At 40.9% G+C, this 72,089-nt stretch overlaps 5 protein-coding genes across 7 annotated transcripts in view; 4 read left to right on the top strand and 1 right to left on the bottom strand.

Annotated features, from left to right (window-relative positions):
* The window catches only part of LOC135461593 (monocarboxylate transporter 12-like), a 16,430-nt gene extending 8,024 nt beyond the window's left edge, over nt 1-8,406 (bottom strand). Inside the window, exon 1 of the mRNA XM_064738758.1 lies at nt 8,030-8,406. Coding sequence (XP_064594828.1) covers nt 8,030-8,396 — 367 coding nt within the window. The 5' untranslated portion in view covers nt 8,397-8,406. The remainder of the gene's footprint in view (nt 1-8,029) is intronic.
* Nucleotides 8,407-26,444: 18,038 nt separating this feature from the next.
* On the top strand, nt 26,445-41,503 carry LOC135461490 (monocarboxylate transporter 9-like). Of its 3 annotated transcripts, none has more exons than XM_064738617.1 (7): nt 26,445-26,533; nt 35,577-35,941; nt 36,240-36,383; nt 36,645-37,502; nt 39,390-39,659; nt 39,940-40,065; nt 40,789-41,503. In XM_064738617.1, exons 2-7 carry the CDS (start codon nt 35,602-35,604, stop codon nt 40,929-40,931), a joined length of 1,881 nt encoding a protein of 626 aa, XP_064594687.1. In that variant the 5' UTR covers nt 26,445-26,533; nt 35,577-35,601; the 3' UTR covers nt 40,932-41,503. The 3 variants fall into 3 exon arrangements, with proteins under 3 accessions (XP_064594687.1, XP_064594686.1, XP_064594688.1); XM_064738616.1 differs by lacking the exon at nt 26,445-26,533 and adding an exon at nt 34,675-34,739; XM_064738618.1 differs by lacking the exon at nt 26,445-26,533 and having other exon boundaries at nt 35,549-35,941.
* Nucleotides 41,504-44,943: 3,440 nt separating this feature from the next.
* On the top strand, nt 44,944-49,617 carry LOC135465394 (adhesion G-protein coupled receptor D1-like). Its single transcript, XM_064742625.1, has 7 exons — nt 44,944-44,985; nt 45,622-45,725; nt 46,131-46,230; nt 46,552-46,644; nt 47,309-47,439; nt 48,476-48,542; nt 49,543-49,617. Exons 1-7 carry the CDS (start codon nt 44,944-44,946, stop codon nt 49,615-49,617), a joined length of 612 nt encoding a protein of 203 aa, XP_064598695.1.
* A 271-nt stretch (nt 49,618-49,888) lies between these two features.
* On the top strand, nt 49,889-58,342 carry LOC135465387 (uncharacterized). The gene is made up of 4 exons (XM_064742612.1): nt 49,889-49,903; nt 50,096-50,181; nt 51,322-51,448; nt 57,197-58,342. The coding sequence occupies exons 1-4, from the start codon at nt 49,889-49,891 to the stop codon at nt 58,340-58,342; spliced, it is 1,374 nt and encodes a 457-aa protein (XP_064598682.1).
* A 6,240-nt stretch (nt 58,343-64,582) lies between these two features.
* Nucleotides 64,583-72,089, top strand: part of LOC135480431 (leucine-rich repeat-containing protein 58-like) — an 8,015-nt gene continuing 508 nt past the window's right edge. Inside the window, exons 1-3 of the mRNA XM_064760264.1 lie at nt 64,583-65,249; nt 68,211-68,614; nt 69,085-72,089. The exon at nt 69,085-72,089 is cut by the window's right edge and continues 508 nt beyond it. Of these exons, the coding sequence (XP_064616334.1) occupies nt 64,756-65,249; nt 68,211-68,614; nt 69,085-69,275 (1,089 nt within the window). The 5' untranslated portion in view covers nt 64,583-64,755 and the 3' untranslated portion in view covers nt 69,276-72,089. The remainder of the gene's footprint in view (nt 65,250-68,210; nt 68,615-69,084) is intronic.

Here is a 72,089-nt window from a genome sequence, read left to right as displayed (position 1 = left end):
TGAAGGATCAGAACACGGACATATGGGAAGGAACACGAACATACATCAGATGACCTTTACCAGAGCGCAGGATCAGAACACGGGCGTATGGGAAGGAACACGAACATACATCAGATGACCAATACCAGAGTGCAGGATCAGAACACGGGCGTATGGGAAGGAACACGAACATACATCAGATGACCAATACCAGAGTGAAAGATCAGAACACGGGCATATCGGAAGGAACGCGAACATACATCAGATGACCATTACCAGAGTGCAGGATCAGAACACGGGCGTATAGGAAGGAACACGAACATACATCAGATGACCAATACCAGAGTGGAGCATCAGAACACGGGCATATGGGAAGGAACACGAACATACATCAGATGACCATTACCAGAGTGGAGGATCAGAACACGGGCGTATAAGAAGGGACACGAACATACATCAGATGACCAATACCAGAGTGGAGGATCAGAACACGGGCGTATGGGAAAGGAACACGAACATACATCAGATGACCAATACCAGAGTGCAGGATCAGAACACGGGCGTATGGGAAAGGAACACGAACATACATCAGATGACCAATACCAGAGTGCAGGATCAGAACACGGGCGTATGGGAAAGGAACACGAACATACATCAAATGACCAATACCAGAGTGGAGGATCAGAACACGGGCGTATGGGAAAGGAACACGAACATACATCAGATGACCAATACCAGAGTGCAGGATCAGAACACGGGCGTATGGGAAAGGAACATGAACATACATTAGATGACCAATACCAGAGTGCAGGATCAGAACACGGGCGTATGGGAAAGGAACACGAACATACATCAGATGACCAATACCAGAGTGGAGGATCAGAACACAGGCGTATGGGAAAGGAACACGAACATACATCAGATGACCAATACCAGAGTGCAGGATCAGAACACGGGCGTATGGGAAAGGAACACGAACATACATTAGATGACCAATACCATAGAGGAGGATCAGAACACGGGCGTAGGGGAAGGAACACGAACATACATCAGATGACCAATACCAGAGTGCAGGATCAGAACACGGGCGTATGGGAAAGGACACAAATATACATCAGATGACCAATACCAGAGTGAAGGATCAGAACACCGGCGTATGGGAAGGAACACGAACATACATCAGATGACCAATACCAGAGTGAAGGATCAGAACACGGGCGTATGGGAAAGGAACACGAAAACACATTAGATGACCAATACCAGAGTGGAGGATCAGAACACGGGCGTATGAGAAGGAACACGAACATACATCAGGAGACCATTACCAGAGTGGAGCATCAGAACACGGACGTATGGGAAAGGACACAAACATACATCAGATGACCAATACCAGAGTGAAGGATCAGAACACGGGCGTATAGGAAGGAACACGAACATACATTAGATGACCAATACCAGAGTGGAGGATCAGAACACGTGCGTATAGGAAGGAACACGAACATACATCAGATGACCAATACCAGAGTGAAGGATCAGAACACGGGCGTATAAGAAGGAACACGAACATACATCAGATGACCAATACCAGAGTGAAGGATCAGAACACGGGCGTATGGGAAGGAACACGAACATACATCAGAAGACCATTACCAGAGTGGAGCATCAGAACACGGAAGTATGGGAAGGAACACGAACATACATCAGATGACCAATACCAGAGTGAAGGATCAGAACACGGGCGTATAGGAAGGAACACGAACATACATTAGATGACCAATACCAGAGTGGAGGATCAGAACACGGGCGTATGAGAAGGAACATGAACATACATGAGATGACCAATACCAGAGTGCAGGATCAGAACAGGGGCGTATGGGAAGGAACACGAACATACATGAGATGACCAATACCAGAGTGCAGGATCAGAACACGGGCGTATAAGAAGGAACACGAACATACATCAGATGACCAATACCAGAGTGCAGGATCAGAACACGGGCGTATAAGAAGGAACACGAACATACATCAGATGACCAATACCAGAGTGAAGGATCAGAACACGGGCGTATAGGAAGGAACACGAACATACATCAGAAGACCATTACCAGAGTGGAGCATCAGAACACCGGCGTATGGGAAGGAACACGAACATACATCAGATGACCAATACCAGAGTGAAGGATCAGAACACCGGCGTATGGGAAGGAACACGAACATACATGAGATGACCAATACCAGAGTGCAGGATCAGAACACGGGCGTATAGGAAGGAACACGAACATACATCAGAAGACCATTACCAGAGTGGAGCATCAGAACACCGGCGTATGGGAAGGAACACGAACATACATCAGATGACCAATACCAGAGTGAAGGATCAGAACACCGGCGTATGGGAAGGAACACGAACATACATGAGATGACCAATACCAGAGTGCAGGATCAGAACACGGGCGTATGGGAAAGGAACACGAACATACATTAGATGACCAATACCAGAGTGGAGGATCAGAACACGGGCGTATGAGAAGGAACACGAACATACATCAGATGACCAATACCAGAGTGCAGGATCAGAACAGGGGCGTATGGGAAGGAACACGAACATACATCAGAAGACCATTACTAGAGTGGAGCATCAGAACACGGACGTATGGGAAAGGACACGAACATACATCAGATGACCAATACCAGAGTAAAAGATCAGAACACGGGCGTATGGGAAGGAACACGAACATACATTAGATGACCAATACCAGAGTGGAGGATCAGAACACGTGCGTATGAGAAGGAACATGAACATACATCAGATGACCATTACCAGAGTGCAGGATCAGAACACGGGCGTATGGGAAGGAACACGAACATACATCAGGAGACCATTACCAGAGTGGAGCATCAGAACACCGGCGTATGGGAAAGGACACGAACATACATCAGATGACCAATACCAGAGCGCAGGATCAGAACATGCGCGTATGGGAAGGAACACGAACATACATCAAATGACCAATACCAGAGTGGAGGATCAGAACACGGGCGTATTGGAAAGGACACAAACATGCATCAGATGACCAATACCAGAGTGCAGGATCAGAACACGGGAGTATGGGAAGGAACACGAACATAATCAGATGACTAATACCATAGAGGAGGATCAGAACACGGGCGTATGGGAAAGGAACACGAACATACATCAGATGACCAATACCAGAGTGGAGGATCGAAACACGGGTATGGGAAAGGAACACGAACATACATCAGATGACCAATACCAGAGTGCAGGATCAGAACACGGGAGTATGGGAAGGAACACGAACATAATCAGATGACTAATACCATAGAGGAGGATCAGAACACGGGCATATGGGAAAAGACACGAACATACATCAGATGACCATTACTAGAGTGGAGGATCAGGACATAGTTCTATGTGAAAGGAGACGAACGCACACTACATAATAATGGATCTCTGCACTCAGGGACGGGAAGGAAAACACAGGGGCGGTTCTGAGCACACAAACGAAGATCAGGGCACACAGAAGAAGATCAAGGCACACAGAGAAGAAGATCAGGACACACAGAAGACGACCAGAACAGACAGAATAATATAAGAACACACAGAAGAATGTCAAGACACCCAGAAGATCAGGGCACTCAAGAAAAGATCAGAGCACACAGAAGAAGATACATGGCACACAGAATAAAATCAGAGCACGCAGAAAAAGATCAGAGCACAGAGAAGAAGATTAGGGCATCAAGAAGATGATCTGAACACGCAGAAGAAGATCAGACAACACAGAAGAAGATCAGGGTACACAGAAAAAGACCAAGACACAGAAGATCAGGGCACAAAAGAAAAGATCAGAGAACATGGCAGACGATCAGGGCACACAGAAGAAGATCAGTGCACACGGAAGAAGATCAGAACACACAGAAGAAGATCAGGGCACACGAAAAGGTCAGAACACACAGAAGAAGATCAGGATACACGGAAGGAGATCAGGACACACAAAAGAGTGAGTGAGTGAGTGCTCTGGGTTAACGTCGTACTCAACAATTTTTCAGTCATATGACGACGAAGGGTTCCTTAGGGTTTATGTTATGTGCTTCCTTGTAGCAGGACGGCTTTCTACCGCTCTTTTATCTAATGCTGCTTCACTGAGACCACTTACCGAAGGCAAGTAAGCCGCCCCGCCCGAGCCATTATAGTGATATGGGTCAATCAGTCGTTGCACTATCCCCTTCATGCTGAACGCCAAGCGAGGAAGTTACAACTTTCTCTTTTAGTCTCAGGTGTGACTCGACTCGGGATTGCACAAAAGAAGATCAAAGCATCCAGGAGAAGATCAGAGTAGACAGATGAGGACACATAGGATAAGACCAGAACACACCGGAGAAGACCAGGACACACAGAAGAAGATCAAAGCACACCGAAGAAGATCAGGACACACAGAAGATCTGGACATACAGAAGACGATCAGAGCACATAGAAGAAGATTAAAGTACAAGGAAGATCTGGACACACAGAAGAAGATCAGAGCACACAGAAAAAGATCATAGCACAAAGAAAAAGATCAGAGCACACAGAAAAAGATTAGAGCACACAGAAGAAGATCAGAGCACAAAGAAAAATATCAGATCACACAGAAGAAGTTCAGATCACACAGAAGAAGATCAGATCACACAGAAGACGACCAGAACACACAGAAGAATATAAGAACACGCAGAAGAAGATCAGGACACACAGAAGATCAGGGCATACACGAAAAGATCAGAGCACACAAAAGAAGACGTAGGGCACACAGAAGAAGATCAGAGCACATAGAAGAAGATCAGAGCACACAGAAGAAGCCTAGAGAACACAGAAGAAGTTCAGGATACACAGAAGAAGATCAGGACACACATAGGAAGATCAAGTCACACGGAAGAAGACCAGGACACACAGAAGATCGGGACACACAGAAGAAAATCAGAGCACATAGAAGAAGATCACAGCGCACAGGAGATCAGGACACAAAGATCAGAAAGTTAGAATACACATCAGAGGGTTAGTACACACTACGATATGTTTGGACACACAACAAGCGTTACAACTCACAACAAAGGGTTCTAACACGAAGGATAAGAACATACACCGGTTAATCAGAACATACATTGGCTGGTCAGAACATACATCGGCTGGTCAGAACATACATTGGCTGGTCAGAACATACAGCGGCTGGTCAGAACATACAGCGGCTGGTCAGAACATACACCGGCTAGTCGGAACATACATTGGCTGGTCAGAACATACATTGGCTGGTCAGAACATACATTGGCTGGTCAGAACATACAGCGGCTGGTCAGAACATACAGCGGCTGGTCAGAACATACACCGGCTAGTCGGAACATACATTGGCTGGTCAGAACATACATTGGCTGGTCAGAACATACATTGGCTGGTCAGAACATACAGCGGCTGGTCAGAACATACAGCGGCTGGTCAGAACATACATTGGCTGGTCAGAACATACAGCGGCTAGTCGGAACATACAGCGGCTAGTCAGAACATACACTGGCTGGTCAGAACATACATTGGCTGGTCAGAACATACAGCGGCTAGTCGGAACATACATTGGCTGGTCAGAACATACAGTGGCTAGTCGGAACATACATTGGCTGGTCAGAACATACAGCGGCTAGTCGGAACATACATTGGCTGGTCAGAACATACATTGGCTGGTCAGAACATACATTGGCTGGTCAGAACATACAGCGGCTAGTCGGAACATACATTGGCTGGTCAGAACATACATTGGCTGGTCAGAACATACATTGGCTGGTCAGAACATACAGCGGCTAGTCGGAACATACACTGGCTGGTCAGAACATACAGCGGCTAGTCGGAACATACATTGGCTGGTCAGAACATACAGCGGCTAGTCGGAACATACACTGGCTGGTCAGAACATACATTGGCTGGTCAGAACATACAGCGGCTAGTCGGAACATACAGCGGCTAGTCGGAATATACATTGGCTGGTCAGAACATACATTGGCTGGTCAGAACATACATTGGCTGGTCAGAACATACAGCGGCTGGTCAGAACATACATTGGCTGGTCAGAACATACAGCGGCTAGTCGGAACATACATTGGCTGGTCAGAACATACAGCGGCTAGTCGGAACATACATTGGCTGGTCAGAACATACAGTGGCTAGTCGGAACATACATCGGCTGGTCAGAACATACATTGGCTGGTCAGAACATATAGCGGCTAGTCGGAACATACATTGGCTGGTCAGAACATACATTGGCTGGTCAGAACATACAGCGGCTAGTCGGAACATACATCGGCTGTTCAGAACATACATTGGCTGGTCAGAACATACATTGGCTGGTCAGAACATACAGCGGCTAGTCAGAACATACATTGGTTGGTCAGAACATATAGCGACTTGTAAGGACATACAGCGGCTGGTCAGAACACTCACCGGCTTGTCAGAACATACACCGGCTGGTCAGAACATACAGCAACTGGTCAGGACATATACCATTTGGTAAGAACATACACCGACTGGTCAGAACATACACCGGCTGGCCAGAACATACACCGGCTGGTCAGAACATACAGTGACTGGTTAGGACATATACCATTTGGTAAGAACATACACCGACTGGTCAGAACATACACCGGCTGGTCAGAACATACACCGGCTGGTCAGAACATACAGTGACTGGTCAAAACATACACCGGCTGGTCAGCATACAGCAAAGGATGAGAACATACAGCAAAGGATGAGAACATACAGCAAAGGATGAGATCATACAGCAAAGGACGAAAACATACAGTAAAGGATGAGAACATACAGCAGAGGATAAAAACGTACAACAGAGGATGCGCTAATAACTTGTTAGACTGGCCGAGTTTTATTCACATAGATGGGCCATTAACATTAGAGACCGTGTTACCTCAGTACACATTGCGTCTTCTCAGTGCACGCCAATATACGACAGGTGACACAAGAGTGTCCAAATTGTTGACAGTTCATATTACAGGGCCAGTAAATAGGATTAAGGAACGTGACATACGTCACCTAATACTTGTGGAAACTAGGCCTTCAGCTCTATAAAGTTATATCTATAACACTGTAGATACCATACGAAGCCCAGCAATACAATACAACACAAATAGATTTCGCAAAGCACCATTAAACAGCAACGATCTACAGGTCAAGGTATCTACATTTGTACACGCTAAGCAGGAAATTATACACCTCATAGGTTTAGTCTGGTAACATACTAGGCTTGTATTATAAGTATACTTGTACTTGTGCCTGTGCGAGCACAGGAGCTTATGCTACATAACGATTAAGAAGCTGTTACCACAAAGGATATATGAAAAGGAACTCTAAAATGAAGATTATGGTTTTAAGGGAAATGAAGAAAGTTATAGCCAAAAATAAGGTTTATACACGATGGCTCTCAGTTTTATTGGTGAAGCAAAGTCACCGTCATAAGTTCTCCACATGTGACGTGCAGATATGTTCAACATATCAACAAGAAGTCTTTCATGACCGTGAAACTGCGCAAACGGCCCCATGAGGATCATTGGCCGCTTACTGTCACCGATCACAATGAGAGAATCTACAAATTCTCTGACCATGGCCGGGTTTGATCCCACACCAACCGTTCAAAGGAAAGCACGTGATCGATTCGGGTATGTCCCGTTCCAAATCTGTTTGACGACTTTATATGTTACCAATACGTTTTTATAACCTTGGCTCCGACAGTGGTATTCGAATAGGCGGGTAGGTTTATGTACAGTATATCACTTCAAACCATTCTGTAAAGGACATTCAATAACAACGCCATACACGTGTCTATTCCAGTTCCATTCTTGCAACAATTAAAATACACGATATTCCGTACATATTTAAAATATCATATTTATTGCAGCATTGGCCTTGGACATTGTGGTTGTTCAGCTGCACGATGTCTTGTCATATCTTTGCCGCTGTATGTATAATGCAGTCTCTTGTAATGTATATGCTGGTGTGACTTACCCATGGCAATACTGAAGCCAAGGAGTACCGATCCGACCAACGCCGTCTTTGATTTACTGTCCTCAAAATAATCTAGTAGCTCCAGTATGATAACGCCGAATGCGAAGAGCACGCCATCCAACAGAAAGTTGGCGAAGAAACTGGCAAAACAGATCACCCATGCCCAACCGCCATCGATGTCTGGATGTCTCTCATCGATTCCCTCTTCCTGTATCTTGTGGATCTCCTCCCTGACTCTGACATCGTCTTCCCCATCAGCAGGTGCCAACAATGTGCCGCCGTCGCCGGTCCGAACCTCACCATTCATGTGCACCGACGCCCGTCCGGTACCCGAAGCCGAGGGAGTCAGACTCTCCGTAGCAGTCATCTCTTTCTACTTCTGCAGAGGACGCCTGGTAACATACAACACCTGAACAGGTACACGATAACAATGAGCAAGCAATAGCCAGAAGGGCGTTTCGACGTATAAGCACGCAAACTGGTTCAGACTGGTGGAACCGACTCACTTGTATTAGTAGTCCAGAGGCCTATTTTCAGCTAAGTTTTTGGTGAAAGCCCAGGTTATGTTATAGCTTTCCGCCCGCCTCACCCGGGCTTGGTCAACAAGGTTTGAGTCATGATCAACCTTTCACATACCTATTAATAAGATTTTTCCATCCTGCATTACCAGGTGAATGACATGGCTATACCCTAATGACCTTTTTGCTTATATTCTGCATGTAGCCACGGAGCATAAGCCTTATAAACACAGACATTGACATACATCCACTATGAGAGTACGATTACGGTAGTACCCAATGGCTACTGTAAGGAAAATAAAGAAAAAATATTCCTTATTTCAAAATGACTGGCTCAGTTCCAAAAGCTTTGCTCTCGCTACAGTTGATCGGCCCCTGAGCAATAAGATTGCAGGCTCGAATCCAGCTTTTGGTGGTTCTGCTGCGCCCATTGTCACGGAGGTTTGTTTGGGGTTCACTCGGAGCTATCCCGGTTTTTCCATCCATAAACCTGACTAGTGTTGCACAAACAGAAAAATCTCGGGAAGGACTTCAATCACCAATCAAATAAATAAATAAATAAATAAATAAATAAAACGATACACATGCAGTTATAAGGTTACAAACAGATTTCCGTCTGTGCGAAATACATTTTTAAAAACGGAGACAAGGAACGGGATTTCCAATAAGGAGAATAATTGATATACCATATGAAACAGGAACAATAAGGAACGTGTGAAAACTCCCACCAGGTCGATTGTGCATGCAATAAAGTAATGGTCGACTAGCATCTTCAGTTAACCGTGGAAGTACATAGAGTCCATCTGCTCCCTTTTAAAGTAATGGCCGGAAATGCCCCAACGGCGTTCGCACTTAATGATCATGTGACTTGGTAAGTCTTGTTTAGCGCTCTGACAGCAGCTGGTATGCTCTCTACGCCAGCTATGAATCAGTGCCACCACTGTGTACAAGGCTGACCTATCGACCCCGTGCGAGACACAAGGTCCTGTGCAGGTGTCGCCTCGCCACTATCCTTAATCTTCCTTAATAAACTTTCTGTAGTGTTCTGCGAAACCAATTTATCTGCATTCTTCGGATAAATGTAAACACATATTTAAGTAACAAGTATTAACAAAATTCAAACACCTTGTCTTTTTCAGACATTTCTTGTTTAGCGCTCTGACGACATTTCAGACGAAAAGTTACAATACAACATGGGCAGAAGTTCTGGTACCAGGCCTCATGACGTTAAAACTGAACGTATCGATGCCAGCGACACTTAGCAGGGTATAGACCTCTTATGACGCTTTCATGCGCGTCTCATGATGAGAATGGCGAATAACGTAACGGTACATTTTTAAAGTATTAAAATAATTATACATAATAGTCATTGTGTCATTCTGGTGGGCACTAACGTCAACGTAATGATGTATCGACGACGTAAAGCAGGACGCAACTGTCAAGCGTTTAGTTCAGAATTTCATCTGCTACATGTGTTTGGCCTGTTACATTTATATGGGCTTTGGTTTTTATGTCACTGTGTGCTATCTAGGCTCTTTATGTAAGGGTAAGAAAAAGTGTAGTTTTTCGAAGTTTCTTACACAAAAGTTAATGCCATACCATACAGAATATAAGTGAAAAATTATTACAATAGTTATCTGCGCTACGGAGGCATTCCACAATACATCGATGGCATTTATACACGGAAACATGAGTTGACTTCTTTCCGTGGCATTTAGAAGCTGGGTTGTATAAAACAAGATATATATGGATCATATCTTCTATTTATTCAGTGAGCGGCGTTTCGGTCTTCAAAACATGCAGAAACAAGTCTAACAGAATCTATACCTGACATGGATCCTTGCATGTCCACTGAATAAGTGAAATCATGCATCGAACCCCAATCGTACATGTAAGAATTAAAAACTCATTACGCCTCAGAGCTTTGGACGAACACTGCTATAGGAACCGCTACATTATCAGTTTGCGTTAGCCGCGCAAATGATAAATCGCGTAAATAATTTAACGTCAGCTTGGAAGAGATAGAATGATGCGTGTAACGTCACTGTTGACAGTTCAAGGTCGCTACATAGCACTCGGCAAATGGCCCACAGCATTTTAATAATGCTTTCAGGGGAATGTAAATAAGAGTGTCCACACATGAATGGTTACATTATCTGAAGGCAACAGAAGCTCACTGCTTTTAAACAGCGCACACATCTGTTTTCAATGTAGCAGCCTTTGCCAGGGTAAAATGCCATGAAACATCTCACGATACTCTGCGCTTTAGTTTAGCTGTACTTGTAAGTTACTCGGGGGTAATCTTTTTGTACTTTACACTTCACTGCTTAAGAACGATTTACACAATTTTGTTTTGAAATCTTAAGTCGACACACATATAACGTGAGCATGTTTCAGAAGTACTTCTGCCAAGTACATTTTCGAGATGGGAAATGTGTCAGGAACAGCACCATGGAAGATCAACATAATGATACCTAATGAAAACATTATCAAGTAGCGCTACATGTTGTTTTTAACTTTATCTATCGGTTCAAGGTCTACAGCCTTAATGTTGTCCGCTAGACAGGGCCCTGGCTGGCACAGGGATCAACTGTGTTCTGCGTGCGACCATGCAATATGTCTGGAAAAACATATCTGTGTTTGAAAATAGCTCAAGCGTGTCTGAAACCAGCTGGGCTGTTTTTTTGTTTTTTTTTTTAGTGTTTTTCTATTTGTACTGGAGGTGGTTTTGCGGTTTGTCCATGTCCTTTCTTTGCGACTTTCAGCCAGACGATGGAGGAACTCAGCTTACATCACAACTAGCTTCAAACTTCTGACACAAGTGAAGCATTAAGTCAGCTGCATGAGGCCAATGATAAGTTACTGGTGCCGATGAAAGAAAAGAAACCCAAACCCATCGCGGTATGCTCGGCCAATGTTATCATTCTTCACTCATGTATCACTAGAACGTGTATTACTGGAACGTTAAGTCCACATCACACGTGATCGATTGTGTGACGTGAAATAAATAAATGATAGATCATCGTGAAGGTTAAACTTACCCAATGCGTGAAGCAACACTCAACCTTCACACCAGAACGACTCTCTTCACCTATGTATACGCAGCGCCACTGAACTCGGCTTATCACCGACAGACCACGCGCACGCTCCTCCGGATATACACAGCGCGATATAAAACCATCTACATGTCACTGTGCCGGTATACGGTGTGGGTAAGCATGACTGGCTTTACGGCACCGCTATACCTGCACGCACCGCGCATGTTCGAGCAACTACACACATTCATATTAGCACTCAGGCGGCATACGTGACAACATTCCACAATTTAACCACTGAACTAGCCTCTACTACATGTAAAATTTTTAGGGGGTACTATTCCCACAGACAGGACAATGGGGTGTCTTATGCGCGAGTAGATTTTAAAACTCACAAAAGTGGAGATCGAAATACATTTCTGCGGCGTAGCCAGTTTCCAAGAGTGGAAAGTTATCAGCTGACACAATTTTCTGGAGGCAAGACAAATCGGTGATTTGTTAAGTACGCAATAAGGGAGCGTACACAGAGAAAGCTGTTCTGGCTTTCTGATCTACACACACATTTAATAACCCTGGTAAAATTTTCCGATGACACAGAACCGGTACCTACTAGCAAGGTGAGCTACGAAGAAATAAGTTAATTGACCTGCTAGCAGTTTTTACGCCACACTATATATAATATTTCAATTGCGGGATGTGGGTCAAGTTTATTGGTAGAGGAAATTGGATCCGGGGTCATCATCAGGCCTCACCAAGTGTCTGACAAAATTAGCAAAAGTGCTGGCTTGCATATTAAGCCGGCACGGTTAGGTCTGGACTCGATCTCACAACGTCACTAGGTCTAAGAGCTGCTAGTTTCAAGTTTCGTTCACCGACCAAGAACTGTCTACAGCATTACCTGACCTTCAAGGTCACGTCAAATATAAATGTTCGATTTATTAACACAGCAATCTTACAAACACTAAATATCAGGAGGAAGCCAACTGGAGTACAACCCAGGGGCGTGAGCATTTGCTCAGAGTTGCCCTAGTACTGGCTGATCGGGTCATGTGTTAGCCTGCCGGAACTCTGGGAAAGTGCACAGCCATGCTGACGTGTCTAGTTTTTTCCCTCTGGAAACCCACAGAACCAGTTCTGAGAGTGAATCAACCAGAACAATAGGCAACCACATGATTATCCCCCCAAAGACCGAGAGTACTTATTGCCACCAGCTATCGCATGTGACAGTTGGTATGTAACTAATGATATTTGTTTTGACGGAGGATTTTGGGGTCGAGAGTACACTGTTCCGTAGTTGATATGGAAAAGTGTTTAAATCAATAAAAATCTCAGACAGAGAAGTTTCATGGAATAAAATATGGTAATCTGCTGATGCAGCGTGTCCAGATTTATACTACACCTTAGACTAAGGCTATTTATTTACTTTAACTCTATGTGTCAGACAGTTTATTGTACGTCTACATGTTAAGGTGGAGTGAGGTTGAAGTGTATTCTAAATACAATTCTAAATCAAACGAAAACAGTGGCCCTAAATAGTTTACGGGATATGGTAAATTATTTAACTACACACTTAAACGGTAACGGAGTATGCCAAATATAAGCATGATTCATAAGTCGCCAAGTCACAGTAAATGAGATGATCACAGTAGGTCAGCAGGTCACAGTAAGTCAGCAGACCACAGTAAGTCGGCAAGTCACAGTAAGTCGGCAAGTCACAGTAAATCAGCAGATCACAGTTAATCAGCAATCACAGTGACTCAGCAGGTCACAGTAAGTCAGTAGATCATAGTAACTCAGCAAGTCACAGTAAGTCAACAGACCACAGTAAGTCAGCAAGTCAGAGTAAGTCAGATGATCACAGTAAGTCAGCAGGTCACGGTAAGTCAGTAGATCACAGTAAGTCAAAAAGTCACAGTAAATCAGCAGGTCACAGTAAGCCAAAAAGTCACAGTAAATCAGATGATCAAAGTAAGCCAGCAATCACAGTAAGTCAGCAGGTCACAGTTAAGTCATCAGGTCACAGTTAAGTCATCAGGTCACAGTTAAGTGAGGTTACAGTAAGTCAGCAGGTCACAGCAAGTCAGCAGGTCACAGTTAAGTGAGGTCACAGGAAGTCAGCAGGTCACAGGAAGTCAGCAGGTCACAATTAAGTCAGCAGGTCACAGTTAAGTCAGCAGGTCACAGTTAAGTGAGGTTACAGTAAGTCAACAGGTCACAGCAAGTCAGTACGTCACAGTTAAGTCAGCAGGTCACAGTTAAGTGAGGTCACAGTAAGTCAGCAGGTCACAGTAAGTCAGCAGGTCACAGTTAAGTCAGCAGGTCACAGTTAAGTCAGCAGGTCACAGTTAAGTCAGCAGGTCACAGTTAAGTGATGTTACAATAAGTCAGCAGGTCACAGCAAGTCAGCAGGTCACAGTTAAGTCAGCAGGTCACAGTTAAGTGAGGTCACAGTAAGTCAGCAGGTCACAGGAAATCAGCAGATCACAGTAAGTCAGCAGCACAGAAAATTACAGGCTGTGCAGAGGTAATCTACAGGTCACCTTATTGAGATTCTGCAGTTCATAAATATACCGAAAGGTATGCCATGCACTCTTCACATGGTTCCCGTCTACATACTACAATGCCCACTTGACGCAAAACGCTGAACGCTGGGATAAATATGGCGTTAAAACTTAGCGAAACCATTGCCAACTGAGTTCCTATAGAACCTGTTTGACAAAGTAATCACCTTTGCTGCGGTGACTTAAGGCAGTCCAGAAAGTTGATGGTTGGGTATCGAAGTTAACAAAACACGCACAATTATTTCCCAGCTCCACCAATCTTGACGTGTCCATTTTAGTAACATTAAACTGCTGGAAAAATGGACACCCAAACTGCCGTATTACACTATGGCAAAGAGCTAAAATACTGTTTAGAAAGTTACGTTTTAAATCTGTACAAGTTGGGTTTCACACATACTTACATATTTATAATCTTTTTTTATCATGCCAGCAACGTAGCTGATTTAACTGATATGTTAACTTGTCGTGACAGGGCAAAATTAATAATGATTATCAGTTTTGATACGGAAAAGTCTGCGGCCAGTGTGACTACAGCTAGAGTCGTTCACAAGTTCCCATTTATATTGTACGGAACATCAATATGAGAAGAATGTCCTTCAATCATCAATCATATACGTGTAGGATTTGCTCCAGCGCAATATTAACCAGCCAGAATTAACCATCCAGTTCAATGTTGTTTTGTAAAACCGTGATTAGTAACTACAGAGATGTATTGTTTATACTAAACATGTTTACATAGTAAACATGTCATACGTGATATTTACTATGGAAACACGTGCAATGTTTACGACAGTAAATTTTACACTAAATACCAATACACAGTCATGTTTACCGCACTGCTTGTGTGACATGAAAATATACACCCCACTACTCTATAAACATTTCAAATGTTTAGTATAAAAAATACATGACTAAACATAGATTTGTATAATAATACACCAGGACACGTTTCTAGCCTGTAACAGAAAGGTGTTTATAAACGGAACAAATAAGTTTTACAGAGTAGTCGAGCTTTACGAATTCATGTAAAGACTATCGAACTGACTACTGCAGAGCAGCGAGGACTATTATAGCTGGCAAATGGTAACTGGTGAAACAGTATACCTCAGTTAAGATTTTATTCTAACTGTTCATGTAAATGTTTAAATAGTAGCAATATACACACCCCTTGTAACTCTAAGGCTTTGAAATTGTTAGCACATGTTCCACGAGAGTCAAATCCTTATAAACCATCCAGCCTCTCTCAAGCAAATGCATGAATCAGGAGGCCATGCCAATAATATTAGAATTAATCATATATACGTATATCTGTGTTTTCTCTGGAATCTATCTACCTTCAACTGGTGGAATTTCTTGGTAAGTAGGTTATTTTTTTACACCTTTGGCTATCTGGACAATAAGGCTCTCATTCCTAGTGATAAATAAGATTGTCACGTTGAATATATGAACAGTTGCAATCAAATCGCATCTGAGATACATGTTATGATCAACGACAATTTATATACTAGCATGGTACACGACCGGGATACTGATCTAACCCATTCGCTTAGAGCATTCATTGTGTCATTCCGTCATTTCTGAAGACCGTTGACTATTTCTCTTTGGATGTATATGTCATAATAACCTTTTTAGTTCTTTGATGATTTACTGGTTGAACATTACTGATGAAGTGCTATTGCAATTATTGATCCGGGAAGTCCATTTTAATTGACGGCTGATATCCGAATGTCGGTTTCGACGTCTAGATTCTCATCCACATTTTCAATAGTTGTAACGCCATAACCGTTCTATCTTTGTTAGTTTTAAGCCCCTGGTATCCTATGTCATAAACTTTTGTCATGATATCCTTCACGGCTCACTTAAGTCACGTAACAGTTAACACCTCGCTCACATAATGAAGAAAGCTGACATAGAATCATCTGTTCTATACGGCCTGTTAGAGTACGGCATTTCAGTAAGGAAATCACATACCCCAAAAGCCTTCAAAAACCAGTTTGAAAACGTACAAAAAGGGGGGGGGGGCATTAAGTCACACAGCTGTATTTAAGCCACTTAGAGCAGTTGGGCATGCGTGCAAAAGCTAATTTAGCGGCCCAGATATCACGCTATAGGTAACCCAGGATACACGCTGGGAAGATATTTTTTATTCCTTTGAATAGACTGTTCTCTGGGCACACGGCCAAAGCGCTTAACGAACAACTTCAAAGCATTGCATTTGGAGCTGGTTTAGCACAGCTCTTAAATACTCATAACATATGACACATTCAAATTCACCACCTTGAGTAATTTCTGGTCTGATGTTTCTGCGTTAAGGTATATTCTACAGGACTGGTGGTCCACTGTTCTTGTATCGCGGGTCAGCCATTATGTCCTCTGTATGTGTAGAAACAAAGCGTCGAAAGGGACGAAAGACGTTTTATAAAGTAGGATATTATGACATGTTCATGCAAAGAGAAACAGATAACAGTTTTTAATGCTGACAGAAAGACGCCTGGACTGTTCTACGCCGATGTATTAAATTAGTATCCAAACTGTGCATGATGTTCATAAATATACGGAACAAAACAGGAAACTTTAGGTGTTCATTTATGTTCCAAATATACACATAGAAGTGTGTTGCTAGTAGATAAATCTGGTTTGTGGCCGTAATGACTGCACACTAAAACGGAATTAGACATTAAGGTGCGTTTGGTGCACACTCCACAGAAAACAGTAGCATGATTGGGTCACCTGCGCCATTGCTCTACCAACATGGTACCCATCTCTTGAACACTCTGGGGATGACGCCTCAAGGCACGAAGACTTCCCATGCACGTTCGATGGGTTGAGGTTTCATATGTCGTCCTGACCTGGGGCGGTCAGCTGTCGTATCTGTTTGATGCACTCATGTTCTCAGGTTGTGAATTGTCCATCTATTGCATTTCATGGCACATGCAACAACCACAGAAAACTGGCCATCCTGGAGCATGCCAACTGTACATTCTCGTCCTACATTTGTAAAGCGTTGCATGAGAATTGTTTATCTCTCAAAGATTGTTAGCGTGTCTATTCCAGTCACTAGCTTGTGCACGTCTTGGTGCTCAGCCACATGAATTGTAATCACGTGACCTCGCACAAGTGCAGGGTATTCGCCCATTCTCACCACCCATTTTCAATGTTACCCTTTTCTCCAAATGTGAAGTTTCTTTAGTATAGTGAAGTATATATGTGTCTCAATTGCCCTTTTATACAACTGCTCATGCGTAAACTGCCCATATTTTTAATACGATGTAAAAAAATTTTTTAGCGCTTTTGGATCGATTGGCATACAGCCCAATCCTCAGAAAAGAAGAATATTTAGAAAACTTTTTCATTAAATTAGTTTCAGTTAAACCTCAGTGTAGCTGAACAACAATTTGCATTACTGGATGTTTTTGCATGTGTCATCAGTCGAGCCCATTGTTTGTAAATTCCAGAGCCAGCAGACATGTCACCAGGACAGCCTACATCATATGTCCAAATTTAATATCAACAGAGAGCCCAATCAAAACCAAAACTGCCCATGTGTCAGTCAGAAAGGGGTGGTACCAATATTCCACAGGTGTCCGTGTGAGACATCCTATAGTGCACGTATGCAGCCACATTCAGGAATTACGTGCTGTGGCAGAGCTTCATTGCACCCCATTTTAATGTATAGCATAGTGTACCGCCATATCTATAATATCAATGAGTAATATCATATAGCGTATGAAAGCAGCATGTGTCAAGCCATATTGTCCATGCTGTAGTATGTTGTATGGTGTACAGTGTGCCACGTTCATATGGTAAGTCTTCTGTAGTACTCACTGCTATGGCTATATCCATGTGTTGTAAACATATTACACAGTGCACCTCAATTGTTATGTTTTGAACTGAATGGCCTAGGTCATTGGATTGAAGGCCGGTCAATAAAGCGATCGATGTTTGAGTCGCTATATTTACCGTCATTGTGATTTCTATACTCGCTCATAAAGCTCACAGATCTGGTTTAATGTGAAGGTCACCAGCAGAGTCATATGAAAGGGATAAATGTTTCTCCCCGATAAGGTATCTCCAACATTCCTTCTTACATGCAAGTATAAGTTCCCAGGTTCCAGATAATATAAGCTTCGTTTTTATGTCAGTTCTATCACATGACCATCTCTACCGTGAAACACACAACCCAGCAGGAGAGCATCGCACCGGCAGTCGTGTCACTGGTGCTTAGTATATGCAGCTGTTACATGTTGCATAGTTATCTACTGCAATAACATAAACTAAGGAGACATCACCCCGCTGTTACAAAACACTACTCTCACAGTTGCAACAGTTTGGTCTGTTGAGCAATATGCGCCGAGCCGCGCCGATACTGAAGTAAAAGCACAAACAGTCTGAAAACAAATGCATTAGTATTTGATAAGGCTACCTCAAAATATACAGCATACACACAGCGGCTTACAGTATCGTGTAACCGTTCATAAAATTAACGGTGTAATCGTTCACAAAATTTCTGTCAATCATGTTTACTGTAACTTATTCCGGGCACGTGTTTAGGAGAATGGCAAATGGCCAGCTTTTGTAAAAAACAGTTCAAAACGCTGGATCTACGGAGATTCGTAAAAGTTCACTTACCCATCATTAAATTTCCATCCTAGTGATGCTGTGCCGTTGTTCCAATCGCATTCCCCATATGCCGTGGATTCCAATTAGTCGCCGTCCACTCCACATCAATGTTTCCTTGAGCGATTCGCCGTTACACGATACGCCTGTGCCTGTTAGACGTCCGCGCAACAGCATTTACATGCAGCTATGATTACATTCTGTGTTTCACTCCAGTGAACCGCGTGAGCACGGCTATAACGGGGGGTAATTTCCAGGTTAGTTAACTGTTCCGTCTGAATGTGTACTTTAGTGGCTCTCTAACCGGTTGCTTCTAGCCAAACCTTGTCAGCGGAGAACAGCAGGACTCAATAAGACATATATGTATACCAGAGCTGTAAAGAAACAAAAATTAATTACTGAACGAAAGGATGAGTGCTTGAGGTTCAAATTCGTACTTCAAAACTTCAAAACAAAATGAGGAGTCATTAGGTATGCGTACGTACACCGTGTCTTCTTGTGACAGGGCCAGTCTATGCCGCCAAAGTACTGCCGCCACCGAAGTATCATGAAGTTTTCAAAGACACCAGACATAACACCCCACACAGCCACTGTACTGACACCGCGTGAACGAGTCATGCTTCCTTGCTCTAACCTCTCAGTGCTAAGCGCCAAGCCAGGAAGCAACAAGTACCATTTTTAAAGTCTTTGGTATGACAGGACTCAGGGTTATACCCCGAGGCTCCCGACTTCGAAGTGGACGCTCAAACCATAACGCCACCGAAGGGGTCGAAGAACCAAGAAATTCCAGATCATACCAGAAACACAACTGACGGGCAACCAGCATTTCAGCAACCAGGAGAACTGCCCTAAATTCAGCCCTGTGGACAGATAGGAACATCAACCGAATTCAGCCCAGTGTCAGTAAAGACTCGTGGTCACATCAGGGAAGCAACCACGGATTCACCGATAAAAAAAAATCTGGTCAGGAAAACAGTTGTGGATACACCTACATGATCACATCTGCAGGGTGATCGTGGATTCGACCCATGAACTGACAGATCCAGTGTGTGTGGGGACCTGCAGTGAATTTAACTTGTGGACAGGTCAGAAAAACAACGGCAAATTCAACCCTTGGTCAGATCAGGAGGCGGACTGAAAATTCAACCCAGTTACCGGATCGGAAGAGACCGTAAGGTCAGCCAATGGCCAGATCAAGGGGAGAGGCCGCGAATTCAGCCAGTGGCCGGATCAGAACAGCGGCCGTGAATTCAGGTAATGGCTGGATCAGGAGAAGAAAGGTGAATTCGGCTCCAGGACTGATAGCTAAATGTGTCCAGATCAGGAGTGTGACAAGATCAGGAAAATAAACCACGAACAAACTTAATCATTCCGCCACCACTGCAATGAGATCAGACATAATTAGTTTTGTCTCCTTTGTGCTTCGAGGTCCGTTTCCTTACATGGCGATTGTACACCAAGTAAACCACCGCTCGCTTGCACGGTACAGCCAAAGTGACAACTCCAGTATTTGATCTTGTGAGCTTACTGGTCTGGGTAGCTGATTGCTTGTAGCGAGAACAGCACCATATCGGACTGAGCCATCGAATGATACACACCGGATTTGTACTCATACCTGTGTAGTCAAATACTGTGTATACGTAACGCAGCTCAACATTATTTCTTATGTACACGAATGTGTATATAATAAAAAGCGAATGTGTTTTCAATCTTGGTGTCGAAAAAAGAAAAACAGCAAACAAACAAAAAAACAAAAGAAAAAACAACAAAAAACAAAACAAAAACATGTCAACGATTAAGAACGTTCCGATTTACAAAAACAACGTTCAACATATACCATTAAATAACTAAAAAATAAAAAAGGCATGTAAAGTATGATATTTGGAACATACTAGTGCAGCATACGACTCTAGCCCTGGGATAAGCAGAGATAGACACAACTATGAAGCAGAACATTATTAAAGAATAAGGCAATTAAAATATATGACATGTATTATCCGGGTAGCCATGTCACTTCACGTCGTTCAGGTTTTATGTCTGCCTTCTCCCAGGCAACAATAAATTTGTCACTATATACATAAAAGCAAAATATTGTTGAGTAGATAAATAAAAAAATGGAAAAGATCTATTCTAATTATCATGTGCATGCGAATATCTTATAGATCAACTATGTATTAAAACCGACAAGGTATACGAGTGATCTCGTCACATTTGCCGCATAAATGATATTTGTAATTGTAAGCCACGGTCACTTTGAGGTATTTACGACGGTGTAGTACAATATCATGCTTTATAGCTATATGGTATGCCATACTTACATTGCCCTCCTCTTTTTGGCACTTGTTATCAGCGCAGAAGGCTGTTCCGTAAGGTGTTATACGCGATGAGAAGGATGGTCGACTCTCAGTGGGTTTGAAGGAGAGGTCGGCGAGTGTAGCTGTTACAGCGACGGGATGGTGGTGCATTTTATCAGTCATTATATCATGACCATTATATGCATACATGATACCAAAATAAGCATACTCTTTCGTAATGGATATAGGATTGTCGCTGACCTTGGCTGCATAATAATTTATATGACGGCTGGGGTTCGAATCCTTCTTTCATACGTTGTTATAAGCTTCATTGTATAAGTTTATGAGTGTCCCTTTTAGCTCCCTAGATATTTACCCCTCTGAGACGGGTTATGTTAAGCCAGGTTAAATAACTAGGCCAAAGTAATTGCTGTTGACACGGATAATAAAGTTAGCAAGTTATTACCCCGTGACATGTGAGACGCCTTTTATGTCCCTTTGGTGCGTTTTACATGATCAGAATTCCTACCGAGATACTAAAACGTATTACGCCGAATGCAATGTTAATATAACCGGATGGTCATATGAATATAACTGAAGGTCAGCAGGAACGAGCGTAACTCAGATCACAAACCTTCAACAGCAATACCCACCTGCTCATTTCGGGCACCTTGCCAGGAGTACTTTGCAGCCATTCAAGCAGATATCAAAGCAGTAACATGAAGTCGGTGTTTTTTTTTCACTTGTTATGAAGATTGAAAACTGAAACATGACGTGTTTAAAAGATAACTGGTCGTTGTGGTGGCTAATGTGGATGATCGACACGCCAGCAATGATACTGGCATGTACACGTATCAAGAGAAACGCTGCTAGGTTCATCTACCAATGAATACAGTAGATTTTAGAGTAAGAATCACTTTAACCAAAACTTTTCAAACCAATTGTTAAACCTATATTTAAGGCGTCCATAGCTCATCCGTAAACAATTCTACCGAAACACAATGAAATGGTTCACAATCAATGTTTTCATATCCAACTGATGTATAACCAAATTCTCCATAACAATCTTACCGTAACCAGTTCGTTTATAACATCATTCATACCGATTTCGTAACAAAACAACATGTCTGTGACCAGTCCACTCATTATCGCCTCGGTCCAAACGTCGCGTCCCTGCTCAAGCCTTAAATCCCATTCTTGTCCATAGTCAACACGTTTGCCCCTAAAAAGTTCGTTTAACCAGTTTTCAACAAACTCTTTATAACTAGTCCTACCACAATCGTGTCATTCCCAGACAAGATGGAGTGAAGTGCACGGACACTTTTAAGTAATAATATAAATATTATACATACAAACAATAAAAACTACAGCGTAGAGAACAAAACCACAATAGCGACGACAGTGTGATAGTTGGCAAATGGTCATACGTAACCGGTAAAATACGGCTTCTTGTCAATTTACAACGTACCTCAATTAGTTTTTTTTCTTACTGTTCATGTAAATGGTTATAGGGTGGCAAATTACACACAGATAGCACCATGACTTAAGTAGATTTAGGTAAAAATGTATTGATGTTAATTGCTATGTGTTAGATGTCACTGTTGCATAATTACTCAAAATGCTGCCTTGTCATAACATTTTTAATATGCAAACATATTACAACTATGTAGTCTTACACTAACCTGCAGATGAACGTGGGTTTCCCCACGGCTCTGCCCGGTTTCCTCCCACTATAATGCTGGCCACGTGAAATTAACCATTTCTTATAAGTGAAATTAACCATGAAGCTAATAGCAAATGTTTCTCCCTAAACAACAAAGTAGACCAATGGCATGCTGTGTAACAGACTGATCTGTTAGTAAAAATACATTCAAACATTTCAATTGGGTTGTTCTTACTTATATTATCTGTGTGGTTGAGTGGATCATGCATATGTTTCAACACACTGCAGTTAGTTGCATGTTTAACTCTTTCGTTGTGGTTGTTACCAGCTGCATGTTTCTTAATTCTTGTGATGAGATTACGATCTTTTTTTAGCGATATATTCCGAGTTACACACAGGACCTGTAAATCTATATACACTAAAGCTAATGTCCTTTGGAGTTGTTGGTGAAAAAATAAACTTTAATGGTTTGCCACTGAGCAATTAGTTATTGGTTTCCGCATCAGTCTTTTCAGTCTTTCTGTAAATTTCTTGGCAAGGGCTTCTCTTTCTCTTCCAATGTAAGGCAGGTTCATCCAGATTTTAGGTGGCTTCGACGTGTCGGTACATTGGTTCAATGGTCCGTATCTATGACTGAGTTTTCTTAATAATAGGCGAACACCTGTAGATCTTATGTAGCCTTTCCAAGACATGAAATATTTAATCATAGCCAATTAATTCTTGAGTAGGACCGCTTCTTTGGCCTAATGGTTAGAGCGTCCGCCTTGAAGTCGGAAAAACCGAAATCAAATGTGTTGGCTCTGCACTGAGAGGTTAGAGCAAGGAAACAGGACTGGTTGGCCCGTTGTAAGCATGATGTGCTTGAGTGAGGTGTCTTGTCTGGTGTCTTCGGAAAGATACTTCTTCAGTGGCAGCTGTGGGCCCTGTCAAAAGAAGACACAGTAGGCCTATATGTACACAGACCCAATGACTCCTTGTCATCATATATGCATGAGACCTTATATAGTTGCTAAGTACGACGTTAAACCCCAAGCATTCTCTCATTCATTCTTAAGCACGGCTTCATCTGAGCATATTTTGTAGGCTCTGGATACAAAATATCTGATCCAGACAGTATTTTCTGTAACAGGGTTCGAAACTTTCACAATGAACATATTGTGAAGTATGAGTTGACTCCCGAAAGATTGACGTGCAATTGCTTTCAATGCTTAGATACAGGGAATGAACACTGTTGTTGTCAATGAATTCTTCTCCAGTCAAATTCAGCTGTCCATGAAAAGAGTTAAGTTTCTTTTGTATTTGGTCAAGTCCTGTGGTTTCGCCAAGACCAAAGTGTCGTCCACATGTCGTATATAAGATTTGATGATGCCGTTCAAGTTTGTCCAAGATAACTCTTTTCACCTCAGTCATAACTATGTTGGTCAGTACAAGGCCTAAGAAGATGATCCCATATTTAGCCACCATTAGCCTTTCGTTTTTGGGAGTTATACTGCTCTTGTATAACGTTAAATTAATCTGGGGAACACAAGGTAATATACAACAATAATGTAGGTGTTCAGTTTTTTATGGAATGAATATTCCAAAGCAGGTTTAGAGCATTACAAAACCGTTAAGCATAACCGTAGAGCATTACAAAACCGTTAAGCATAACCGTAGAGCATTACAAAATTGTTAAGCATAACTGTAGAGCATTACAAAACCTTTCAGGACGAGGCCAGCATTGACTGGGCTTGAACGCGGTTAGACTATATAATAGCTCACGAGCAGTTTACCACCCTCCGGCACAAGCATCCCAGTGTTTTCGAAGCACATACAGTTAGTGTCACATTTAAATACAGCTTCTTTCGATAAATATTCTGTAAAAATGTGGGGCTTTTAATGGTCTTAATTTTGATTTTTCGAGAGTCAGCCCCCGCGCCACGCGTCACGCGTCGAGAATCCATTACAAAATTATTCACAAAATATTTCACCATATTTGTTTTTTTTTTCTAGTTAAAAAAATCGCTCCTGGTAAACTGTATTTGCGTTCGCAAATATCCATATTTCACGCGGCTGTATCCCACACGTCATATAGGTGCTCGCAATGTTAGCTCAACGGGTTCGTCACTAGGTAGGTCACAATTTGTACAGTTTATACAATGTCCAGTTTGGTATTTAGAATTTAATAGTTATAATGTTGTTGGTAAATCTGTATTTTGGGAAAGTAGATATAGGTCTACTAGTAATTTGGTACGGGATCAAAACCTTGTGTAGAGGATCACTGAACAGTATAGATATCACATTACACCATCATGATGTGTGAACGTGAACGTGCTTTCTATACGTGTATTTGACAATAAATATATCACGTTATAACACATTCCCTGTGTTTTAAGTCATAAAACGGGGGCCTCTGTGACCGAGGAGGTTATTGCACACCAGCGAGGCGTAATGACCCAGGAGCCTCTCACCAATTCTGGCTTCCTCTCTGGTCGTAAGTAGGGAGGTCTAGCGTTAACCTGCAGATGGTCATGAGTTTTCCTGGGCTGCCCAATTTCCTCCAATATAATACTGGCGCCTGTCGTATAAGTAAAATATCCTTGAGTACAGCGTAAAACACAATCAAATAAATAAATCATAAAGCACCGAATACAGCTTTTCTTTTGGAAATGACATTATGCCTGTGTGTTGTATTAGCGTCGTAAGCCTCAGCATTCATTTTGTCGTGATCTGTTATTCCTAACGCGCCGAGAATCTCCCAGTCCTCTCGCGTGATTTTGGAGGGTTTGTAACTTGTAGGTATTATTTAGTGAATCGGAAAGGCTGTTTCGTTACGTAATAGTTTGTGTCAGGGTTTATACCGAGAAATCAACAGAGGTGTGGAACACAGGCATTAAAAGATTCATCGACGAAAGATCACCAGCACATGGCCTTCCGACACGTCTAGAAATCGACACACCTATGGTTAGGTTTTGTGACCTTCGCGTTCAACCGTGAATGACATTTAGTGTTACAACAGCGGGTACTCACGGACAGCCCCAGTGAGCAACAACCCGTGTATGAATGAACACGATTAAGAAGTTGGCCTTCCCACGCAAAGTCACACACAGCGGCTCTACCATACAATAATACATGTACTGCTACATGTTAAGTATTGAAAGGTACAAAGGTTAGCGCTGGCTTAGTCGTTTAAACTGTAGCTCTCAACTAATGAAGTTGGATACTTACATGGAAGCAGCTACTAACAACGTCCACCCTTAAACCTGACGGCTTTCATCGTAGATAAGTATTCTTGAGTACGGCGCTCAACAAATAATCAATAAATCAAAAGTTGTGATCAAACTGCCATTTTAAAAATAAATCGTTTTGAAAAAGGTAACAGATAACTAAACTTTATTTCCAATCTTATATCCTGATTACTTACCTAGAGAGTCAACATCAGAATCCATGGGAGCTGGTTTATAAAACAGTCGATGGGTGCGTGTATAAATTGCAGATTCATATCATTATAACATATTTGAACCGCACCAGATCAAGGCAGATAACAAGCGACACGTGCAACCACTAATAGTTTAATAGTTCGTGAGATATTCCCTTTCACTGAAAATCGTTCTCCCTCCTTTCACTTGGACACCGGGTCACAGCTTGTGTTGGGCTTGTCAGCAGCCTTTAGTCTCGTACAATGTAGGGAGTAACAGTAGATGTGCGCCTGTTGGTGACCTTTGGGAATTCCTCTACCGCGCGTATACACCCACTGTTGCCAGAAGCATACACGCTAATAGATGTGCGCATGTTCATTAGCTTGTCAGTTCACCTCTATAATAGGAATCTCAATAGGTAGGTGTGAACCATAAGGGGAGTTTTTTGTCGATAGTAATAAAAACGATAGGCACCTTATGTTGACATGACTTGACCAATTGCATATCTCGCTTGTACCGATTAATGGACAAATTTCATCCCTTTTCTTCAACAACTTCTCATGCTCAGCTCATCAGTTTTCTTCATCGTCGGTCTACTCGTAAGAATTTTTTTGTAAAACTCTTTTCAGACGTCCATATTACAGTAAATTTAATGAAAAATAGTTGCCAAACATTTCTGACAAGTCACGTTCTACAGTAGACTTTTTTTACTTGTGGCGATAAAAGAGTTTAGACTCGAAACTCCCGTATCGATTGGCCTTATGTCTTTGTATGGCGACTGCATGATAATGTGAAAAAATATTACAATGACGAAAACTGGGTCAGCATATTAAAGAGACGTGCAGCGGTCCGTGCTTCACTCAAGCGCAACCATATGTACATGTAGGCAAGAGTACATGCTAGTCTGTCGACGTGAGTTTAGTTATAACCGCTGTTGTGCTGTTTGTGGACTTCAGTCTCTCCGTAGATCTCACTGGGTACCGCTGACTCTGCCTTGATCGAGGTAACCCCAGGCTTTACCAAGACTTCAGGTAAGAGATAGCGTTGCATGTTTATAGATGGGTGCAGTTATAGATTGTTACAGGGTCATGCAGGGCATACTTCTGTTACTATGGGTGCAGTACCATGACTGCATTAGCACGCTTTCGTACTAAAGCCAAGTTACTGTGTTTACTACTGTTCAAAACAAACGTTGAGCAGAACTGTGGGATAGACGTCGTCCTGTAACGACGATCTGCCTTAGCGGCATCTAACATGGTTGTTTAAAAGCAAACTATTTCATGAGCTGTAGTTGGGCCTGTGGCATGCAGGTTGTTGTGACGATTATTTGTAGCTGTTCCTGTGACATGCAGGCTTTTGTGCCGATTATTTGACGAGGAGCTGTATTTGTTCCGGTGACACGTAGTACCTGACAAGTAGCTGTATTTGTTCCTGTGACATACAGGTTGCTTTGCCCATTACTTGACGGGTATCTCTATTTGTTCCTGTGACGTACAGGTTGTCGTGCCGATTACTTGACGAGGAGCTGTACTTGTTCCTGTGATAATCAGATTGCTCTGCCGATTACCTGACGAGGAGCTGTACTTGTTCTTGTGACATACAAGTTGTTGTGCCGATTACTTAACTGGGAGCTGTATTTGTTTCCGTGACATACATACTGTTGTGCCTATAACCTGACCAGGAGCTGTAGTTGTTCCTGTGACATACAGTGCCGATAACTTGACGAGAAGATATAGCCGTTCCTGTGACGTACAGGTTGTTGTGCCGATTACTTGACGAGGACCTGCAGTTGTTGCTGTGACATTCTGTTGTTGTGCCGATTACTTGACGAGAAGCTGTAGCTGTTCCTGTTACGGACAGGTTGTTGTGCCGATTACTTGACGAGAAGCTGCAGCTGTTCCTGTTACATACAGGTTGTTGTGCCGATTACTTGACGAGAAGCTGTAGCTGTTCCTGTTACGTACAGGTTGTTGTGCCGATTACTTGACGAGAAGCTGTAGCTGTTCCTGTTACGTACAGGTTGTTGTGCCGATTACTTGACGAGAAGCTGCAGCTGTTCCTGTGACATACAGATTGTTGTACCGATTACTTGACGAGGAGCTGTAGCTGTCCATGTGACATACAGATTGTTCTGTACGAAGTGCTTATTGATTTTAGCCATTCGGTAATTGTTGTTGGTGAGTGTAATGGCTTAGCGTCGAGGTGCGTACTTAATGACAGAACGGGTACAAGTCTGTATGTATGAAAATTAAAGATGGGCAGTTGGTGTTAATTGTTCGATTGACACTTAGTAAGGATTTGCTCTTAGGTATAGCCGCTGTCTAATGTTCAGTGGGCTGATAATGAATGTCATTGGAGACTTTGTTTTTAGTGACTGTTCATAACTCTTGCTGTTCGGCGATTTTCTCGATAGCTATTGTTACTATTTGTTTAATGTTTGGTGGTTTATCTTTTAAATGTCTTAAATAGCCCAACCATTTGTTTACTAACTAATTACACCTACTACTTTTACCAGATTACATTTTGATCTTTTAGGTGTCCCAATGGACGCTCAATGTTTAGTGACTGTTCATTGTGTACTGACCCAAATGTCAATTGTAGCCCCTTGTGGTTTTTTAGTCATTTTCCCTTTGGGTGCAAGTTATTTTGCATTATTCCCCTGTGGGCTGTGGTCAGATTAGGCTAATGGGCTATTGATTCTAGATACTTTACATTATCTCTCCTTTGGTTCAAGTCATTGGGCATTATCCCCCTGTTGGATCAATTTACATTATCCCCTTGTTGGTTCAAATCATTGGAGATTATCCCCCGTTGCTTCAAGTCACAGGGCATTATTCCCCTGTTGCTTCAAGCCATTGGGCATTATCCCCCTGTTAGTTCAAATCATTGGACATTATCCCCCTGTTGGTTCTTGTCTTTGCATCTTAATCCCCTTTTGGGTTCCAGTCATTGTACATTGCTCGTTGCAAACTGCCTGCTTTTTAACATGATTATATTATCAAGACTATCAGCTTAACTGATAATACAGAATCTTTTGCTTGTCGTTACTTCTTTTTGTTTAGGAAGATTTATTGACTTGGCACAATGTGAATACACATGCGATAGAGAGTCAGAAGCTGAGTAAGTACCGTATTTTTGTGTTGAAATGGAAACAGCGCTCAAAAATGAGCTCAAAGTAAGCTGCCTTTGTGGGTGAGCCAGTTGATCAGGTAGTCTTTACTACTTTTCAAACAAAACTAAAACAGATAGTTCTGCTCAAAATCTAAAGTACGTCAAGAATAAAAGTTAAATGGATTTAACATGCAAAAAGCAATAAGGATTGTGTGAATACGTATTGTACCGATCTCGAAACATCAAATATAAACACCTTTTAAATATAAGCTCATTGTAACGTTACTTTTTGATCAAATTAAGAAATTCATTGAACTTTTTTTAACCGGTCCAATAAAAGTACAGCAAGGCCAGATGATGCTGTGTACAAAACTTATTGAAATAGTTCAATGAAGAGAATAGAATGAGAAACAATACCGAGTTTTATCCCAGGACATCTGAAAGTTGGGTAAGGGATGACAACTCGATGATATAGAAACAAGAAAATCACTATGTACCAGAAATTTAGCCCTGAAGAAAGCACATGTTACCCTTCCACCAATAAACTACAGTAAACTATAATGGAGTGACAGGCTGTCAGTTGTTGCCTTTAAATGCTATAAAAGTTATGCGTAATTTTAATGAGAAATACATTTGTCGATGAACATTATCTTTCTCATTTATAGTACCTTGATTTCTGCCTCAGCCATTGTTTCATTGAAAATCTGAAACGATGGTCACAAGGACGAGGGCACGTTTGATATAATAATGGGTCTACTCACGAGAAGAAATCATTGATTCTCAGTTCTTGCCAATTCAAAATTAATCGATATCGTAAGTGTTTTATTTGACCTAAAATATATTGTAGTTGAGAAGAATATAGTATGAAAAAAATGAGTTATTAGTACAAATCATACTGATGTAAGAGACATTGACACATGTCGTCTCTGAAACTTTTCAATATGGTACAGCCAATAAATCACAGGAAACAAGTACATGCATATAGACCTACATAAACGATCATTATATATGTTTAGCAAGTTGCTACGTACGGGTAAATACCTGCTCAAAATGATAAAGTAAATACAATGTTGTGCCAAGGTGAAATGGAAATATTTTGGTTTGTCTCGTATCTAGGAGATGATAATAAGCCACACATATACATGCACAAAGAAAAGCTACACAGCTGAAAACTATAATACCTTGGTAAATTAATATTCATCATTTTTTAAGTGCGGCATGCTTTTCTCAGTATAATACTTTTTAATACACAGTTTCATCGACTTTCAAAATAAGGTTAAACCATATTCCTCTAATCACTTATTTGTTGGAATAAAAGCTCTGTCAGTGGGAGTTGGCTGTTAAAAATGCATTACACGAATACCCAATTGACTACAGTAGATGAAAGGGCAATACTCCTCACAATAAAAAGTTACGTTCATCGCAGTCCTGTGTATGCCTCTTTAGAGCTTGTACACAACCTCCGCAAAGTCTGCTAAGCCTGGAAGAATGCATGCCTGAGGCAAGTGGGTTCACTCAAAATCCAATCTGTGTTCCAAATATGAAAGCGTGTTAGGCTTCCGACAACAACCCGACTCTCAGTTTCACTTCAGAACCATTCAACAGGCATTCTCTCTCAACGGAAGTTTGGAACACGTGCCTCTGCCTTCTAACGGCATGGAAACCTTTCAAGCCAATTTGTTCTTGCTCTGCCTGTTGCCCCGTTTGATTCATTGCAGCTTTTTAATGTAAGAGAAAGTGGTAATATCTCTTTGTTCTCACAGTATTTGAAATCATGGTCGAATTCATGATTAGCTTTTCTCATTTATAGTACCTTGATTTCTGCCCCCGCAGCCTTTTCTTAAACCTCTAAAGAAATGTATCCGGTTGCCGTACATTTTGGACATTGCTCAGTTCATTACACTGTCCATGCAAGCTCAGGTAGAGCTGTAGGGATTCCGTAACCAGTGTAGGCCTATGGATTTCGTGTGAAATCTTACGCCGCATATTTCGTAGAAACAAGTGAATCTGGGTGTTGGCTGCTAGTGACTTCATCCGGAACCAGACACGCGTGATTTATCAGGGGATGACTGGCATATAGATAAACAGCACTTCTGTACAGCAAAGGAATACAGGCAGATATACAGAGCAGTTATCACTATCAATGGCATACAGACAGACACACAGGGTAGTTATCACCATCAATGGACTACAGACAGACACAAATAGCAGTTATCACTATCAATGGCATACAGACAGACACACAGGGTAGTTATTACCATCAATGGCATACAGACAGACAAAAAGCAGTTATTGCCATCAGTGGCTTACAAATAGACATACAGAGCTGTTATCACCATCAATGGAATACAGGCAGACACACAGGGTAGTTATCATTGTCAATGGCATACAGACTGACACACAAGGTAGTTATTACCATCAATGGCATACCGACAGACAAAGAGCAGTTATTGCCATCATTGGCATACAGATAGACATAGAGAGCAGTTATCACCATCAAGGGCATACAGACAAACATACAGAGCAGTTATCACCATCAATGGTATACAGACAAACACACAAAGTAGTTATCACCATCAGTGGTATACAGAGAGACCCACAAAGTAGTTATCACCATGGGTGGTATACAGACACACATACAATGCAGATATCACCATCAATGAGATACGGACAGACACAGAGAGCAGTTATCACCATCAGTAGTATACAGGCAGACATACAGAGCAGTTATCACCATCAGTGGTATACAAACAGACATACAGAGCAGTTATCACCATCAGTGGTATACAGACAGACAGTTACCACAATCAGTGGTATATAGACAAACACAACAGTCGTATACAGACAGAAAAACAGAGCAGTGGTATACAGACACACATACAAACCAGTTGTCACCTTCAGTGGTATACGGAGAGACATACAGAGCGCTTATCACAATCTATGGTATACAGACAAAAAGTTATCACCATAAAAAAGTTATGTATACAGATAGACATACACGGCAGTTATCGCTATCAGTGGTGTACGGAGAGACATGCACAGCGGTTATCAACATCAATGGAATACAGAGAGACATAAAGAGCTGTTATCATCATCAATGGTATACAGAGAAACATACACAGCAGTTATCACCATCAATGGTATACAGAGAGACATACAGACATTTGTTATCAAACCTTGTTTATTTGCTGCGTAGCGAACTAAACACGCATACATTATCAGGATGACTAGCTATTATGACTATCAGTGGTGTAGAGATAGACACACAGGGCAGTTATCTCCATCAGTGACAAACATATAGACATACATCTGTCATCAAATGCTGTGTAACGGCTGAAATTGCGACAGTGCCGACAACTGTGCCAGGCTACTATCACCCAATGGCATGTCGACATCTCTCATGTGAAGTTTGTTTTTTATTTGATTGTTTTTATGTGCCGAACTCAAGAATATTTCACTTATACCAGTACGGTCAGCATCATGGTGGCGGGAAACCGAGTAGAGCCTGGGGGAACTCGTAGGTTGCTGGTAGACCTTCCCACCTACGATCGGGGAGAAAGCCAGCATGCACAGCGACTGCTGGGGAGAGACTCGTTTGGCATTGCGCTATACGTGATATTAAGTATTTTGAAGTATAAATGAAGTATTTTGCAACAGGGATGATCCTACCAAGAGTTATAGGGAAACCGTCACCTGTATTTATGTGTGACTTATATTTTAGGATGTACCACTGGGGTATCTGGATCGGATTGTCGCTGTTACGTCAGAAGGAGATGCCCGAAGCATGGTCTCTTTGCATTTTTTTATGTGTGATTAAATGCGGCATATTGAATATTTCTAAATCAGTGACGTCAAATAAATTGCAATTAACAAAATTCCCTTTTGAACCTAATTCTGCTTAAGCTATGACAGTGCTAAGGGTTGTAAGTTGCTTCTCTTTAAGCGTTTAAACGAACAGTTGGATTAAAACCCTAACTGGGACCATTTGTCAACTACCGTACAGTCATGGCTGATCTGTGTTTAATCCCTAAGCTGTAATCTTATGTATTGCAGTAACAAGAACATGCACTTATGGTCAGTATCCCACTGTTTTGTTTTGAAGTGTAGTTGTTTGTACATATGGCAAAAATTGCAAAATTTAAATTTTCCTTTTCTTCCGACGGACGACCTAAATTCGGATACTTTGTTACACCGTTGCACTAGGTATAATGGGTTAATTCCCGTGATGCATGTCTTGTAAAGTTGTTGTCACTCACTATATGATAGTGTCACGTGCTTAAATGAATTAGAACATCATTTGGGGAATATTGTAACTAAGAAGTTTCGCTTTTCTTGCGCCACATTCTTTATGGAGTAAGTTTTATATTCCTACCGCACATAATTTGATACGACGGGATTTAATTGAATTAGCATAATTTCTCTGTGTGCATTCATGACGATTCCACCTTGAGTTTGATGATGCATTTTGTTCTGCATTGACGCAAGATGACGCGCTGAACTGGTTACTCCTTCTCTTCGCACGACATTTCCGCTTCAGGCTTGATTGTGTATGCAGTAACCCGGTATGACTGCCCTCAGTAGAGCTGTTTATGTGTGATTAAATACGCATGCTCAGGCAAGCTTAACTGACATGATGACACGCTGTTAGAATCAGTAACAGAGTGCACCTCTTCATCTCGAATGGCTTAAATGATAAACATGTCTCATCTTAATGTTTGCGGAATGTTTGCGTCAAAATGGACAATAGTATGTCACTGTTAAAAAAACTACACTCTCGTTATAAGACCACGCGCGGCTGTTGTTTACCGCAGTCAAAAAACTGCATTTATCAACAAATTGACGTTTGCAATTGCGTGCATATCTACCGGAGATTTGGGACAAAAAGTCCATATTACCTAATCAAATAAAATATTCTGTTTTTACGAATAATAGCCTAAAGTGGTAGCAGAAAATAGAAAATATCAGACTCGTAAATATCGTTACTAAATGAAATGTTTCTCATGTCCTGATGCTAATTATTAGAAAAAAAACACACACACACACACACACACACACACACACACACACAAACACACACGCACACGCAAGCACACGCACCAAACGCACACGCACACGCACACACACCAAACTTTAATTCTACAAATGCGGAAATGACTTCCCTCCGTAGTCAAACTGCCGCCATAGCGGTCAGCACTTCTGCTGTTGACGATGTTTTGTATTCATCTCTCGACAATAGTTCTTTAGAAGGTGAGCGATGACTAGCACAGACTTCAGACTTCCCAAAAAGCTTTATACAGACTTACATCAACTGAAATCTGCAAAACTTTTCCCTACGTAAGTACACATTCCTTTGATGTATTCACCCTTTTGAGTGCTTCTTTGAATTGTTAACGATATTTGGTATTGTTTCCTAGCTTTCTGTTAAGTCCTGGACTCGAAGGAGCGTGAATGATTGGACAGAATGTGGTGACGGATTGATTAATGGGAGAGAACCACGGTGAACATGTTTGGCTGTAGGTATTACATGTATCGAGGAAACATTCCGCTTCCTATCTATTACATGAGTAACAAAAACAGAATAATATATCACCAAGTGCAATCACTTTAGTAACGGCATCACTTGCATGTAAAGAATCGCAAGGGCAGGCTTGCTTTGTTTTTTTGTTTTGTAAATCTGTGACGAACAATGGAATATCTATTGTGAATAAATCCCACTCCTCAAGATATATGCGTCAAGATATATGCTTCCGCTGGCCTCGTAGGATACCCTGATGATTCATCAACTATGTCAGCAAAGAATGACTGTGGCCGTTTAGGTCTATTTCCATCCCTCTTTCCGAATAACTCAGGTTACGTTATTTGTTGTCATTTGTTTTAAATGACAGTATTATTGCTATTTGTGTTTTCACTTTTCAAATTCAGTAGAGCTGAATATTGTTCTGATGTGTTCAGCTATCGAAGTTGTGCTTTTTGCGGACCAACAGAAGTGTAATATATGTTAGCCGTTCAACCTATCGGTCAACTACCTCCTATTTTGCCGGGAGATCCAATGGTGGAACGGTCTGGACAGTTGATTGTCTATTGCTGGCGATTAGGAATCTGACTGTGGTCGCTGGTCTAGACGGTTGATATGTATATTGCAGGCGATTAGGAGCCTGATGTTCTGATGTTGGGGTTTCGAAACCGCAGAGAGACAACAACCAGTATCAGCACTAGTAATTGTGTTGTATCTAGAAGTAGGAACACCAAATAACGATATCAAAAGCATTATGCATAAACTTCCACCTTCCATTCACTTTTAAACTGTTGAAGTGTGGCGCGCAACTAATATTGTAACTGTTTCTCCTTAGGTGAGGATAAGATTGCCTGAGTGAAATGTCCCCAAATGAGGAGGGGGACTGTCCACACCAGGAGAATGTGGATGTACAGAAAAGGGAGCCGACGGGAGATGACGGTCAGGAGGACCACGTAACATGGGAAGACACAGAGGGCGAGCTGACGGGGCGTGAGGTGAACGAGGCCGTGGCCGGACCAGACATTGACAAGGGCTGGGCCTGGATGGTTTGTCTCTCCTGTTTCATCGCCAACTTTATCGTTGACGGCGTCATCTTTTCTTTCGGAGTCCTCTTACTGAGCCTTTTGGAGTACTTTGATGAGACCAGGTCTAAGACAGCCTGGGTAGGCTCCAGTTTGGTAGGCACGTGCATGTTTATGGGTAAGCCTAGCAGTTTCGGCCTTAAACCTGTCTGTCTGTAAAGTAAACTGGTCTCCCCTAACGTGGGCCTGTGGGCCTCAGGTAAACATGAAAGTCTGTAGCCATCAGCATGCTTGTTTGTAAATGCTGCAGCCTGGGAAGATGACTCGGCGAGATTTAATTCAGTTTATGGCAGTCTATTGTTTCTACGTTGCATAAGAAAATAATTCATTTGCAGGATAAAATCAAAACAGGTGTATACAACATCGTCGTCACTAACACTGGTAGTGTTTTCAGGTCCCCATACTGTGTGTTTCAGGACCAGCGGTCAGCCTACTACTGGAGTTTTTCAGCTGTCGACAGGTGATGATTTTGGGCAGCCTCATTTCAACAGCTGGGTTTTTCTTCAGCGTCTTTTCTCTAAACATTGAGACGTTAATCTTTACTTTCGGTGTACTCGGAGGTATGGTATATTTCAATATTGAACATCGTCTAATAAGCATCCCAGTGACTATTTATTTGCCCGTCTGTAACTTGAGTTGTGTTGATTTTCTTTTGAGCATTCGCTGTATGCATTCGATATATAAAGCCATATTTTAACATGTCGTCCACTGAACATTTTTCCATTTTCTAGGCAGCTCACATAATACTTTAATCACGTAAAGCAAACCCCATTTATATTGCCACTTTATAACTTGCAATTTCCTGTGGACTCCTTAACCAGGTGCTGGATTTGGTCTGACCTTCATAACGGCTATTCTAGCCGTCGGACTTCATTTTAACACGAAAAGAGCGTTAGCAACGGGCATAGCAACCAGTGGCTCGGGCTTAGGAACATTTGCGATTTCCTACTTGTCGGAACGAGTGGTAATCTCATACGGCTGGCAGGGAAGTGTGCTCATTACAGCAGGGATAGTGTGCAACCTTCTCGTGTGTGCAGCCTTAGTTCGTCCCCTTGTCAAAGAGCCCTCCAATATTTTCTCTAGATGTACTTCATATTTTGTGAAAAATGGACGCCATAGGTCGACAACATCAATTCCGCCAGAAAAGGTTCCTCTCCACAGTGAATCCTGTGAGGCACCCCCACCTGTGATACGGGTGTCTGAGGGCCTCGATAATACTCCGCCTAATATACACGTACCTCGGACTAAAGTTCTCTCTAGTGTGGACAGACTCATCGTTACCGACAATCAGCTCAGGCTATCTAGAAGTATCGAACAAATGACCTCTAAATGTGATACAAAGGTTCGGAGGTACCAGAGTGATTTCCATCTTCACAGCTTACAGGTTCAGGGAAATAATCCAAAAACATTGCAGGAAATCTTCGGACACCCTCTTCACAGGAAGGATATATTTTACAGCGGCAGTCTGTACAACCTACCGGAATATCAAAGAGATCCGAACATGGTGTCCTTCCTGATTAACATGGCCAGTTTCAACTCAAGTCAGAATCAAGCATCACGTGAACAGTCCTTGGCTGAGAAAGAATCGTCTAGACGAGGCTTGATTCTGCAGGCTTATAAAGACCTGATAACTGACGGCCGCTTCCTTATGCTGCTGGTCACCATGGTGTGCTGGACAGGTCAGTATCGTACTTCATGCAAAGGTCTGTAATGGGGCTTACAAACCCTTTTATTGGTTAAATATGCGGCAGTTGTGTCCAAGATTTGCCTCCGAACTGAAGAGGGAAGGAGCACTAATTGGGTAATACTACCACACAGACATTTTGGGTTGTGATACACTATATATTTCTGCTCTACCATTTTGCATCAAGTTAAAATATGTAAGACCATTGTCTGTTTTGGATAGAGCTGAAACCTTTATGGTCAGTGTTACTACCCAACACCTGGAACTCACCAACAATTTGCTATGACTTCCAACAACTACAGCTAAAAAATGGTGGTCATGCTTGGTTGATTTTTTGAAATGTTGAAGAGCTGCATATTTTCTATATATATATATATATATATATATATATATATATATATATATATATATATATATATATATATATATATATATAAGGTTGGTGTTGACGAATTTACTACATAAATGGTAAGGAAAATCAATGCGATCGTGTAACCTATAAAGGGAAGTAAATCCTAACACCTAACACAGCAATGGTCACTGCCTACTTCAATAACAATGCACACTTGTATTGTTACTGAAATTACTGGTAACGAAACAGGGCAAAGCTGTGGTGTTTTTACCTAACCTGGCTATGAACCCATAACTCTCTCTGTTTTGTCAGGACAAGGCACAGCTGTGGTGTTTTTACCTGACCTGGGTGTGAACCCATAACTCTCTCTGTTTTGTGAGGACAGGGCACAGTTATGGTGATTTTATTTGATTTAGTTGAAAATTCACAACCCGGTTTTGTCAGGGGAGGGCACAGTTGTGATGTTTTTACCCAAACGGGCTGTAAATCTGTCACTGTCTATGTTTTGTCAGGACAAGGCACAGTTGTGGTGTTTTCACCTGACCTGTCTGTAAACCCACAACTCTCTCTGTTTTGTCAGGACAAGGCACAATTGTGATGTTTCCACCTGACCTGTCTGTGAACCCACAACTCTCTCTGTTTTGTGAGGACAAGGTACAGTTGTGGTGTTTTCACCTGACCTGTCTGTAAACCCACAACTCTCTATGTTTTGTCAGGACAAGGCACAGTTGTGGTGTTTTCACCTGACCTGTCTGTAAACCCACAACTCTCTATGTTTTGTCAGGACAAGGCACAGTTGTGGTGTTTTCACCTGACCTGTCTGTAAACCCACAACTCTCTATGTTTTGTCAGGACAAGGCACAGTTGTGGTGTTTTCACCTGACCTGTCTGTAAACCCACAACTCTCTATGTTTTGTCAGGACAAGGCACAGTTGTGGTGTTTTCACCTGACCTGTCTGTAAACCCACAACTCTCTATGTTTTGTCAGGACAAGGTACAGTTGTGGTGTTTTTACCTGACCTGTCTGTAAACCCCACAACTCTCTCTGTTTTGTCAGGACAAGGTACAGTTGTGGTGTTTTCACCTGACCTGTCTGTAAACCCACAACTCTCTCTGTTTTGTCAGGACAGGACACAGTTGTGGTGTTTTCAACTGACCTGTCTGTAAACCCATAACTCTCTCTGTTTTGTGAGGACAAGGCACAATAGTAATGTTTTTACATGACCTGGCTGTAAACCCATAACCCTCTCTGTTTTGTAAGGACAAGGCACAGTTGTGATGTTTTACCTGACCTGGCTGTAAACCCATAACCCTCTCTGTTTTGTGAGGACAAGGCACAGGTGTGATGTTTTTACCTGACCTGGCTGTAAACCCATAACTTCTCTGTTTTGTGAGGACAAGGCACAGTTGTGATGTTTTCACCTGACCTGTCTGTAAACCCATAACTTCTCTGTTTTGTGAGGACAAGGCACAGCTGTGATGTTTTTACCTAACCTGTCTGTAAACCCATGACTCTCTATGTTTTGTCAGGACAAGGCACAGCTGTGATGTTTTTACCTGACCTGGCTGTCTCACGTGGGGTGTCGACCATGCAAGCAGCTCTGCTAGTCTCCATAGTCGGCGGTACAAACATACTTGGCCGGCTGATTGCTGGATGGTTGGCAAATCGCAAAAACATCGACAGTGTCCTTATATACGCATGCGCCTTGTTGTTGGATGGCTTATCTTCTGCTCTCATGCCGTTTTGTTCCTCCTTCGCTCTGTTTGTGGTGTGTTCGTGTGTCTTCGGCTTGTGTATGGGTAATGTCCTTCTTATATTATACGATATTTTCGTGGACGTTTCGCTGACGCCATTATCAGTTGTAACATTCGATGTATCTCCTTATCTGGTGTGAAAAATATACATATCAAAACTATGTGTTCTTGTTCATAAATCGTCGTAATTTTGCCCCTCTAGTTGGGAGGATAAAGTACATGCAAGTCTCAAACAGAATTGCTCCAGCGAAACCTTTTAAGGGTTGTCCTACTGTTGTCTTATGTCACCTTTCCATAATCCTCTTTGATGTTGTTGATGTTGTAGGCGGATGTGTGTCTTTAAGAACGATAGTTCTCGCTGATGTTCTGGGCATTTCTAAGCTGACAAAGTCATTTGGAATCGTGGCATTTGTTCAAGGCTTTGCATTCATTGTTGGCCCTCCAATCTCAGGTAAGGCACACATTGCCAATCATCACGATTTCAAACCTGAGTGAGTTGTCTTGATCATGTTGACATTGCCAGTATCTCCCGGAGTTTTCAAGATGAACACAGTAGACATAGGCTTGTGTTCACCGAGGGCTAGCAGACCATTGGCGATGACTATCGCTGCGTAGCATCTTCCCATCGTTTATCGGCCCATCGTTGGGTGATACTACAATGGAACAAGAATGACACGGTGATAGTCTTAACAGGGTTCCGTACTATCCTCTTTGCAAAATTTATTGATGTCTTATTTAGTTCACATTGGAGTTAAGGGAATGTTCTGCATGTGGCAGCAAATGGAGATGGTAACTTGTGTCGTTTACAGCGAATGTAGTCATTCTACACTCAGTATAATGAACATACTGATGCGCTCATTTTCAAAATTGTGAATTTTTTGTTACTCATATTCATTGTAGTACGTATATTAACTTATTGATCTGGAGTGATCCTTAACGCGATACACAAGATTTTTTCCCTCTATATGTAAAATATGTTTTACATATAGAGACTTAATTTCCAATCCATCAATGTAAGCCGTTCGTATTGAAATTGTTATCGACCTTGTACCCTTGGAGAGAACATAGCCAGAGTATTGCACCCTCCTGCAAGATATGGTAAATATGTTGTATATATGATAAGGATATTTATATGCCCATGAAAAGAACTGCATGTGATTACTTTTCCTTACAGGTGCTTTGTATGACCACACCCAGTCTTATCTACCCCCCTACCTGCTGACGGCGGCCGTGTACACTCTGGGAATGCTCACCTGTGTCTGTATACGATCCGTCGAAAAGTGTCTGAAGAAGTCCAGAAGAAGATGTAGCGATTGAATCTAGCACAAGATGCATAGAAAAGGCCAAAGAGCTCATACTACACAAATACCTTTATGGAATCTGTGGACAACAGAACTGCCAAAATTCAGTAAATGAAAATAAAAAAGCTTATCTCCGTCAGGAAAAGGTTCAGATAACATCTGTCATGTCTAACATCTTGAAGTAACAAGACTGACAAAGTTGTAGGCTGAAAACCTGTGACATTCCTATAGCACAAAGCATAGATGAAAATGATGGCTGTGTTATTTCTGCAGTCAGGTTTTGAGCTGAGGCCTCAACAACAAAACACAGGCCATAACTCTTGATAGCAAGCGGAAGATGCCCCTGAAGAAGTGCTTGAAGAATTATGATAAAAAATAAAAGACAACCTTCTAATTTGCAGCAAAAAGTGTATGTTGGTTTGATTCCTGGATAATTAGAAAAGAAATTGTTCAATGCAAACGAATTACGACGAATTATGACTTAAAAATATTTCAAAGCCTTGATAGTTAGACAACAGACCGGTTCCATGGGAAACAGACCAAGGTAGCAACAAATGGATATATACTTTTGGCAGAAAATGCCGGAAGACACGACTTTCTCCATCGTATACATATGTAAAAGAGGAGGGATTTCTCATTGAGTGACTACATTATAAGACTCGAGCACATCTTCTTTAGTTGTAGATGTACTTGTCTAATTCCGGTTGTTCACGTTACGTTGTGGCCTCCAAAGAGGTTAATTACGTATTAAAAACATGTGTATTCTACTCGAGCCGCACAATGACGGCTGCAATATGGCCATACTGGCCTTACTCATTCATTTGTTCGCGCTCAAAAACATAAATTTGTTAATTTGAACAGAAAGTATTTATTCCGTTGTTATAACATAATACTGTGTCATAATTAACATAATATCATGTTAGTCTAATAGAAGTTTTATGTGTAATTATAAGAATAGTTGTGCCATATTTAACAAAATGACCGGATGCAATAGAAGAATACATTCTGGCATCACCCAGACAAGTGCATTCATTTAATTGCTAACATTTATGCTCAATTTGTGTAGTTTTCTATTAATTCTAACGTCTTATGTGTGACAAAGATAACCAGTAAATTACCAAAGGTGAGCGGTTTACTCGAGGCACCCCAGTTCCTTCGTTCCACTTTTATTTAGTGCTGCTTCACTGAGATGACTTGCCGAAGGGAAGTAAGCCGCACCGCCCGAGCCATTATACTGATACGGGTCAACCAGTCATTACACTATCCGCTTCATGCTGGACGCCAAGCGAGGAAGTTACAACTTCCTCTTTTAAGGTCTTAGGTGTGGTCCGACCCAGGATTAACCCTGGATCTACCGCCCTCGAAGCGGACGCTCTACCAACTTTGCCATCGGGGCCGTTGTGACAAATAAGAGCTGTTAATGTAGAAGCTTAGCTGGGAACATGGCTAACCTATCTCTGGGCTAATATTTATCATCCAGAGCACACAGCAACAAACACAGCATCAAATGTCAATTATATTACTTCTCGATATTGGGCAGTCGATGGACATTATTTCTCACGTACATGTATACACCGGAAGTCGCCAGTGCATGATGATTATGTGCATATGTGTTAATACAATCTGATTGTTGCGGATTCGGAGAATACCTACATGTGTCTTTCTATATTTGATATTTTATGATAAAACATGATTGAAAATATCAACCGGATTCGTTTTTCTTTGAGCACAAAGAGTTCCTCAAAATCTTATGTTAAATCTTATGTTATGATTAAACATGAATTAAAACTAAATCATCATTAGACGAATGAGTGCATCATGCAATGGTGTTTGCCATACAGTGAGTTGTGACTGCATTATGAATTGGTGTGCGTGGTAGATCTGAAGCCTGTTCCATTCTTCACAGTTTAACAGTCAGAAATACAGATCTGACATCTGTTGTTCAAAAGCGTACAAGGTGTTCTAGAGATGTGATTCAAAATTGGCGGATTGCGGAGTTCGGATGGTGTCCGAATAGGTACGTCGGTTATGTTTGTGTTAACTGCAACGTTATTGCCTTTATTTCTTTCGCATAAAGATCTATGTGATATGAAGTACAAAATAGATGAAGAAAAACATGGAAATTACATAAAGTTCACATGAAGAACACAAAACGTGAATTGTAAATGTGGTCTTCAGTACATTGTCAGTAAAATTGAAATTTTAATATATTCATAAATATTATCACAATTCAGATTAAATGCATGTGTTTGAATACAAACAACAAATTTACATTTAAATAATTTGGAACACTATTCTGCACAATATAAGGTTCTACGTACTAAGAGGTGGTCAGAAATACCCACCAAAGCAAAAATACCCCTTTTTCCTCAAAAAATTGAAAAACGTATTTGCAAATAAGTGTTCTCGCTCTTTCATCTGATTTTCTGAAACCAGTTTTCGTTCTGTTCCATTTTCACACTTTAAGGATAGCGCAGGGTTAATGTCGACGAAGTGTAGAAGTTCCGCCTAAACTATACATTATAGCTTAAGTACTTGCTAAAACGGCGTCTCTACACTACGGGAAGATGTAGTGTAGGATATCTTATTACATCACCTTTATATACACTACCTCTGTAGTACTGTATAAATACCACTAGTACGCTACATTTTAGTGTAGACATTTAATTACATCACCTCTATATACACTACCGCTGAAGAACTGTATAAATGCCACCAGTACGTTACATTTTAGTGTAGGCATTCGGCTAAACCATTTGTAATGTAAAACTGCCACTTAAACAACATTTTAGTATAGGCACACTCCCACCCCCCTCAACCCCCCATTTCTGTATAAAGCGAAGTATCCCAATACTAAAATATTGCAAATAAAGCAACTATATTTTACAGCTCGTGTTAAACATTTGATCCCTAAATGCTCTCTCATTCAAAGAACACAGATGTGTTTTCAATATTTTGTATCCTCGAAACATCATAAGTTATATTCGATAACATTCCAAAAGAAAATATGCCACATGTGCCACATGTTAAAAAATTCCATCTAATCAAAATAACTTCATGTATGGAAGACAATGTAGTAGGCGAAGAATGATCTTATATTTGCTGGAGGAAAAGATGTTGGATAACAGATTGGTATCAGAAAGGGGCAATTCTTAACATTGTCCTATATGTGGGATTATTGCACCTGTACCACATCTTTGTGAGACTGGGCACTGGGGCAACTTTCACAAAGATGTCGTACTTGTGCGATATAGCGCATATAACACACTAGTACGGTACTAGTGACGTACAAAATATCGTACGACAAATGTACAATACTTTAAATGCCGTTCGCCGCTTTGTGAAAGATGTATAAACAGCCAACTTTTAAATATCAGCTAAGTCATATGATTCAATATTATAGCCATGAAGAAATATTTAACATCGTGTTTTTATGGGCTGTATCTGGATAGAATGGGCATTCCTGCAAACATCAGGTGTACTGATGTCAATATCCTGACGACTGAATACGCACATGATATATACGTGACATGGTCTCATTGGGGATTGATTGTGTAGTTATTGTGATTGGAATGACGAGAGACACGTTCAAGTTCCAGTGATGTGACAAGCCAGGATTTGGGCAGATGAGAAAGCCAACTTAATCCCCAAATCAATGCGTGCTTATGAACCAATCGTGTGTCACCTACTCACCCTATTTAGCGGAATGATCATGACCCTTTGGGCATCACCGTTACAAAACAACCCAGGCTATGAGAGCACACTTCAGGTCGTAACGGTATCACTACGAGAGCATCTCTGTCACAGGTAAGTTGGACTTCTGTGTATGCTTAACTGGAACAATCTCAGCACATTAGGGATCGAAAAAGAAATGCATTATTCTAAGCACACAATCGTGCACTTCTCTCCTTTGACATCCCTTTTCAGGAAAAAAACCTACATGTACCTACCTATTATAAACCACACTAAAACATTAGCGTGTTTGCTTTCAGCTAACCAGTTCCGGTGACAAGCGTACACAATTCACCATGCCGTACTATGGGTTTCTCATGCACATGGGAAATGTCACGGTAGGTTACAATCATTTGTTCTCCCATCCACGCTAGCAGAGCTTGACAGTATGCCCTAGTAATCTGTTGTTTGTTCTGTTATTGTTCTCAAGTTGATAATATTAGAATAAGACCCATTTTTCTGTTGTATGATGAGTCCTACATTAGAAAGAGACTCGATTTTCTGTTAGATCATCCCTATAGTGTGACATGATCTTGATCAGGCCAGACCACTTGTCAGATTACCATCCATACGATCTGATGATAATGCCAGTATAAGACCCAGTTTTCTGCTGTATAATGAATCCTAACTTTAGGAGTAGGCCCGATTTTCTGTTATATCATCCATATAATGCGACAATGTCTTGATCAGACCAGACCCAGTTGTCAGATTACCATCCACCATCCATTATTTGATGATAATGTCAGGATAACACCCAGTTTTCAGTTAAATTATACAAACAATTTAGACCTATCAATGCAAGATCCAGTTGTCTATTACATTGTCTAAACGATTTACCAGCATCAGTGTAAGACCCAGTCGTCATCCACAGTGCGTAATACCCGGGTGACTCCTAGTTGCATCTTATCTTCTCAATACGTTGCCATTCTTCACTCGTTAGATATACATTGTCTTTTGTGCGTTTCTGTTTACAGCTGGACGCCAGCGTTGAAGACGCCCTAATGAGGATCACCATGGTGGGCTGTGGCCTGTCCGTCATGGGCGTCATGCTCACCATATTCCTCGTCTGTTTCTTACCGTGAGTCAACCAGTTTTACTGTTACATCTCTACACTGAAACAACTCTTACGGGCTGTGACAAGACAAAAGGACTCTGTGTTATAAAGAACATCACTGCAGCTTTTCCTGAAATTCAACGGCATTTCTCATTATGTTTGCTAGCATTTTCCTGTATAATTAATTATTATTATATTATCAGTGTTTTTCTTTTCTAAACTGAAACAGTAAAGATTTACCAGTTGGGTCCAAAGCCAGTATAAAACGTTTTAAAAGTGAAAAGTCATGATCTTTCACATAAATTCATTATACATGTGTGTGATCCTGACTAAAAGTACATATTGCTTAGTCCTGTTTAAAGGTTTGAGTGCACTATCCAAGTTACAGGTTTTTCTAGTGCACGGTCCTCATTGATTTATTGCTTGTAGGTTGCGCAGTGACAGCATGTTTATTGTGGCGAACATCGCCGTGTCGCTTCTCTGCTCGCAGACCTGTTACCTGGGAATAGAGAACTCCTACCCGGATAATGTACGTGCATGTATATAATACAAAGTTCGGAGAATATCTGTGACCAAAACTGCTAAAGAAAGTTTCTAAAATATAAACCAAGATTTTCAAAAATAATTCCAAATATTTAATTTTAAACGAACTTAATTGCCTTTTGTCAGAGTTAAATCAGTTTGTCCATCCATACTTCTTCCTTTTAGTGGACTGATTGGACAATGGCCATATCGTTGTTGTTAAATGTGTTTGCTTTCATGGCCCGGATATATGTATAAACATACATGTACATGTAAGACTTTCATGGCAAAATGGCTGTCTCTAAATTCACATGGTACTGTTTTGCAGACGATGTGCAGGATGGCAGCCGGGGTTCTGCATTACTTCTTCCTGTGCTTCCATTTCTGGATGTTAGTGTATGGTGTTCATTTATTTCTGAAGGTAAGCTGTTGAGGCGCTGCATTTCAAAATAATAATATAAGTGTATTGTACCCAGATCGTTAAACAAGACGTGATTAACCTCAGAGCAGTCCGAGGTTCTTGTAAGCACTGTCTGGTAACATGTCCAGGTACAGGCTTCTCATTGAGTTATAAATATTTATTTCACTTGTCTTAGTTGCAGTACGCAGCACGATGACCCAGAAAGCTCTCACCACTGTGACCACTGTGGTTTTCTAGTCCAGCTCATGTTGGCTTCATCTCCGTTTGTACGTAGAAAGGTCTGCCAGCAGCCTGTAGATGGGCATTGACGTCCAGTTTTCTCCCACGATAGTACTGGCTGCCGTCGTTTAAGTGAAAGTATGGCGTAAAACTCTAATCAAAGAAACCACAACTTTAGCCAGGCACATTTTATCATACAAAACTCCTGATTTAAAGTCACCGGCAGTGTAGCGAAAGCTGAAATCGAACAGTCGACCTAATAGGCAATGGTCTGACAGAGGCAGAGATCGAGCGCTTTGTACGTCTGAGCCAGCGCTCTGGATCAAAGTGTGTCAAACAAAGTGGCATCAGTAAATTCAGTTCATTTATTTTCTTTCCTCTTTTGCTTTTATGCATGTATATGGTATAAGTGACACTAACAGTGATTGTTTGGTCTCCTCGTCAGATGAGATTAGGGAACCGAAGCCCGAACTGGCAAAGGCGCTATATGTACGTATTGACCGGCTGGCTTCTGCCTCTCCTCATCGTGCTCATATGCGCCCTTGTCAACCCCAAGGGTTACGGTATGGAACACATGTGAGTACCCAGACTGCAACAGGCAGATAACGTGCATGTGATAACCTCACTGTCAGAGTAAGTACAGGGAGAGCAGTTACTAAGATGTCTTGACAATGTCCTGGGTTCCAAACAGAGTGGACGATTTAAGTGTCAGCATCGTTAACAGTGTAGACGGTTTAGGTGTCAGCATCATTGGCAGTGTGAACGATTTAAGTGTCAGCATCATTGGCAGTGTGGACCTCTCTCCACACATATACTGTACTGCGTCTGTTTTACCCTCTCTCTCCACACATACACTGTACTATGTCTGTTTTTATTCCCTCTCTCCCCACATATACTGTACTGTGTCTGATTGTATCCATCTCTCTCCCTACATATACTGTACTATATCTGATTGTATCACCCTCTCTCCACACATATACTGCACTATGTTTGTTTTTATCCCCTCTCTCCACACATATAGTGTACTATGTCTGATTGTATCCCCCCTCTCTCCAAACAAATACTGTACTGTGTGTGTTTTTATCCCCCTCTCTGCACACATATTGTATGGTATTATCTCTGAGTGTTCCCCCTCTCTCCACACATACACTATACTATGTCGGATTGTACCCTCTCTCTCCACACATATACTGTTCTACGTGTGTTTTTATCCCCTCTCTCCACACATATAGTGTACTATGTCTGATTGTATTCCCTCTCTCTCCACACATATACTGTACTGTGTCTAAATGTATCCCCTCTCTCCAAACAAATACTGTACTGTGTGTGTTTTTATCCCCCTCTCTGCACACATATTGTATGGTATTATCTCTGAGTGTACCCCCTCTCTCCACACATACACTATACTATGTCGGATTGTACCCTCTCTCTCCACACATATACTGTTCTACGTGTGTTTTTATCTCTCCCTCCCCACACATATTGTACGGTACTATGTCTGATTGTATCTCCGTCTCTTCACGTATATACTGTACTTTGTGTGTTTGTATCTCCCGTTTACCCGATACTGTTATGGTACTGTACGTCTGATTGTATAATTTTTTCACCTCAGATGCTGGCTGTCCCACATTAATGGGTCTCACTGGGCCTTTGTGGCACCCGTCCTCTTCATCATGGCGGTAAGTTCAGTTGTCGCGAGCATCATAGTCTGTATTCTCTGATTCGATAGGGCGCTTGTCAAAGACAGTACAGGTGGACAGCAAAATACGATCCTGTAAGCTTTGAAAAACATTTCCATTTTGGTATGTTTCCTCGAGATGTTTTATATAGCTCAAACATCACTTCGATCTACCCGAGAGACGATAAGCCGTTGTACATGCACACCTGGGCCCAGTTTCACAAAGATGTCGCACATGTACGATAATTGCACCTATAACACAGTGGTACTGTAACAGTAACCTACAAAATATCGTACGACAAATGAACAATAAACAAAAAAGTATGCCGCTTTGTGAAACTGGTCGCTGCTCCTGGTTCGACTTCTACGTTCTTGCTCTTATAATACAACTACCATAAATACTACAGAGGTGGCCCTCTAATAACACGCAATCAGAAATATGCTGATAGATCTTTGAAGATCCGTAAAAGTCGTCAACATTTTATCCTTGTTTCATTTTTATTCAGAGTTTCTAATCGCCAGCTTACTATTTACATTCGGTACTCCCCAATATCGGAACAGGAAATCAACAATGCGTAAACGCTTTAAATATGTGAAAAACTCGCCTAGGGTTCCAAGAGTCAGGGTTACACACACATAAAAAGGAAAACTCATCAGCAATGAACTGCAATGCGTATCATCACTTGCTTGGCTGTTTTAATATATGAGTCATCAAGAGACCTATCTGTCAGCTCATCTCATCGATCACGACGCATTAATCTGGGATTATCAGGATGGCTGCTAATTGCTTTTATTGCTCACATTAGTTTACTGATGATTTGCAGATTGCGCCCAGTGCATAAACAGTTCACTGACATAAGACTAATATTGTAGAATAGTGTACATATATTTACCCGCCTGGTACATACCCTATTCTAGAGCCTCTGTCTGTATATAGTTGCAGTAACATGCTTCAGTTTACATGTGGATGAAGGAGTTATGAGTATTGGTTATGTGTATAGTGTTACTGTCGTCAACCTGCTGCTGTGAAGATCATCCACGGCAGAGATAAGAATGAATCTGGATTTACCCCGTAAGCAAACATGAAACGAAAGCAACATAACATCAGCACAATACGGGTTCTAGAGTTGAGATTTAGTACACTATTTAAACTTTTCCTGCACGCCTAAAAGTATGAACTTCTACTTTTGTCTATCTGTGCAGGGCCTATATATTCTTGTAATATCGCATTATACGAGAAACAATATGCCAGCAGCAGTAATCCGATTAATCAAATATTTCTGGTAATTAATATAGGTCTAACTGGGTGGTGTAATTAGCTTAAGAAGATCAAACTAATTTCCCAGCATGAAGATAGGTCAGGTAAGTTAAGCCGGGAACACAAGCACGAGACTTGGCATGTGATAACAGCTTATAGCTGTTGTCTAAGGCCTACTGTGTAATACAGATTTATTGCTATATATAACACTATGTTTTATTGTACTTTTATTCCTTATTCTGATATCGCTTGCATTTTCCGTATGAGATCCTAACGTAACTACTCTGTCGTTGTAGGTGAATTTCACGATCTTCGTGATGGTTCTGAGGGCCAGTTGGCGTCATGATCGGAACCGTGCCGTACCGTGCTGTCAGATTCTCAGGTACACCGGAACAAGAATTACATCAACAAGACTATAGCAACACTAAAGCCCAGTGTTTGACATGTCGTTAGCGTATTTCATTAATACATGTGTTAAACGTCACCTTAACACAATCAAAGATATCAAGATTTCCAGATTTCCCAAATCTGTATCATTGCCGAACAGATATAATGTTTTCTCTTTAAATTTGGAGCACCTATCTCTTTAACACTGTCTTGATACGTTGTTATTTCTCCAAACTTCATAACTCCCAGTTTCTCAGAGATGTCGTGCGACAAATGTACGATAAAGGAAGGGCTGTACCCCGCTTTATGAAACTGGGCCCATATATGTAACATGGTCTCGCTGACATGTTATCTCTGTTGACTCCAGGCACCAGATCTGCACCATTGTCTCACTGATATGTTGCTATCTCTCTTGACTCCAGGCACAAGATCTGCACCATTGTCTCACTAAGTTGTTGTTATCTCTGTTGACTCCAGGCACCAGATCTGCACCATTGTCTCACTGATATGTTGTTGTGTCTCTTGACTCCAGGCACCAGATCTGCACCATGGTCTCACTGATATGTTGTTATCTCTGTTGACTCGAGACATCAGATCTGTAGCATTGTCTCACTGAGATGTTGTTGTCTCTCTTGACTCCAGACACCAGTTCTGTACCATTGCTTCACTGATATGTTGTTATCTCTCTTGGCCCCAAGCACCAGATCTGCACTATTGTCTCACTGTTGTGTTGTTATCCCTGGTAATTCCAGGCACCAGATCTGTGCCATTGTGTCACTGATATGTTGTTATCTCTCTTGACTGCAGTCACCAAATCCGTATCATTGTCTCACTGAGATGTTGTTGTGTCTCTTGACTCCAGGAACCAAATCTGTATCATTGTCTTACTGAGATGTTGTTGTGTCTCTTGACTTCAGGAACCAATCTGTATCATTGTCTTACTGAGATGTTGTTGTGTCTCTCGACTCCTGGGACCAAGTATAATCATTGTCTCACTAAGATGTTGTTGTCTCTCTTAACTCCAGGCACCAGATCTGTGTCATTGTCTAACTGAATGTTGTTATCTCTGATGACTCCAGACACCAAATCTGTACAAATTGTCTCACTGAGATGTTGTTATTTCTGTTGACTCCAGGCACCAAATCTGTACCATTGTCTCACTGATACCCGTGATGGGGTTCACTTGGATCTTCGGGCTGGCCCCTATCGGACCTGGCACAGTTCTCTTCCAGTACATTTTCACGATAATTAACCCAGCCCAGGTGAGTCAGCAATGCCGTACAGGTTTGGCCTGGTATAGGTGATTACAATGAATGAGGGTTTAATAATATGCCCTTAATAATACGACCTTTCGGACGCCAAATGTGATAAAAATAGACAGCGATAAATTGAAATCTTTTACAAACCGTATTGAACAGTTTTAAAAACGCTTCTGAATTATTTGTCCACTTTTTACCGTAACCATTGCTTGCACCGAACAGGGTTTCCTGATTCTGGTTGCCCACATGATCAGAAGTGGACAGGTGCGAGCTGCTTGGAAGCACCGCTTTCTGCAGCCCCCCGTCCGTCGACCAGCCTGCCAGTCCGCCCAAAGAAGAAAGCGTCGAAACAAACTCCTCTGACGTCCATATTGAGAACCTTAAAAACGTGGCCAAGAAGGGCTAGGAATTTACCGGATTGCACAATAGAAATTTCGATAAAAATACTCGGAAGAAGACTCACGGAGAGATGATGGTCAACCAAGGACACAGTTGCAAGCAAATGGACAACTACATTGCTATTTGGTTAATCATTTGATATTTACAAAACCGATGTCTTTTTGTAAACATATGTAATTAGCTTAAAGAGATATAATACTTATTTTTAACTTCCCTTAGTCCCCTATGCAAATTACTTTGAAGCTGAGATGATGCGAACTTATGGTGAGCGGTAACAAGTTACTACCTGTACCCAAAATGTGTTTGAAAAGATTGGTTTTCCAATACACACACCGTTTGAAATGTGCTAATTTACAAAGGGACTTGACAACATTCTTGACTATTGCACTTCTATGGGAAACGTGTTAAGGTGCTTGTGTTAACGGCCTGGATATCTGTCTATGGGAAAGCAGCCCAAGTAGGAGACAATACTCATATATGGCCTATGACCAAGGTAGGCATAGCGCCATCTGGATGTTATCTAAGGGAAGATAAATAAGTGATATATTCCATTACTCAGTGACATTTCCCACTGAGTTATCTTCACTTAAACTACATCCAGATGGCGCTATGCTTATCTTGGGGATGGGCCACAACTGAGTACTATTTCCCAATACCGCTGTGAATAACGTATAGACTTGAGTATATCTTAGTCATGTGTTCAAAATGCTATTTCCACCGTCGCATAAGTGAAATATTCTTGAGTACAGCGTAAAACACCTATCAAATAAATAAATAAATGTCACTTTTTACCTAAAATGCGAATATTGTAACAAATTTTTTTCTGGTGGAACAATACAAGCGCATTTTTAACATGTTTAATGTATAAAAACATAGGTCGCAAACGTACGTAACGTTACATGCACGTGGATACGCCGGCAGCCACTGAACGTGGGTGTTGCGTTACAACGTTCATTGAACGTGGGTGTTGCGTTACAACGTTCAGTGAACGTGGGTGTTGCGTTACAACGTCCAGTAAAGGTGGGTTTTGCGTTACAACGTCAAGTGAACGTGGGTGTTGCGTTACAACGTCCAGTAAAGGTGGGTGTTGCGTTTCAACGTCCAGTGAATGTGGGTGTTGCGTTACAACGTCCAGTAAAGGTGGGTTTTGCGTTACAACGTCCAGTAAAGGTGGGTGTTGCGTTAAAACGTCCAGTGAACGTGGGTGTTGCGTTACAACGTCCAGTAAACATGTGTGTTGCGTTACAACGTCCAGTAAACATGGGTGTTGCGTTACAACGTCCAGTAAACATGGGTGTTGCGTTACAACGTCCAGTGAACATGGGTGTTGCGTTACAACGTCCAGTGAACGTGGGTGTTGCGTTACAACGTCCAGTGAATGTGGGTGTTGCGTTACAACGTCCAGTGAATGTGGGTGTTGCGTTACAACTTGTAAGTAAGGCAACTTGCACGTGTACACTGATCAGGGTTAGGATTAGGATTAGGATTTACTAGCACGAACCCTTCTTATCGTTATCAGTACGTAGTTCTCATGGCGATGTAATGTTTACAGTGCTGTTTGATATGTTAGTTACATGCACGTAACGGTAAGAGGGCTTCGTGAGGTCCAGGGCCCACTTGTACGAAGCCCACTTAACGTTAAGAACCATATAACGGCCATGGCGACGTAATGCCTATATGGCCGGTTGCCATAGTAGTCACGAGCTCGTAACGTTAAGAAGGCTTCTTGTAAGCGGGCACTGGTCCCAGATTATTGTTGGTATATTGGTGAGATTACAAACGGTATTGTAGTAAATGGTTTACCTGTACTTGTATATCTGTGTTTGTTTGATATATAATGATATAGATGTAGAATAATCTGACGTGTGTGATATGGTCATGTTGCATATATAATCTGAAATATATGAACAATATAATAACGTTGTAATAACTCAGTAACTATAAGTTCCCGATACGTACATATTGCAGATAACCTCAAGTGAGCTGCTACAAGGTCTAAATGTCTATAAAATGGCAACGCTTCTAACTTCTAAATTTCTAACTGGAAATGTGTTGAAAATTAATTCAATAAACGTACAAAAAACATTTACTTGCCTTTGATTATGTTATTTGTGTTTTCTGTAATTTCAAGGTTTTTCTTTGCTTAACACTATTTAAAATCTAGTTATCCGGTTAATATAGGTTTTCAGAGTGGCTGTGAAAATTTTCTCTCGGTCATTTCTGATTTTGTACTTACACCCATCCAGACTAATAATGTTATAAATATTTTATTAAAGAAACAGCAACAGAGATTAATCAGCTACATGTATGTTAATTGTTGAAGCACATGGTCTCATTGACTGTCTGTGGTGATGCTGGGAATGCTGCGGTATGTCCACAAGCTCTCAGTGCATGCCCAAGTATGTGTTCATACCCGATAAATATGCCCACATTCACCTGATGCTTGCGTATGGGGTAATATCAGTGTTAATAAACGCGAATAACAATCGTAACTGAATTATGCCAGGTACATGTTTCATTGTACAACGGTAGTGGTCAACCAGGCTTTTCCAATCAGCTGACAGTTGATTCCAGGGAACCTGAAAGTACAAGTGCATCTCCATGCAGAGAATTCCCCGTATACCCAGCGCGAGTTGTACGCCTGGAAACAACTGTTCATCTGACACAAGAAGGCACATGGATGGACAAGTTATACATCTTATGTTTTAAAGGGGCGTTCAGGATAGCACTATCTTAAGCACTGCGTGAAGGCAATCCACGGATATAGATATACCTATGCCGTCTCTTGGTCTCACGATAGATACGAAGCTGACAATAGAAGTTATTTCCAGTTCTTTGTGCCGGGCTATTGATAAGGCGGTGTTCCGGTGGAGACGGGGAAGCTATTGACAACTAGCAGGAGGTTCCTGTACAAGGTAAGCGACCATTCTGCAGATCGAACCCTCTCCAGTACCATGGATGTTATGAACTGAACCTGTGTTCCACGTGGCGCAGCAAGTAAGATTTTGTATCGGCTCTGCATTATGTATACCCTCTCATGATTTCATGATTTCACAAAACTGAGGATTTACACTGGCTTATTTTTCGTCACTAAAGTTTGTACTCAACACTAAAGGTTTACCCGAAGATTTACATAATGCAGAAATTGTGAAACTCATTCTCGCTTTTAACAAAGCGGCTCATATCTAGGTAAGGTCTACTCTTTTTTGTTTTTCTGTTTTCCATAGACATGTATTACGTCACACTTGTTGGTGTATGTTAGCTAAGGATATACGAGTAGGCGGTTCATAAGCACTGCGGTGTTACAGTAGAACGTCTTGATGTACTCCGTAAAATTCCCCCAGTGGTATACTCATGCATAAAGATTTAATATGTACCACCGAATGGAAAATACTACTAAAACATGTTGTAAGAGCTGTTTTCCTTTACTACACATTTCTCATCGTACATGTATTTCAGTGGAGATGTCAGCTGTAAGGGTCCAGGTCAAATCTATTCTCGTGAGGAAGCCGTTGCTTTTGTTTCTCTTGCTGTCACTCGCCGTTGTCATGGGTGTGATTTTTGGTGTGTACCTCAAACACTTGCCAGGTGGGACACAGATTAAAGGATTTCATTTATATAAGAACAGGAAAAGCACAAGTGTTAATTCTGTTAACATCCTGTAACAGTTCTCCTTAGCATTCATCTAATAAATATGCTTTGATATGAAACCAAACACAGCTCTCCTGAGGATGAATTAAGTCAAAATACTGAGATGGTCAAAATGAATTTCTGCGGAGTCACTTTGCTTGTTTATTATTCTAATCTGTTTAGTATGGAGGCCGATAGAGGACATCTTGCTACCTCAATCTCGCTACCTCACTTCGCTACCTTGTTGCTTCACTGCCTTGCTGCCTCGCTATCTTGCTATCTCGGCCTTTACAAAGGCCTTTACAAGGCCTGCTACCTCGGCCTTTACAAAGGGCGAGGTAGCGAGGTAGAAGAGGTAGCTAAGCGAGGTAGTCAAGCTACGTAGCGACGTACCGAGGCAAGTCATATCGTTGCCTCTCTACCTCGTTAGCTCGCTTCTCTGCATCGTTACCTCGCAGCCTTGCCCTGTATTAGAAAGGTCGAGGTAGCGAGGTAGCAATATGTCCACTATGGGCTTCCGTAGTTAACTAGCTGCTGTTGTTTTTGTCAGGTGTTGGTGTCCAGCATATCATACCAGAAGATTCGGTTCATCAGGTAATATATTCATCACTGACCCGCCAAGATTACTCCATCTTCCATAACACTTTCCGAAGTTTAGAAAGTTAACACTTTACAGAATGATGAGACAGTGTCGTAATTTAACACTACCATATATGACATGAAAGTTTTATATGTTGCATTATGCATGTTATAAATCTTGTTAGACCATAAAGCCACAGCTTGGGTAACGTAACATTTTTAACATGTTTAACATGTTTAACTCATATTACAGCACTTACCTTGTTATATCATTTTAACAGTGGACATTTTAACATTTAACGTTTTCAAAAAGTATAATATTCTTGAGAGGAGAGCACAGCCGAGTCTACATGTACATGCTCTTTATTCCAAATAAAAATGCCCTAGTTATACAGCATTGTTATATACGACAAAATATAGTTACATATAAGTTTTTCCTTCCTCATTATTGGTTTAATTCGTTCTTCATTTGTGATATTTCATAAGTTTGAACATGGTGCTTACTAGAATATAAAACTGTGACTTTGCTCAGAAAGTTAACGTGCTGTCTACACACTGTCAACACCTACATTATACTCCTTCAGACTGTATAGAACTTTATAAGGGTCATGTAAATTAATCTCCGAGTCGAGTGGAAGGATCACCCATTCCAACACAGATACACCAGGTAGTTGGTATATAATTTTGCACAACTTATTCTTGTTAAACAATGAACATTTAATTCCTGTGCTTATAGCATTTGTGCAATTTACCATTTTATTTATTATTCACATTTAATCTTGAATGATGTCAGTACAAGCTAGTGTGTAGATTATGATGGACTCCACTTTACTTTGTAAAATGGTTTAAAATTAAGCGATGGACGTCTCCAGTAACATCTCTTATGCACATAACATAAACTAGGAAACCTAACGAGGAACTTAGGCCTATACCGTATGCCTCTAGCAACATGGTGCTAGGGGGCCCATGATTTGTTACTATTGAAGCATCTATATACATGAATGGTTAGAATAAAGCCCTAACTGATGTAAAATGACAAGATGCTTTATTTCACTGGTTATGTGTGACCATTTCCCAATTATCAAACTGCTATTGTTATGTTTTGCTACCGAAATTACTACTAATGTTTTATCTTAAATTCAGGGCAAGGTGGAAACCAGAGTTGACACTTTCCAAGTAGTGGACACCGGAAATGACGTGAATCTGAGTCACGTCTTCCTTAACAGACGCCGTGTCCTGCTGAGGCGGTGCGCCAGCAAGGCGGCCTTGTGGCGAGGAGATGGATCTGTGAAGAGGCTGGTGATCAGCAAACGCTACCACCTCGCCTACTGTCCCGTGCCCAAGATCGCCTCCACGTTTTGGTCAAACCTGTTGCTAGAGAATAAATTGTGGGAAGAGCCAACCAGCCATCACGATCGTCTGGCGGACGTCGGCGCCAACAAATCCACTCTACATCTACGAAACCTAGAGTTTGATGTGGGTTACTGGTTTCTAAAACATTACAAGTCCATCCTTCTTGTTCGGAACCCTTATACACGCCTCCTAGCGGCGTTCATCGATAAATTCTACTCTCCAAACCCGCTCTACTGGAAACTCGGGAAGTTAATCATCCGAAAGTTCCGCCCAAACGCGGGAGCACTGTCTCTTCGCTGTGGGCAAAATGTGAAGTTCTCAGAGTTCGTAAAATACGTCATATTCGACATAAAACGAGGAAATTCCGATCAGCACTGGAAACCGATATACCAGAGGTGTAGCCCCTGTCAACTGGAATATGACATAATCGCTAAGCTGGAAACAATCAGTACCGAAGGAGACTATATCATTAGGCGGTATTTACCTCAAACAACTTTTAAAGACATGCCCAGGGAAACCGCTATGCTTCGCCTTAAAATGAATGTTGATAATTTTTTTCGTTTCTTCCCCCCATCGGTGAGATACTGTATGCCATTCCCTGATGCTCTTCGCAGGCTTTTAAAGAAACTTCAGGTAAGGGGTATGATAAATAAAGACATAGAGCTGCCTCGTCAATGGCGTCTCCTATTCAGCGTCTCACACGCTGATGTTCTGGCGTTCATGCGCGAGGCCTACCAGCGCAGCTCTGGCAATATGTCGGTCCTGCTGAACAGACGAGAGGCTCTGGTGGAGGCTTTCAGCACAGTCTCGATGGACGACCTCAGACAAATCAGAGATATATATGAACCAGACTTCAAATTGTTTGGTTATGACCCAGAGCCAGACTATTTATTTAAGAGATCAACAGATCAAGTAAAGCTGTTTTATTTTTCGTAACATGGTTCCGTGTTTATATTTTTTTATTTCATGTAATTTACTAGTGTCAGTCATATAACAACAGTGAGGAAAATTTCAATATCCCTCACATTATTCAAATAATCCACCAGAAGTACGCTCTCGATCAAAAACGCCATTTTTGAGTCTTCAATTTAGTATGAAGATCAACGTTAACCAGAAAAATATCTTTACTGAAACTTTCATGTGTGCATTTCTACGCCCTATCAAAGTTTCTCTTTGGTTATCTTTGTTTTCATGTGTACAAAATAAACTTTGCAATGTGATCAGTTTTGTCATATTTTAGCAATTTTAGAATCCGTATTTCTGCCCCATAGCCTGTCAGGCATTCTTCGCATTCTTCACAGGTTGAACAGGTTGCACCTCGAGGAAGAGCTCCAATCTTTGTGGTTATTTTTTTCTATGGCAACATACTTTTGTGTGAGTAAAGATATATCATTAAAATTAACATGTTATGTGTAGCGGAGGTATAAGACTGACCATTTGTTATATATTTATTTAATTGATTGGTGCATAACTGCATGCTCAAGAATATTTCTGAAAATTACATTTTTAGTGGAGTGATTAGCCCCATCCTGCAGTGTCAAATGTAGGGGGAAAAATGAAAGATATTTCAGAGTGACTGGAGCAGGGTACCATTTGTCGATCTTCTGACGTATACATTGCTTCAGTGGAGGTTTGGAGCTGTTCGACGGTGGAAGGGTGGGGTGGTGCCGAGTTAGAGGAATTAATATTCCAGCCGTATAGGCGAGGGTAGAAGGGTTCGAAGTTCTGATCTTTCACAGGCGGAAATCGAGGTGAAAATGAATGTTTTACCTTTTTGGGTCGTCTTATAAGTTTCTGACATTAAGCCAGCGGAGCTATACTATCCCAGCAATAGGCCAACAAGTTCAGTTGACGCACTGGCTCAGGAAGCACTGTTCCTTGAGACACGTTTTAGGCAATGTTTGGTAGAATACGTTATGTATAAACTGCATAAATGGGAATGAGAGCTACTCAGTTCTGCAGCTGTCCGATGAGGGTGTCTTGGACACTTGGTGTCTTCTTTGCGCTGACGATGTGCTACATGCTCATATCTTTTCATGCCATGAGAGTGTTAATTAACAGTTGCGGTATCTGTTCAACACACCGGTGTTTTTTTTGTATCGGTCCTCATTCCGACATATACATGGTGCTGCATATACATGCATGTACCTCATGCACTAAAACAGCATGACGAGGATACTTGTGCATGCATGCCGACCATACACGTAACGCAGCTGTAGCTAAGGCATACTGACATGGGACCAAGGGAGGGACGAGACAATGCCAACTCTCCAGGTTATAAGAATTTAAGGTGGACGCTACAGTCATAATTGAGCTGTTGATGTGCGGAGACGAATATGTAGTTTATAGTATTGTTTATATTTGTTGTTTATACACTGTTCCATGACAATGTATCAGATTGTTGTGATAAATGTACATGTATACACCCTTAACAAAAAGGGTTCAAAGGAGGTTCTTTGCCACTCCCGTGAGTTCTGTATTGAACCCTTTTCATCTCCAGCGCACGTAAGGGTTCTGAAACGCCCAGTCGGTTCTGTATCCGAACCCATTTTTTTTATTTTACCGCCGATTCCATGGTCACGAACCATATCTAAAGGGTTCTATATTGAATCTTTTCAAAAGGGTTCTTTGTAGCACCAAAAAACCCTTTTAGAACCCTTTATAGTTCCATATAGAACCCTTTTTCTTAAGATTGTACGTTGTAAGACCATTGGCTGGGTAGAACATCTACACGAATAAAATATTAAAATAGTTCAGTAAAAAGTCCAACAAAGCTACATGAATATTATTGTTTATCCACAAGTCAAACACAGAGTCAGCATCGAAGTGTATAAGCTCTATATACGAGTAAAAATAAGATTTAAAATGATAAATACATCTAAAGACGCACAACACAGAGAGAAAAACCAGCGCTGCGAGTGCGATAGCTGGCCGATAGCCACAGTGAAATGTGGCCTCTTGCCAGTTTCTATCATTTTTATTTATTTATTTATTTATTTATTTATTTCATTGGTGTTTTACGCCGTACTCAAGAATATTTGACTTAAGCGACAGCGGCCAGCATTATGGTAGTAGGAAACCGGGCAGAGCTGGGAAAACCCAAGATCATCCTGGCACACCTTACCCATCATTTATATTTGATTTGTTTGATTTATTTGATCGGTGTTTTACGCCGTACTCAAAAATATTTCACTTATACGACAGCGGCCAGCATAATTGTGTGAGGAAAGCGGGCAGAGCCAAAGGGAAAACCACGACCATCCGCAGGCTGCTGGCAGACCTTCCCACGTACGGCCGGAGAGGAAGCCAGCATGAGCTGTAAATGCTTGAATAGTAGCAAACTACACACCTCCTAGTACCATGGCTTAAGCAAAATTAGGTAAAAGAAATTTGCAGTCATGTTAATTGCGTTTTAATGGTTTAGAATGTTCCAAATGCTGCATGTGTTGTCATCACACTTAACACATTTTAACAGAAAATAAAATTGTGTATTTTCTATCAAGCAATTGAGGTAAAATTTTAGGCTTATATACAAAAGACAGTATAATGTCGGTATACATATACAGGCATTGATGAAGCATCCCACATGAACTTTAGAAAGCATAACTGCTGATATTTGTGATGTTGTATAACTGAGAGATGGCAGTGCCAAATAAGTACATGCACATGTAAATTTGACATGTACATTGAGATATAATTGAAAGTATGGCTATGTTATCAATTTATCCAATTAGGCGAGACTTTTTTCTATAACCCGAGAACTTACGTTGAATTCACGTGGACCCCGTTTTGCCTTTTATGATCACCATGCGTGAATGACGCGATTAGGCCTATAGAGTTACCGAGCATGTCAGAACAAATTCAAGTTTACAGAAACATAGACACCCATGCAAAATTCAATATTTGGAGAGATGTACAATCCGTACTGGCAATTACGGCAAAGCGTTTTTAAAAAGGACCTGGTATGGTAAGGCTGGGAACCGGCCCCATTGCAAGAAAGTGTGCACCTCAAGAAGCGAAACTGATTGTAGCTGTGAGTGACCGCTGCTGACACACTTGTGAAGCTGCTTCTTTTTCAGTTCTGTTTTACTCTTCTCTTCATGTCATATGGCAAGCATGCGTCTTATAAAGCCCCAAACACTGAAGCAAAGTATAGGTCATAAAATCGAAAAGTGGTAGTCTGCTCTAGTTGTACTGATATATCTCCTTTTGCATCGGACACTGTAGTGAGGAGAAATTCACTGAACCACAAATGTAACTTTCTGAGAAATTAATGGTCACTTATTTATACACCAATCAATTAAACAGATACATAACATTTGTTCAGTCTTATACTTCTGCTACGCATAACATGTTAAAGTTAATGATAGCCAGAGGACGGCATGTGCACTCAACCAGGATTCACGTATGATTTCGCTATAGTTGACACACGTTACGTAATACCATAACTTTACAATTATCCATTCTAATTCATGATAACACTTATTTAATGCATGAGCTTATATCTTATCTCACAAAAAAATATGTTGCCGAAAATGAGAGAAGAACAAATGTTCGAACTCTTTCCATTGTGACTGAATTGCTCTCCATATTGACTTCGTTAGTTCACTGTACAATGAAGGATGTCTGACAGATTATGGCCGAAAAACAAATTTTAAACTTGCCAAAATATGACGAAACTGGTCACATTATCAAGTTTATTTTTTACATATGAAAAAATACGTTAGCCAGAACGAAACTTTGTCAGCACGTAGAAATACACTCATGAAAGATTCAGTAAACATATTTTTCTGGTTAACGTTGATCTTCATATTGTAAATTAAAGACACAGTGCCTCATTTGAATAAAAAAAACTAGCGTTTTTGATCAAGAGTGCATTTTTGGAGGGTTATTACTAAGCAACCATCTATTTTATGGCCATATAACTTTTATGAGTGATTCGACGAAGTTTTATAATTCTCATTTGGAAATTTACAGAACTGTGATGGGAATATGAAATTTGCACTCTCTTATCGTACCTCTCTGGGGCCGATTCTCCGCCTTAGCGTACCAGGCCCTTTCTGAAATGAAATTTAGACTCAACTACAATATCATTACAACAGTTAAGCCTATACCACATACATGTTCCATGCTATATTTGTTGACATGCATGCAGAAACTGTCTCCATGTAAAATACGAATTGAACTTGGCCTTGGTTAATATGTATATCTATTTTCAAATTCTTAAATCGTTTGTTTTCTTTCAGTACTCTCGTTCTCTCAAACACATATAATTGTAATTTAGTTGGTTAAATCCGGGATAAAGATAGACGTCTTGTATGATAAGGCGGGAATCGGTCCCAATGCAAGAAACTGCTGTATGCACCCCAAGAAGCGAAATTAGCTATATACATGTAAGTGTGACTGACAGTTGTTGGCAAACTCGAAAGGCCACTTCTTTTTTCACTCCTGTTTTACTCTTCTTTTCCTGTTATATAGGAAAAGAATCATGCAACTTATACAGCTCCAAAGACGCATTGAAGCTATGTATAGACCATAAAATCGGAAAGTGGTAATTTCGCTATAGTTGCCACATGTTACGCATACCATACGTTAACAATTTTCCAGTCTAATTTATGATATAACACTTATTTAATGCAAGAAGCCCGACATCTTTGCTTACACAAAAGCATGATTCTAAAGAAAAATTGGAAAAAGAAAAAATATTCGAACTCTTCCTCGAGGTGCTACCTGTTCTCAGTAGGGATGTTATTAGTTCACTGTAATATGAAGGGTGGCTGAGACACTATGATAAAAATACGCCAAATATAAACTTGCCAAGTGTATGAGAAAGCTGATCACATGTGGATTTGTTTTACATATCAAGACAAATTTTAACCAAAACGAAACTCTGACAGAATGTAAAAATACATACATGAAAGTTTCAGTAAAAATATTTTTCTGGTTAACCACCTTCATACTGCAGATTAATAACTCTGTCTCGTTTGAATGTTTGAGTTGGCATTTTTAATCTAGAGTGAACTCTCGGCGGATTATTAAAAAGCAACCATCTCTTCTATGGCCATATAACTTGATGCGGATCCGACCAAGTTTTATTCTTCTGATTTACAGTATTGTGATCGCATTTAGACCTTTGCACTTTTTTTTCCCGTACCTCTCCGAGGCCCATTCTCCGCCTTAATGTATCGGACCCTTTGTCATTGTTTGGGTTAGATGTATACATGTAAGCATAAAAGTGAATGAATCAAATGAACTTGCTAAAGTTGTGCTCAATGTCTTATTATTTATTTACCGTTATTTTTATTTATTTATATTGTACAGGACTACTCCAGAATAATGAACTGGATCTTTGACTCATTTAAAGAAAGGTGAACTTCACTTTCATGTTTGTTTCATGTTTCATGCACGCATAGAGATATATCAACGTGCAAGGGAATTTGTTAATATACATAATATTTTCACCTTGTGTTATTAAGTTTTCCCAGAAATGAAAGGTCGCGTCTGACATATGACGTTAACGTATTTAAAGACGGGATAGTTCACAAGTTATTTGATTGGCTAAGACAACCCTGACGTCACCTTTTTCCTCTGAAATGTCCACGGTGCTTTTTATTTTATTTACAGTTTAATGATATGCCCCAGCTTATTCCTTGTACAGCACTCCACAAGATGCCATTGAGTTGAAGGAAAGCATTGTTCATTCAACTGATTGGCCACGCTGTAATTGTCAGGCGATCTGCAAGTCACTCCTTGTTGTACGTTATCACCTATCGTGTTTCAACCTCAGAGCGTGACAGCTGCGTGAAACTGGCATGCAAACCATATTCCGATGTGAAACCAGGCCATGACGTCACTTCAGCTGGTGACGTACCCGTTTGACCTAGCTCCCAAACATCCAGAAAACAAGAGCCTGAGGGCCTCAACGAAGTATCCATAAAAAATAATATTATGTACCTTATGTCGTGGATATTAATTTGGGCAATTTATTTTTTTTTTTTGGTCCAATTTTAGTACATGAACAAAATTGGTAAATTTATATTAAGGTGTCGATGCACATAAAGTTATTTGCTGGATAATACGTATCTTTACACATGACCGTGTGGAGCCTCAGCCGGGAATAATCGGACCGGAGAGGTCATGTGCTCGGTCACAGTGGAAGTTTACTCGGGGGAGGGAAGCCGGTCTTCTGTGTCGTGCTCTTAAGTATTGTATTTATTCTTACAGTGCAACAACTCATTGACACAGCCGGAGTGTTGAATAGAGTAGCATTTTGACCATTACCTTGGGCCTTCACTAGTAAGTGAATTGTGTACGAGAGAGATAGCAAGTAACGCCTTGTTCGATCAGCGATGGCCTCGCCGGGCTCCATGTCACTGGACGGCTTGAGCAGCTGTAGTTCGTCTGACAGTGAATTTCATGGCGAAAACGCAGAGGATTTGTCATTTTCCGAACTGGACGCGATACCAGAGTTTCTCATGCCATGTGCACACCAACTGAAAAGTCTTCAGCTTGATCACAATTCTATCACTGTGCTTCCTCGATCAATCGCAATGTTCAAAAATTTGATCACACTGGACTTGAGCAACAATCAAATGTCACATCTCAGCTCGGAGCTGTGTAGTTTGTCTTTTCTTAGGACATTGTCGGCCAAAAATAACCTGCTAGATACAGAATCTATTCCGAAAGATTTCGGTTCATTGCAGGCCCTCGAAATCCTGAATTTCAGTGGCAACGGATTCATTGATGTGCCTATACAAATCACAGAACTCTCAAGACTGCGGAGTTTGTACATGGGACAAAACTGTTTGAAATCTTTACCCAGTGAGGTGAAACATTTGACAAGGTGAGGATTTGGCTTGTGACGATGTGCAGGTTTGATACTGATGGTTTGTTCACTGTGATAATCAAATGATGTCCCCTGTCCCATATATATATATATATATATATATATATATATATATATATATATATAGAAAGAAATATCAGCTCGGAGATGTTTGGTGGAGCTGTTGTGTAACTGTTTTAGGGAACAACACATTATTGGCCTTATTAGCTTCTAGGGCCTTGTGATCTGTACAATTTCCTAACATAGGAATGTATGTATATCATTTTGATGTTTGAGTCAGGACATTCATAAGGAAAAGGCTCATTTAGTTAAGATGACAATAATGCTACAGGCTGTATGTCATGAAATCTGTTGTACTATATGTAAAATGTATGTGAAATGTACATTAATTTACATACATGTACAGTGCTTAAAATGTTCGCTTCATAGTTAGGAGTCTAGGGTCAGATTCTGCCTTGACAGCAATTCTGTTTGTACAGCAAAATTTGTTATTGTACAGTAGCCTGCACTATAGCCTTCTTTCTATGGGTGTCACCATGTACTCAAATGTGATATGATATCATTTGCAAGCACATGTTAGTAGGGTGGAAAATGAAGGTTATGCAAATAGACCTATTGGTACAAGCTGCTTATGGTCCCATAGCTCTGGTGAACAGGTGCTCCATTGTGATTGTGTGACTGAATTAGGCCAACAGATAGTTGTCCTAGAGCTCAGGCTCATCAACTCCATCCATCATTGCAGGCTTCATGTATTTTGGCTTAGAACTGTGCCTTTCTTTTTGTCAAGGTGTCAAGGTTGGGGTTGAGCTTATCCGAGTGCAGCCCCATTGAGTAAGGTCACATAGGTGAAAAGATTGGCTATCCAAATCCTGGTTTGTGGCACCTGGGATTAAGATCTAGACCAGTTGCTTTTGACCTTACAAGTGTCTGTGATTTGATGCTAATGAAATGTCCAAATTTTGTAAGTTTATCTGAGGTGTATTGTTATTTTCTTCGGAAAAATTTTCAAATCTGTGTTCAAGTAGCACCAGCTTTTTTTCTGCGGAATAATCTTTCTATACCATCATTTGATTTTGTGCAGGATATGAAATGAAGAAATGCACTTAGGTTACCCACAGATAAATGTCGGCCTTGAACTTATTTGAGTATTAATTTCTTCAACAGATGTACATAATATTTTATAATATTAGCTGTTCATGATTTTGACATTGGCCAACATTATTTTCCATTTCTCCTAGCTGGGAAAGGCCTCGTGACAAGGCTGCTTCTTGCCCAAGTGCAGGACAACAGAGTATAATATGTTAAAATTCCAACTCTGATACAAGAGGGTACAGGCACAGGTAGTGTTTGGTTTTTCATATTATTATGATACATACATGGTATCAATATTATTTGATAATGTCCAGATAAATTGGGTGCTGGTTTTCCGTTCATGTGCATGTCAGTCACAGTTAAGTAGGTTGTAACCTTTTGGAATATACCTGTATGTACATATGAATCAGCTGACCTAGTACATCTGTACTGAGGTTGCAAACAGTGTGCCCCTGATGGGCTGTGGTGAATTATCCTGTAAACATATTATCTGGGTCAGTGTTGTACATGTAGGAGCCCAGGAGGGCATGAGGCAGGTTGGTTTTGTAACAAGATATGACATGTTTCTTTGTCCCAGGATGCTGTTGGTCTAAATTTGCAGACAGTATATGTGTCTCTAGCATTAATTGTAACAGGGTCAGTGGGTCAGCTATATGAGATCAGCCACATAAAGCTCACAGGGTAGCACATCAGTTATGAAAACCCAGCCATCAGCTCTGCATTACCTCCATATGAAGTATGACAAACTATTTGTGTTTGACATAGAAGTGTATTGATTTGATATTTACACCTTTCATATCATTGAGACAAAATGTAGAGTCTCTCTGGTTTTGTAGCCTGAACTCTTACTGTATAACACTAGGATTGGTGTCACACATTTGGGGTGTGAACAGACGACTGTGTACATGTATCTAGCTGAATCATAGACATGTCAACCATATGGTTCTGTGTTGTATAATACAAGTTAAGCATGTGGTACATCAGTGTGATAATTCACAGCTGGTGGCGATAGCACAGTTGGTAGAGTGTCCCCTTCTGGAGCGGTAGATCCAAGGTAAAATCCTGGATGGAGTCACAACTAAGACCTTAAAAGAGGAAGTTGTAACTTCCTTGCTTGGCATTCAGCATGAAAGGGATAGAGCAACAACTGGTTGAGCCATATCAGTATAATGGCTTGGGCGGGGCGGCTTACTTGCCTTCGCTAAGGCGTCTCAGTGAAGCAGCACATGATAAAAGAGCAGTGGAAATACATTCTGCAACAAGGAGGTACATTACATATACCCCAAGGATTCCTTTGTCGTCATATGTCTGAAAAATTGTTGAGTGTGACGTTAAACCTCAAGCACTCACTCACTCACTCACTCATGCACTCCCGCACTCCGTTAGACTTACTAACTCGTGGGCTTGGTCAGGTTGCAACTGAGTAGAAAGGATGTTTTGATACCCGTGTGGTGAAAAGTACTGTGTATTGTACATGTGTAGGTCTTGTCCGTTAACATGTAAAGCAATGAAACAATCAAAGATTACATGTAGTTCAACTCATGACTTCCAGGATGATTAATTGTATTCATTGTGTCGAGATTTGTCCGATTTTAAATCCTGTGCCATGTTTGAATCAAACTCTTGCCGTCTCTACTGGGGCTTTAAGTTAATAGAGTTGTCAAGTACTGTGTCTGGCGAAGCTCAGTGGTGAGCTCTGGGCACCCATAAACCTGCATGACCACTGTCATTTGAGTGAAATTTAATGCCTCACTTTCATACAACGTTTGTTAACTTTATCGAGATTTAAACTATAAATGTTCAGTTGTGTAGACTGCAATATCACCTGTCAAGCACTAACCACTTTTTATGTCTGATTTGTTACAGACTGCAGAACCTGTACTTGGGAGGTAACCAGTTGTCTGGGATTCCAGCTGAGGTGGGTCAGCTACAGAACCTGGCCTGCCTAGTGCTGTGTGACAATCAGCTGCAGAGTCTGCCCCCTACCCTGGTCAGTCTGCGCCGCCTCCAGTCACTCAGTCTCCACAACAACTGCCTGTCAACACTCCCTCCAGAGATTGTCTCCTTGAACTTGGTGGAACTGAGTCTGAGAAACAACCCACTGATTATGAAGTTTGTCCAGGAGATGGTGCACAACCCGCCCTCCTTGCTGGAACTCTCTGGCCGCACCATCAAATCTGAAAAGGTTAAGTACTCCCACCACGACCTGCCAGGCAACCTCCTCCACTATCTGGAGAGTGCCCATAGATGTGTCAACCCAAAATGTAAAGGTAAGACAGACACAGCAGAGTTGTCCTCCCATAGAAGTACCTACTAAAATACATGATCAGATGTTATGTACATGCAGGCACTATTAAAGTTTTAATTATTATCCTAATTATTATTTGGGAACGCTCTCAAATTTTGATTAGGATTATTGGTTATACAGACATAAAATAAAAGGGACATTGTTTTGCTTTTGTGAACATGCAGATTGGAAATATGGCACACATAATGATGAAGTGGTGGAAGGCAGGAATTAATAGAAGAATTACATGTACATAATTGATAAATCCTGTAGATCTGTTCACCTGAAGGTTGTATATATTTAGTTATTTATATTATTTATCAATATTTATTTATTTATTTTTGTCGTTATATTACATGACTTACTTTCAAGCTTGTATTGTATGGCTGAAATATTACCGCAGTGGCGTTAAGCCATACTGATTCATTCATTCAGTCTTGCATTTGTTTGTAGGGGTGTATTTCTCAGCCCGAGTGGAGCATGTGAAGTTTGTGGACTTCTGTGGAAAATACCGGATCCCATTGATGCAGTACCTATGTTCCCCGCAGTGTACAGCAGCTCACCCGTCAGTACAGGCCAGTGAGTCAGACACAGATGATGATGACTCCGCCTCTCAGAAGATCCGCAAGGTTCTCCTGGGGTAAACATTTAAAATCCACATACGTCTCCCAGGATAAACACTACTGATCCACAAACTTCTGTTGGAGAAGACAAAAAGCTTTCCTGGGTTAGCCACTAGGTTCGCCTAACGTGTACAGAACTGCAAGTTTTCCTTGGATACCATAGGCACAGAAGATCCAAAAAATTCTCCTTAGCCCAGAAGATCCATAGTTCTCTTTCGATGTGCCCAAAAGATCCACAGTTCACCTTGGATGTGCACAAAAGATCCACAGTTCTCCTTGGATATGCACAGAAGATCCACAAAGTTCTCATTATGCAGCAGATTGGTTTGAGACATGCTCAATGAGGAGCATGGTTCCCCTGCAATGGTCAAATAGTCTTTCAGTGCATCATAGATGTACATGTAAATGGTTACAGGTATTTCAGTATGACAACTGTGTTAACTGTTAAACTTAGTCTATCATGCTAAACCTGTATATTTCAATGTGTATGGAACATTAAAATCTCCACATGTAGAGACGTTAAACCCCAAGCACTCACTCACTCACTCCACATGTAGAAGCCCTACAGAGGCACTTTTGGATACATGTACACTTGGGTAATCTGGGGTAATTTCTACAAGGTAATCATATGCATTGAGATAAATGGGGTGCCAATTTACCGTCACCATCAGGTTTTAACTTTATGCTGCCAACATGCATTTACGTGTTTATTCATCTGTCAATTGGAATTAAGCTTAACCAATGATTTGTGCCTTTAAAATGTTTTAATGTTTTTCTATTTACAGCAATACCCAAATGTTTGAAGTGGTGCTAAAATTCCAATCTACATTTATATGCATAATGACCTGTTTAGTTATGGTAGTCATAACCTCTTCTTGCACTAAAGTATTGTATAAAATCATATTTGAGCTTTATGTCAGAGAGGGTGGGGTTGTTTATTGAGAACTCCCTTTGAAATTGTCAACACTTCTTTTATGTCATTTAAAGTAACAGAAAGCTAAAATATGAAGTAAGGTTCATACGGTTTTGTTCTGGTGTTGACCATAAGGAAGGAATTCTTGCGAACATTATTCAGTAATCTTTTAGTCATGGGTAGAAAGAGTTATTCCAACACTCAGGGTCGTGATTTGAGCTGGAAAATCTTCCTGGGACGTCAGAGTTCCTAAACTATGATGGTAATGTCCATAAAGCCCACATTAGAATTCAAACGTTTGAACGACGTTATCTTTCTTCACAAAAATCTAAACAAAACAAATGATAGTATATTTATGCATCGTTTTAACTAGTCTATTAAATGATGCCTGCTTTAATTTTTAGGCCTTTTCCTGTAAAAGCGTTAGATAATAATAATATTATTATTTTTGTTTTTGAGAGATCACCCAGTGCAAAACAAATCTTCCTTAAGTCCCTTACATGTACAATGGCCGTACATGTAGGTTGACATTCACTCATATCACGCGAGACCATGGATAGCTGAACATTTGCCATTTTACTTGTGCCCAAAGGCGTGGAAATGTTGTCTAAATAATTTTGATGTTAATAAATAACTGCTGCATGGCGACATAAGTCCAAAGCCATGCTTTGTTGCAAATGCTAAACAAATTATTCATAATCTGTACAGCAACATAATATCCCTATATTATGAAGCATAATTCTCAAAGATAATCTATTGGTGTTATCTATAATCTTCAGTGAACATATTTTCAGACTCCCCAGTTTGTATGTGCACACAATTATTTGATGATGTACTGTTTCTCTAAAGCTGGAAGGAAAGTACTCTTGCAAACACTTTTGTAAATGGTTTTCAATGGATTCTTTCTGCCATTAACATCATGTTCACAGAGTATTCTCACAAGACAATTTATGCCCATCACCATGTTGCGTTGACATAAAAACCTAAATTTTGTCAGACAAATAGGTTACATCAAGCAAAGTACTGTTTTTCAGCCATCCAGATTTCCAGCAATAAGCCAAAAAAGCCATGTGAATACCATATTTGACAGTTCTGAGAGTTTGGCAGTTTGGGCGTGTTAGTGTTGTCAGTGTGATTCTTTTAACAGACGGTAGCTATACCTGTATTACTGAATGACTAATCGGATAAAGTTCTGTACTTTCATTCTGAACTGTAATGTTGTTGCACTGTATACCATGAGCACACCGTTCACCAATTAGTTTTAGTTGTCAGTGGTATACGAGCCTATCAGTAGATGTCATCAGAAATTTGCTCTTAGATATTTAAACTTGTGGCATTTGTTGGATTCTTAGCTTTGCTTGGAACCGTTGTAACCTTTCTGTTTTCTTCTGCTTGTCTGTGAGTGTGCATAAAACCTCTCTCATGGAATTATCAGAACATAATTGATAATTGATCTTCATTAGATTAATAAATGATTTACATATATATTTATGAATTGTTTTCATACGTCCAGAAACATCCAGTGTGATTGTGCTATTAATCTGATCAGGGACATTAGTTCGTGTATAATGGATTTATTTTGATCAGAACGAATATATATACAAAGATGAGGACCTTGTGCAGTTCAAGCTGAGCTCTGTGTTATCCTTATCCTGAAAATGTGGCACAAGTGATCTGATATATTTTCTTAATAAAATGAGGATCTTCATGTACAGTGTCTATTTATTGAGGAATATAAATATTTTCCGCATGTACAGTTGTATGCAGTGCATGAAATCTGCTCTGTGCCCAGCTGTATTGGCTGAAAAGCAACTTTGAAATAGATAAAACCAAAGAAGTGTAACTGACCGTAAGATTGTGGAAACCAAACACTAATATTTATAAGAAACATGTAGTACTACGTATACTTTCTTGCATGAAAT

The sequence above is a fragment of the Liolophura sinensis genome, chromosome 1, assembly GCF_032854445.1.
Source record: "Liolophura sinensis isolate JHLJ2023 chromosome 1, CUHK_Ljap_v2, whole genome shotgun sequence".
Taxonomy (NCBI): domain Eukaryota; kingdom Metazoa; phylum Mollusca; class Polyplacophora; order Chitonida; family Chitonidae; genus Liolophura; species Liolophura sinensis.
The sequence above is the reverse complement of the archived record's forward strand: the minus strand, read 5'-3'. Positions and strand labels throughout refer to the sequence as shown.

What these genes read in the sequence shown, in the direction of transcription:
- LOC135465387 (XM_064742612.1), top strand. An exon ending in CCGTGCTGTCAGATTCTCAG is followed by an intron (nt 50,182 to 51,321) that starts GTACACCGGAAC and finishes TGTTGACTCCAG; the next exon opens with GCACCAAATCTGTACCATTG. An exon ending in CGATAATTAACCCAGCCCAG is followed by an intron (nt 51,449 to 57,196) that starts GTGAGTCAGCAA and finishes TCTTAAATTCAG; the next exon opens with GGCAAGGTGGAAACCAGAGT.
- LOC135461490 (XM_064738617.1), top strand. Translation starts at nt 35,602, where the DNA reads ATGTCCCCAAATGAGGAGGGGGACTGTCCACACCAGGAGAATGTGGAT. An exon ending in TACTTTCGGTGTACTCGGAG is followed by an intron (nt 36,384 to 36,644) that starts GTATGGTATATT and finishes CTCCTTAACCAG; the next exon opens with GTGCTGGATTTGGTCTGACC. An exon ending in TGTTGGCCCTCCAATCTCAG is followed by an intron (nt 40,066 to 40,788) that starts GTAAGGCACACA and finishes TTTTCCTTACAG; the next exon opens with GTGCTTTGTATGACCACACC.
- LOC135465394 (XM_064742625.1), top strand. Translation starts at nt 44,944, where the DNA reads ATGCCGTACTATGGGTTTCTCATGCACATGGGAAATGTCACG. An exon ending in TGCACATGGGAAATGTCACG is followed by an intron (nt 44,986 to 45,621) that starts GTAGGTTACAAT and finishes TTCTGTTTACAG; the next exon opens with CTGGACGCCAGCGTTGAAGA. An exon ending in CCGTCCTCTTCATCATGGCG is followed by an intron (nt 48,543 to 49,542) that starts GTAAGTTCAGTT and finishes TTATGTGTATAG; the next exon opens with TGTTACTGTCGTCAACCTGC.